We start from the raw sequence: 72089 nt of genomic DNA, 5'->3' as shown, positions 1-72089 counted from the left end.
TTCCCTTTGGCATAGGCCACGTGGCTACTGTATGTTTTTGGTACACTATGTATTGTATATATGTCTACCTGATCTAGGGAAGGGAAAGAAAATCAGGGTGTAAGATATCACAAGAAATGTACACACTGCCCTATTTTGTAACTGTACCCCTTTTACACAACACCTTGTCAAAATTTTTTTAATTAATAAATAAATTTTAAAAAATATCTGCCATTGCTTTCATTCTGCCCTTCATTCCTACCTTCTCATTGGTTAAGGCTGAGTATAGAACTGAGCTACTGTTGGAGCCTTTGAAACTTGCTCTGAGATTAGGAGAGCACCCAGGACCTCCTTCCAATTCTTACTCTACCGAATGAATGGAGAAGAAAATCAGGAATGGTCTTTACTGCCATATTTTACTGGAGATACAAAATAGCTATAGTCAACTTTGATTTCCTTGAGATAACTGCCAACCCCCTCTTATAAAGCAATAGAACCTGGGAGGGGGAAGGTGGGGGGGTGGGGGAAATGAGGGAGGAGGTAACAAGTTGAACAAGAAATGTACTCACTGCCTTACATAAGAAACTGTAACCCCTCTGTACTTCACTTTGACAATAAATAAAAAAATAAAAAAATACAAATAAAAAATGTACACATATAATACATATGTAAATATTTTTAAAAAAGCAATAGAACCTATGTAGAAGGCAATAGTGGTCATTCAATTACAAGAAGTCATTCGAGGCAACATGTTTTCATGACTGAGATGAAATATTAAGAAACAGCACATTTTAAAATGATTCTGTAACAGAATTGATTAGGGAATGCCACAGTAGCAAGTAGATACAAATTAAAAACAATGTACCAGAGGTGAGTCATAGTGACTCAGCAAAGATAATTTGGTACCTAAGACAGAATGTTCTTTCTTGTCCTGTCTTCTTTTTTAGAGGTGAGGAAGGAAAGGAGAGACTGAGGAGAAAAATCAATTTAATGTTTTACGTTAATGTGAAATAAATAACAAAATGACTTTTTCTTGTTTTCTTGGGGTTTGATTTAATGATGAATAAGCACATGTTTATTTGATAGAAATTCTATCACTCCTACTTACACAGTCTGGAATCTTCCTATGAAAAAGAACCTGTTATTCCACCTCAGAATAGGGGATAAGGTAGCTTTAACTTTTTATTTTTTGATCATTTTTGGCATAGAAAATTTGCAAAAATCATATGAAGGTTTTATCTGTATGTTTTGTTCAATTCCCCTAAAGTTACCTACTTATATAATCGTATAATTATAAAAAACCAGGACATTAAAATTGGCACATTGCTATGATCTGAACTATGAACCTTACTGAAATTTCAGGGTCCAATTTAAAGCTCTGCATTGATTGTACGTAGTTGTATGTCTTTATTTTCCTCCAACATTGCTGTTTCTGAAGAATAATGGTTTGTAGAATTCCTCTCCATTTGAGTTTATTTAATGTTTCTTCTTCTTTTTTTTTTTTTTTTTTTGCCAGTCCTGAGCCTTGGACTAAGGGCCTGTGCACTAGTGTCCCTGGCTTCATTTTGCTCAAGGCTAGCCTCTGCCACTTGAGCCACAGCGCCACTTCTGGCCGTTTTCTATATATGTGGTGCTGGGGAATCGAACCCAGGGCTTCATGTATACGAGACGAGCACTCTTGCCACTAGGCCATATTCCCAGCCCTATTTAATGTTTCTTTATGAAGATATTTATGCATTTTGACAAGAATATCACAAAGTCATCCATGTCCAATGTACACCATAACTGATGTATTTGTTAAACTCACTTTGATCACTTTGTTAAACTGGTTGTGCCAGGTTTCTTCACTGCCAAGGTAAGAATTTCCCTTTGTAATTAATAGCTATATTGGGATACTTTGAGAGAGTATGTTAATATTCTATCATTCCTCCAATTTTTGTCTGCTAAATTCTTCATTCGTAGGATCTAGCCTACAACAATTTTATTGCAGTATTTGTCTAATGGCAGCTGTCTTATTCTCTCTACATAGTACAAATTATAGTTCTCTACAAAGAAATGCTGTCCTTCCTGCCATTTGTTTATTTGATTACTCAATTATATTAATGTGGATTTCTGAATATTTCTTTTATGGGTTATAATCTAATACTCTCATCAGGCAATTCAGTTGTCAAATTGTTCAAGATTTGTGATACCTTTGTGAGCTACCACTTACTGGCTCCTCTGTCCTCTTGACTTGCTCCCATTCTTTGTTATTTTTTTATTTTTGAATGATTTTTTTGTTTCCTAGTAGCATGAACTTATGCAGACTCATGTTATCACAGCCCCACAGTCCTGCACTGCTGTCTTCCATGGCAGGCAGTTTTGGGGTGTGTTGTCCTTTTATACTTGGATTTTTTTCGCCTCTGATTTTGTCTTTGGAAAGACACACAAACTAATTCTGAGCCAATGAAGCATTCCCGGTGCGTTCCTTGTGTCTTCCATTTCTTCTGGAACTATGGGTTTGCTTTTCCTTGCTACTCTGTATCATGAAGAAACTTTTTGCTACTCTTTTATATGATCTGTGACACTTGGATCACAATCTTGTTTACTGTACTGATGGACTCTGACACTTCTAGACTTAGGTTCTGCCCAGTAATATTAGGAGACAAAACTGGGTACTGGGGAAGAATAAAGTTTCCAGTTAACGTTAACTGTGCTGATTAGATTCAGAGGTGGGGAAGGGTAAACTTGCTTTTCTCTCTGGCCCTCAGGGAGTCTGGGGCTTGAACTCTTGGTGGTAGAGATGTAAGAGCACGCTTCATGATTGAAGAGCTTGAGGAGGTAGTGCCAGGCCAGGACCCCTCCAAAGCACCCTACCCCAGGTTGTAGAATCTGACGATTGTCACTTCTAGTACTAATTGTCTTACCTGTTTCCTAGTTCCTGCCTGTAATTCTTTTTTTTTTCTTTTCTTTTCTTTCCTTTTTTTTTTTTTCCCCGCTAGTCCTGGAGCTTGAACTCAGGGCCTGAGCACTGTCCCTGGCTTCTTTTTGCTTAAGGCTAGCACTCTACCACTTGAGCCACAGCACCCCTTCTGGCCTTTTCTGTATATGTGGTGCTAAGGAATCGAACCCAGGGCTTCATGTATACAAGGCAAGTACTCTACCACTAGGCCATAGTCCCAGCCCCTGTAATTCTTAAACTTTAGGTTAAATTTTATTCCTAAGTGTGGCTTCACACTAGTGATGTGTAAGGGATTTTAATGGAGTGCTGTGCCATGGGGATGGAAATACAAGGGCAACAGTATCTTCTTCCTTGAGGAATTACAATATGTGGGGAAGCATAGTTGGACCACCATGTTTAGTGTTGTGGCAGTCTCATGCAATAGCAGGAGTGTGGTATTCTGGTAAAGTGTCAAAGCAGAAAAACATAAGCACACTGCAAACTGGGGAACTCTCAGGTAGTGATTAACTACCTGAAGTTACACCATCCACTATAATTTTCATATCTCATCAAGTGTGACGTGGGAACTTATCTTGTGAAAGTCTAGAAATTTGGGATAAACCTACTTATCTTACTTGTTTATCTTGCTTGTTGAGGCCAAACATTCTAGTCTAATAATATCAGGTTGATTTTTGTTTTCAATGCATTTTGCTGTTGTAGTGATTTTCTTCTCAGTTATAATTTTTCATCGAAGTCTGGAGGGAAAGTATTGACTTATAACAGTGATTTATGGTAGCCACTGTGGCTTGCTATATGGTGAGAAGAACCGTGGCTCAATCTGAGTTTTCTAAATTCTACCCTTTTCCATCTTTTAGAGCTGAGAACATCGTCTTTCTATTTCATGACTCAGGAATCTTTTCCATAGTTCATAGATGCTCTAAGATTTCTAGAAATGACTCAGAGACAACCTTGACAGGTTCCTTCTTAGCATCAGAACATGATTCATAGTGGTTTGAATATTTGGACTTACCTAAAATGGCAAAGTGGTCCTCCATGGAACAGTCATTTATTGATCATTAAGTAAAATGTTAAAAGGTGAAGTGCCCTTCAGTGCAAGTTGAAATCTAAAAATGCTTGGCACATATGAAGTGCTCAGTAGCTGATGGACAAATAGATGAATGGATGACTAGAGGATGGTTGAGTGAGTGTTAGTGATCCCTTTGGAGGTTGGCAGTGAAACTGTTTCTTCTCAAGAAGAAAGAAACATGACTTGGGGCTGGGGATATGGCCGAGTGGCAAGAGCGCTTGCCTCGTATACATGAAGCCCTTGGTTCGATTCCCCAGCACCACATATACAGAAAATGGCCAGAAGTGGCGCTGTGGCTCAAGTGGCAGAGTGCTAGCCTTGAGCAAAAAGAAGCCAGGGACAGTGCTCAGGCCCTGAGTCCAAGCCCAGGACTGGCAAAAAAAAAAAAAAAAAAAAAAAAAAGCATGACTTATAGAAAATAAAATATTAGCTTAGCTAATAGGGATGCTATTTTAGCTACTTATAAATTGCATATCTAAGTAGATTATGTGTCTAAGAACTTGATCCTCAACCTTTGAACTAGCAGAACGTTTTTTGTCTGTAAACATTACATTTTATTACTTATTAGCATTATCCATCAAGGTGATTTGTATGATTAGGTGGCAGAATTATTCAAGATATGTTAATCACTGAGTAGAAAGGGTAGGATATCTTGGAGAGAAAGATGGGAGATGACTATAGAAGATACCTAAAACCCCTTCCAATCTAACATTTAACATTTTCAAAATAAACTTTATTGAGACATATTTGCATACAAAAAGAATTCCTTTATCTGAAAGTATAAGTTTTCTCTCTCTCTCTCTCTCTCTCTCTCTCTCTTTCTTTCTTTCTTGGGCTTGGACTCAGGGCCTGGGTACTGTCCCTGGCTTCTTTTTGCTGAAGGCTAGCACTCTACCTCTTGAGCTACAGCGCCACTTCTGACCTTTTCTCTTTATGTGGTGCTGAGGAATCGAACCCAGGGCTTCTCATATGCTAGGCATGCACTCTACCACTAAGCCATATTCCCAGCCCCTGAAAGTATACATTTTAATAAGCCTGACTAAAAGACAATTTTTAAACCTACTTAGTAGATGAAGACTATGAAGAATTCTGACTCTAACATACTTTTTGTTTTTTTTCTTGAGTACTGGGTTTTAAATTCTGAGCCTTATGCTTAAGCATTCTACTGGTTGAGCCACAATTTTAACTCTGTTTGCTTTAGTTTATTTTTTCAGATACAGTCTCACACTTTTTACCTGGGGACAACCTTGAACTGTGATCCTCCTACCTATGTTTCCTAAATAGCTAGGACCCCAGAAGTGTACTATCATGCCCAGAAAATGAGATAGGGTTGCACTAGGTTTTTATCCAAGCTGGCCCAGATCTTTGATCCTCCCAATCTTTACCTCCAGAGTAGTTGCAATTATAGGCACAATTACAGGCACTTGGCTTATACTTCTTTTTATGAAATAATATTATTTGAATCCTTTGCATTTAGCTTCAACATAAATATCATTAGAATTTGCAAGGTTGCAAGTTCTATTTTGAGATCACTAATAGAATGTAGGAGTACATAGTGTCCTCATCTGTGTTTAGGTTATCTGAGCCATACAACTTTTTAAACCGGACCATATATATTTCATAAGGAAAGTAGGTTTCTCCCTTCATCTCATTTATGAGTACTTTTAATAATAACATCAACAACAACAAAGTCTGCTGTGTTTAGTTATTATGTTACTGAATTAGTTTTAACTTTATTTTTGTAGCTCAGGCTGGCTGTGACAGCTTTTAGGTACTGAGTCACATGGCTAAACAAAATTGAAATATGCAAACGTGTACAAAGGCAAGTTTTCCTCTCACCTCAGGCCCTCATATGTCCAGTTGCTCCCCCACAACCTGAAATTATTATTTATAGATTCTTGGGTGTCTCTAAGCATTGATTCATTTAGATATGAGTAAATATACAAATCTGGCACCCTTTAGGTTTCATTAACATTCCCTAGCAATCCATTGGCCATTTTTCCTTTTGTTTTACCCTTTGGAAAAAAGTGGTGTTTTTTTTTGTTTGAATTTCAGCTCCTTCAGACTAAACTTTCTTGCAATGGAGTGTAAGAATTCTGCTTTAAATGTTAAGCTAAGAAAGTATAAGCGATGCATAAAATATCATAGCAATTCAGGGCTGGGGATATAGCCTAGTGGCAAGAGTGCCTGCCTCGGATACACGAGGCCCTAGGTTCGATTCCCCAGCACCACATATACAGAAAACGGCCAGAAGCGGCGCTGTGGCTCAAGTGGCAGAGTGCTAGCCTTGAGCGGGAAGAAGCCAGGGACAGTGCTCAGGCCCTGAGTCCAAGGCCCAGGACTGGCAAAAAAAAAAAAAAAAAAAAAAATCATAGCAATTCAAACAAGGGAGAGGTTTGGGTTGAGGAAGTTTCTAGGAGTCAATAGCCTTTGAGCTGAGCCATGAAAGTTGAGCATATGTACCCATGGAAGAGGGGTGAGGGCAAAGGAAGAATATTCTATGTTTTGTATTCACACTGTGGTTAGAAATCAATAGATACTCCAATTAGTCTAAGCAATAAATGAGAAGATGCATTGTTACCTTCTGTAACCAAAACCCAGAAAGACAAGACTGCATCAACAGCATGCAGTGACATTACCAGGGTTAGCATTTCCACCTGCATTCTGGGCAAAGGTATGAGGACAGTCAGCTACAGGCCATAATCTGGATGTACTAAGAAGTTCAGTTATAGTCCAGAAGGCAATGGAGACTGGGTGAGGCATCTGTGGGAAAAAAAATTAAGGAGATACATTCTCAGGTATAGAAAATGTCTCCTTAACTTCAAGCAACATGCCTCAGCCTAATCCCCTGTTTGGAGAGTTCATGAATAAATTGAATAGTTTGAAGACCAAGTAGAATAATCTTTGAGGCAACTGCTGTAATGGAATAATGTAGGCAAAAACCAAATTGAGGTTAAGAAGCAAACAGAGAGAGAGAGAGAGAGAGAGAGAGAGAGAGAGAGAGAGAGAGAGAGAGAGAGAGAGAGAGAGAGAGAGAAATGGAGGCAGGAGGCAAAAAAAAGGTGACATTGTCATGCAGTATGGTGGTAAAGGAGATGACAGAGAGGGAAGCTTAAGGAGCCTGGACAGTTTTTCTTTAAAAAAAAAACAACTTTAAAATATTTGGTAATATCTGATTCAGTCAGCAGTCATCTACTTCATTGGAATGATTTGAAGGGTTCTTGGCTCCTTGCCAACCCAAAATAATTTTCTGGTAGCCCACCAGTGATGTCTGAACTGCTACCATTTGTGATTTGGGTTATTGAATTAAAGGATTATCTTCTAGCAGTTAGTAAGTACCTTCCCAGGCCCCCATCTGTGGATAATTCATTAAGCTTTTAGCAGCTATTTGTATGTTGATGTGAATTGGTTTATCTGACTTTTTTGTTGTTGTTACAACTGAGAGTGGATTATAATAAAGGGAGGCCAAAAAATACTGGAAGTGCTTTTTATTAAATTTATTATTGTTAAATAGTTGTACAGAGGGGATTGAATTGAACTTTTGAACTTATAAGTATAATACATTTTGGTCAATGTCATCTCTTCCCTCATCCTCCCCCACCTATCCCAACCCTAACTATCCCTTCAAATTACCTAGTTCCATTTCCAGATATATACATTGAATATTATGACTGTATTTATCCACTAACTTGGGAAGTGGCATCTGTAGGTCAGCAAGGTGGGGAAGGACAGGAAATCAGGTTCAGGGGGGATAACTTGTCCTCTTTAGAACATTCTATCCAGCTAGCTCTTCATTGGTAATCTTACACACACACACACACACACACACACACACACACACACACACCTCTCTATCAGTGAGTCATTCTTAAAATTAAAAAAAATTAAAAAAAACCTTTTCACTGTCAAATTTTCTGGGAAAATATGTGGTTTCAGGTGATAGAAAAAAAAATACTGGCATTGGAGCCAGAAACTTATTCTCATCAGTCACTGTTTATGCAGAGGCAAAATTACCTAGAGGTAAATAGTGCTTCGGTTTCCAGATCCTGCACTTACACAGGCCCCTCAAGTGGTCCTAGCAATATGTTTGTATTTTTGGAAAATAAGGTAATTTAACTATAATTGACCATTTTCTCTTTCACTTGTATTTTCGATTTCTCCTCTGTTGGGTGGCCTTGGGGTAAACATGGTTGCTTTGGAGATGTAATCACTGAGAAAAGTTGAGCTGGAAATGTACTCACTTCTTTTGGGTTTAATGGTGTATTGTTATAATCTGTGTCACCTCTGTGCAAAGTTGCTAGCTACTGTGGTAAAGGAATGTGTGGCAAGAATATTCTTGGTGCCTACTGTGCACAACGCCATGTCACAACTATCATACTGGTTATTGAGTGCTGTCATGCAGAGTTAGAATATCAGCACTGTTCAAGGAGAGGGGAAGTGCTGGGAAATCTTATTGCTCATTTTCAAAAGATAATCATTGAGACTTTCCCAAATTTTATATCACTAAAAAAGTGATATATGTCATTACCAACAATGAGCTGTGGGAGATACACAAAAATTTCTAAACTATCAATAATAATAAAAAAGAAATTTCACTCAAACCATATGAAAATGAAGACTTCTGTGGGTGGTTGGAATTGGAGTTTGAACTCATGGCCTCAAGCTTCTGCACTGTAGCATTGGACCCATACAGTTCTTTTTGCTTTTTTTTTTTTTTCTAGATTGGCTCCCATGCTTTTGCCCACATATCTGAGGTTACATGCGTGTACCTATCTTGTTTTTAAGATTAGTGGTTTGACTAACTTTTATGCGGGGGCTGGCTTTGAATAGCAGTCCTCTGTATCAATTTCCCATATAGCTGGGATTATAAGTAGGTGTCATTAGGCCTACTCCCTGAATTATCTTACTATTTGAGGATATACTATAAACTTGATGTCATATAAAGAAGCAATGAAAGACTATACCAAAAAATGTAAGGAAAAACTATGCTATATATATATATATATACATATATATGAGTTAAAATAATTTTACTATCTTGTGATTTGTTGCATTCATTAGGTTCAAAACTTTGTAACTACTGTAATTTCTGTCCTCATACCCAATTTTATAGTCACAATTTGCATATGTTATCCTTTTCTTTTCTCTTAGGTGTGGGTGTTGATGGGAATTGAACACAGGGACTTGATATGGTAGGCAAATGCTTTACCACAGAGTTACAGCTCCAATTCTATGTTTTGATCTAAAGAATACTTCCCTATTTCTATATTGTGTAAGTTTAAATCCCACAGGATATGAATTCTTCCCTGGTCTTGTGACATTAAGCAAGTAACATGAACTAGGTTCCTGAGTAAAAAGGGAATAACCCTGTTTCCTCACTTATATAACAGGGTTCTTGTGAAGATGTGAGACAGTACAGGTGAAAGGATTTTTATCACTAGCTATGAAGTGCCATACAAACATAAGTAAAAAAAGTCACTATTTTTCCCCAAAGAAATAGATTTTTACATTTTCCTCATACTTGTATATATTTTTTTGTTTTTTGTTTGTTTTTTGCCAGTCCTGGGCCTTGAACTCAGTGCCAGAGCACTGTCCCTGGCTTCTTTTTGCTCAAGGCTAGCACTCTGCCACTTGAGCCACAGTGCCACTTCTGGCCGTTTCCTATATATGTGATGCTGGGGAATCGACCAGGGCTTCATGTATAATGAGGCAAGCACTCTTGCTACTAGGCCATCTTCCCAGCCCGTATATTTGTCTTTATCCGGGCTTGCATGCTGGATGGACCAGGATTCCTTTGGAGAGCTGCAAGTGAATGATAAGCAGCTTCAGACTGAGAGAAGAGCCTAGGAAAGAATGATGGTACATTAACACCAACCCATCCATTGCCATTGTTTGAAAACTAACATATTAAGTCTTCCTGCTGAGCGTGTTGAACAAAATCATCAGTATGACTAGGTGTGGCTCAGTGGTAAAGCAGGTGCTTAGCATGTGTGATGCTTGAGATTCAATAGATACAATGTGTACATGCACACACAAAAGAAATGCATTCCAAATATGTAGATAACACCTGTTAAAATCAATTTTTAAGCAGCGTGTGGTGGCAAATGCCACATCTGTTGTCTGTGAGAGTCTGTGAAAGATGCTTTATATGCATGATTCCAGCGTCAATAAAAATATCATTGGATATTAATCATCAAGCCTCATTTCTAGAAATAAAACCTAAAGCTAGAGAATAGAATAATTTGCCCAGATTCATAATGATTAGATGCTTCAAGCCAGGTTTGTTGAATTCATCCTGTGATTATAGTTTTCTTTTTCCTATTTGCTTATCTTTTTTAAACTGATGAGTCTTACTTATACAATCACCATTATTAAAAAATAATTTTGGAAATAAGATGTCTAGTATTTATGCACAGTTCAAATACATAATTTATCATGAATACAGAAATTCATGCATATACTCCATACAATAAAATATGCTCTCAATGGTGCTTAATTTAAATATACAGTAACTGATAGCAATCTAAAATATCTAAAAATTAAATGCGTGACAAGCTAGTTTATTACCAACCAAACTTTTCATATACCAGATTAATATGGGCCACCTGAACTATATCAGCACCTTAGTCTAGAAAATTCGAGACTAATCTGGTCAGTGAGAAAAACAAATAGCCAATCAGTTAGTGCCAGGCCATGACTTTCTAAGATAAGGCATATCTATTTTTATCAGAAATAAAAAATTGTAGACAGTTCACTTGCTTCTGCTAATTAAATTTTAAAATTGAACCAAGTTTATCAAGTAGATTTTCTAGGGCTTTTGTAATTCAAGATTTAAATGAAAACTCTGCCCTCCCCCCCACCCCAGCACAGGGTGGGGTTGGGAGTGGAGATGGAATTGAGGCTAGGGGTGAGATCCTAATCCTCAAAATTGGATACTGTGTCTGAGTTTGAGATTTTTTTTAAGTGTTTGCTTTTTATTTGTTGGTCAATACTGGAGTGAGAATAAAAGGAAGAGGTGGAGGAGGGAAGGAGGAAAGAGGAAGGAAGAAAATAGAAAGGGAATCATTGTCTTAGTTTTCTTGGCAATTCGTAAATACAGAATTCATTTTTCATAGTTCTGGGGGCTGGAAATTCCAAGATCAAGCCCCAGTGAAATTGTTTAGTAAGGTAGCATGGACTGGCTCGCTCTGCTCTAACATGATGCCTTCAGGAATATCAAGAGTCCATATTGCATCCTCTATGGCAGAAGGGTGAAAAAGAACAGTTTCACTGGGTCTTTCATAATAAAGACACTAATCATGAGGTGTGAGCCCCTATGACTTACGCACTTTGTAAAGCTCCCACCTCATAATACTATTACATTGGGGATTACATTTCAACCTGAATTTTGGAGGGACACAAACATTTAAGCCATAGCACATAGCTTCCATCACTCCATAACCAAGAAATCACTAGGAATTCTATTGTATAGGATTTAGCGAATATAATAGCTAGAAAATTTGAAAACTAAAAGATAATTCTTACCCTACAGTTTGGGGAAATGTGTTCTGTGATAAATTAATTTTCATGTTATGAACTGAAGCCACAAAATTCTGGGAGGAAGAAAGAAAGAAAGAAAGAAGAAAAGAATGATAGAAAGAAAGAAAAAGAAAGAGAGAGAGAAAAGGAAAGAAAGAAAGAAGGGAAGGAAAGAAAGAAAGAAAGAAAGAAGAGGAAGAAAGAAAGAAAAAGAAGAAAAGAAAAAAATGCCCTATATGCCTAGCTGGCAAGAGTAATAACGTGAGCATGGAGGTTTTACATCAGCTTTAGATGGATCAGTGTTCGTTGTTTGCTGTTTGTATGAGTTCTGAGTTGGCAAAAGGTCCCCACTTATGTGGAACAGACTTCAGAGAAGACTCGTGAATTTATTGGGTTTTAAAATGTTTGTTGAGTACCTACAACTTAGGCTAGGTACTGGGGATACGAAAAATGAGATTCAGACCTTGCTGTTCAAGACTTACGGATGGGTAGAGTACACAGAAATGTTACAAGCACTCGAACAGTCACGTAGATGAGCTGTAGGGGGAACTCTGAGCAGAAAGGGAACAATCTGTGGGGAGCTCAACGGTGGAGAGTCGTGGTGCAGGTGGGGCAGGCCAGGTGGATTGACAAGTTAGCAGTGCTGGTAGGGAGCGGTACCCACCCAGCCAGTGAAACCGCTTGAGCCTCCTCGGTCCCTCCGAGTCTGAAAATACTTTTACTTGTTTCCAGACAAGAAGGTGAAAAGGGGAAGAAATTCAGTTTATGTTTCTCCTGGTGAGATACATAGATCCCAGCAAAGGGATGGCAAGGCAAGATCTAGCCAGAGGACCAAAAGAGTTTACAGTGGAAAGTGGGACTCTCAGAGTTTTCTAACGATGGGGGAATCCTAGTAGCTTGCCAGGCTGACAGGCGCGGCCGCAGACTTTGATCTGAGGTGGAGTCCCAGCCGCTTGCCAGCTGGATCTCAGCGATGGCGAATCCTGCTCCTGGAGCCTGGAACTTCTCTGCTCTCCCTCAGGCCTCTGCTGAGCGACTGGATCGGCACTACCTGGAGCGGTGCCGACTACGGACAACTACGGCGTGCGGCTAGCGGACCCCGTGTGCGGCAGACGCAGGTTCAGGCCCTCGCGCGCGGCTGCCCGCGCTCCCTGGCCGGAGGCGCCCCAGCGCCGGAGGCCCCAGACCGGATCCGGCCGGGCTGTTCAGCGCGCACCAGTGCACGAGTGTGGTGTAGGCTCTCACCTGGGTGTTCACAGACTCCTGTGGCAAGCTGTGAGGGAGTTGTCGCCTGGAGAGAGTTGAGTGTGCAAATGACAATCGTTGTGACTCAACGCCCACACGTGAGCGAGGTCCCTGGGCACTAGGTGGAAAAGGTGGGTGCGCTGAGTTAAGTCCCACACAGTTGCGACCAGAGCTGGAAGGAAAGACCTTTCTTCCCAGGACTGTCATACTCGGGCAGGTTTCTCCTTGGGAACTAAGTTTGGGTCCTACCATCTCTTCCCTGAGGGGGCCTACGGGGCACCCGCAGCTCTTCGGGGGGTCCTCTCCTCCCCGTCGCCTTCCGGTCCTGGCGCTGCAGGGGGAGGGGTGGGCGCGCGACAGAGGGACTCGCCTCAGCGCTCCGGCGCCCGGGCTAGTGCGAGGACAATGACCCCTTCTCCCCTGGTCGCCGCCTCCTCCGACGCCCCTCTCTCCCCCCCCTCGCAGCCCACAAGCAAACCTATTAGCTATTCAGGCTGACAAAACCCCGCGGCCCCGAGCATTGTCCCGCGGAGCGCCCGGCCGCTGTCATTAGCCCTGATTACGCTGAGCCGCCTGACAGCCCGGCGGGCCGCTTGGCAGACCCCCCATTCACCGACGCCCCCCGGCCCCGCCTCACAATGGGAGCGGAAATCGTCCGCGCCCGGGGTCCCTGATGAATAGAGCGAAAAGCTGCTTCTCTCCTCCTCCAGGGCCCCAGTCTCATTCTCTTTTGATACAATATTTTTTTGCTTTTTGTTAAAATTAGGGAGAGAGAACGAGGTCAAGGAAGACCTTTGCTCAAGCTCTTTGCCGGTCATTTGTTTAATGTAAACAAAGAGCTAGTTCTCCCACCCCCAGCCTCTCCCCCCCTCTCTCCCAGATTTTTATAAACAAACTAGTGAAGGGAAGGTGTGGGGCTGGTGGGAGCCGAGTGGGTCATTAAAGTGGAGGCAAGAAGCCCTGGAGTTGGGGAGCTGGCGTCTTGGATGGTTGGGTGAACCAGAGTCTGAGCTGAGGCTGGGGGTTAAAACATACCAGATTCCTGACTATTTAAAAGCTGCTTTAGTGTTCCTTTTGAGGAAATTTTGACAGAAAACTTAATTGCCTGGGTGAAAGGAAACCCATCACATGGAGATTTCCCAAATCCAGAACCTTCAAGTCTTTTTACTACCTGGATATTTTGTTGCTATTGATGTTTATAAACACTCTCTAGGCCAGGATGAAAGGGATCCAGGAAAGCATTTAAAAGAAAATGTTTATGATAAAATTTAATAGGAAATTCTGGACTGTTAATACATAAGGGCAGGTGCTCAGTGATGGAGCACTTACCTAGTTTGTGCAAGGCCATGGGTTTTAACACCAGTACCACAAGAATAAAAATAAATCTCTGTGTGAAGATATGGACTACTTCTAACATGTGCTCATCAAAGAATTGATTATCTCCAAAGAAAGTTAAATAGGGCCCAATTTAAGATAAACACAAAAACTTTTAAACAATATAGCACTTCCTTAAGATCCTAAAGTAAAATTAAAGGAATAAGTCTCCAGATTGTGGAAACACTATAGCTATTTTAAGATGTAACTCTTGGCAGCATGTTGATTTAAGTAAATGGCATATGTCCTTTCAAGCAAAGCAGAAAAAAAAAATTTAAGTCCATTGCTGCTTAGCCTTTTCATTTTCTCTAAGCAAGTTACATGTAATTTAAAAATTACTTTGTAAAGGGAAAACTTACTTCCTAGCTGTGTTACTCCATTTCTTGAGATTGCAGAATGAATACTTCTGCTTTTAGGTATCACATGAACTGGTGAGTGGACTAGGATTCTTTGAATCTTAAATTCCTTTACATCATTCCACCAAATGATCATTTTCCCTATTAAACCTGGAATCATCAAAGCAGGAGATAAAATTTACCCACAAATTTCTCCAAATATAGGTTTTGAATAAATCTATAGCTAAAATAGGGTGGAATTGGGGACAAGATTGAGAATCCCTGGACTTTTCACTTTACTGCTGATTCAGAGCTAGGGTGAGGCAGGAGAGACTCCCCCACCCCTCTCCCCAGTCCAAAATTTAAGGAAGCATTCAATCACAAGTGTCCTGTACTTCCAAAGTAACCTTGAGAGTGAAGGCCTCCTTAAGTTTTGCAACTGTAAAGACCTTCCTCGTCTCTGAACCCTGGCACTCCAGGAGCTATCTGTGGCTTCCGAGTCAAAACTTTGGGGAGAGCTCTACCACCCAAGCCATTCAGGACACACTAAAGGGCCTTTACTTGCTTGAGGAAGAACACCGGTTAGACAAAAGACTTTCCCAATCTTTCCATCAAGGTACTCCTCATGAATTCTCCAGTAAGGGGGATTGTACAAAACAGCAAGCATTTAATAAAGCTCAAACAAGCTGAATCAGTTTAAATGATTTAGAAAGCAAGTATCAATCCTTACTGATGTTCTGGCCTTCTGATGCATATCTTTCTATTTGACATTTTTTTTTGTCTTCTTCACTTTAGTTCTTTTTGTTTGGTTTATAATTCAACATAAGAAATGTTAGCAAGCTTCTGACTTGACCCAAAGAACATCTTGACTAGGGTTGGTGAATCAAATTAAAAGTGCTCCAAAGGGGGTGAGAGAAAAGTCCAGCTCAAGTGATTGAAAGATCAATGTCAAGTTTTGTAATTTGCAATCAGTTTTACTAGGAAACAAGCTTAGAGACTTTGGGTAACATTTGTTTTTATAGTACAAAGTAGATAAGGTTTTTAAAAAATTGATGATGTGTGTAGGTGGGTGTATATGTACTGCAGGATGAAAAACTAAATGTTAAGAATTTATTTATTTATTTATTTATTTATTGTTTTGTGTGTGTCAGTCCTGAGGCTTGAACTCAGGTTCTGGGTGATATCCCAGAGCTTCTTTTGCTCAAGGCTAGCATTCTACCACTTGAGCCACAGCTACACTTCTAGCTTTCTTTTTTTTTTTTATTTGTTGGAGATGAGAGTTTCATGGACTTTCCTGCCCAGCCTGTCTTTGAACCTCAATGGTCAGATCTCAGCTTCCTGAATCGCTAGGATTACAGGCATGAGCCACTGGCTATTTTATATTTTTAATTGATGCCATTACTAAGACATTGTAGTTATGGATAGTTTCCTGTTTAATGTGGAGATCAGAAATTTAAAATGTCGGTCATTTTCTGAAGCCTCCTTTTACCCTCAATGTATGACAAGATTACATACTGTAACTCAATGAAATTTTTCTTGTTTAAAATTATTTATTTGAATATAACCCACAGGATGATCTATTCTAGTTATCTCCAGCCTTTTGGATTTTTTGTTTAAATAAAAGCTCAAGTCTAAATGCAGTGCATGCTTACTCAATCTGGTCCTGTGAATGCATTGGTTTAGAATGGAAGAGGGCCACAAACGAGGTGGAAAACCCCTTTATTTACAGAACCTATGTGTCAGAATAGTTTCACATTTTTAATAAAATAAGATCCACTACCTGAGCCCCAAGTTTGGCTTTCTTATTTCTTTCTGAAAACTGTTAATACTTTATAAAAAATGGATGCCAAGCGATAATCCATAATTACGTATCCTGGAGATGTGGGAGACTGCATTACAGAGCATGCTCAGGTTGCCAATTTCTGTGTTTAAATATGTTGTATATATATGTATGTACATGTGTACACACAAACATATACATGACATTTGACCTGGAAGGTGGTTATAGACCTACCAAGTGGCTGTTTAAAAATATATATACAGAGGGAGACATCACAGAAGCCATATGATACAGAGAAGACCTGGTAAGACTGTTCAGACAAGATTCCAATCCTATATGCCCGATAAAAAGAAATCAGAATGATTTTTAAAAAATCTAAGATAACAGTTCCCTTAATGAAGAAAGATTGCCCACCAAGTTGTTTTATTGTTAGGCTTCTCTACACTGAGGGCACCTGCTTGACCATTTAGAAGCAGCAAGGAAGTTCCCCAAGCTGCAGAGAAACCAACCATGGCAGTCAGTCCTTAAATAAGTAAATAAACGGCATATATGTTTTGTTTAAAAAACACTTTAAAGCAAAACTTATACATACATACATACATATATGTATCAGCGTCCTTTCGACATGAAATACCCACAGAATATTCAAGGCAGATGCTCAGCGTGCATTTTGGGTTCCCAAGGGATCTTTTGCCGCAAAATCCTTCAGAAAAAAAAAAAAAATCAAAGCAAAGAGAAGGTGGCACTGGGCCAGGCCTCACCGCGGGTCCCCGTAGTGGAAGCCAACCGGTGCTTCTGGAGCGGGCTGGCGGTGGAGCCGACACTGCAGCTCAAGCCCACCGGTCCCTGGCCACCTGACTTTCTCCAGCGCTGGATCTGTTGGTCTCTCGCCCTTTCTCTTTCCTTTATGTTGCTGACCACTTTTCACTGGATTCCGTTTTTTGAGTATGATGGGTGGGCAACTCAGATTTCACACTCACTGTCGCTGGACGTGATGGAGATGGCCGAAGTGGCCGCCTTGCTGGATAGACTGGCAGCGGGGCTGGCGGCACCGCCCAACACCTCTGGCGCGCCCTCGCCCTCGGCCCGAAGCGCCCGCCCGGAGCCCTGCGACAGAACCTGCTGCTGGAGTCTAGGGGGGGACGGGAAGGAAGGGGACAGGGGTCACAGTGCGTAACACAACCGCTCCGCATAGTCTCCTTTTCCTCCTAGTCCGCCTCCCTCCATCCATGTGTTCGGATCTTCCTTCAACCCGGACAACTAGTGTGGGGGAGACCGAGGCCGAGGCCCCGCAGGAGTCTGCGCCTGGGGTCTTGGGGCGGCTTCCTGCTGACGACCTACCCTTCTCGCTTCCCCTGCCTTTGGGGGTGCTGGGATCACTGGGTCTTCCTCAGCTATTGCTCACCTTTGGGAGATTGACGGGACTGTTAGGTTCTAGCTGGGAACGACAGAGAAGGCTCCGGGATAAGGGACTCCTTTCCCAGTGGTCCATCTGCCTGGGACTCGCGCATGAGACTGGATCTGCTCAAGCTAAGGACAGAGACCGCCTGATATTTGCATTGGGAGTTTGAACCCAATGGAGATTCTAATGGAGATCTAATGGAGAACTTAATGGAGATCCACACGCTGGGAAATGGGACTCTTTGGACCACTGGATCGCTCCTTCGGGACAAGGCTAGCTAGGATGTGGGTAGAAGAAAAGTCGCCTTTTTCGCCTCTTAGGATGAGGCACCTTGGAAAACTGCATTGTGCGAGGATGTACCTGGGATTTGAAAACTCATAAAGCGGACACATTGCAAATGAGTTAGATTTCAATTAGAATGTAAGAGGCTGGGCCCAGTCTCACAAGGAGTAGCTTTGGATGTTGGAGAACGTTAATTGTTTCTGGGATTTTAATCATGATTTCTCTCCCACCTCAATGAAGCCTTGGTTGTGGTGCCTGGGACCAGCTTTTGCCTGGCTCCCAGAACCAAGAGAACAGGGACAGAGAGAACCAAGGAGCGGGAAAACGAACCCTTACACTGGAGTCCAGAACAAGACTGCAATCCCAACTCCTGCAGAATGGGAAATCTGGCCCGGGTAAGGGCTCCTGGAAAGCCTCCCCAAGCCCTCTCTGGTGAACACAAAGGCCTCTAGATACCAACCTGTTCTTGGCTGCAGCTGCTCGGTCCCTTTGTCGGCGATTTTTGAACCAGTTGCCCACCTGCGTGGGGGTGAGTCCGGTGGCCTGGGCGAGCTCCCGCTTTTTGCTGGGATTGGGGTATGGGTCCTGCAGGTACCACTCTCTGAGCAGGTGCCGAGTGCGCTCCTTGAAGCAATGCGTCTTCTGTTCGCCATCCCAAATGGTACGGGGCAAGGGGAACTTCTTCCTCACGCGGTACTTGTCCACGGGCCCCAAGGGCCGTCCACGGAGCTTCTCAGCCTCCTGATAGTGCGCTTCTAACCACAACGCCTGCAGCTTGGCGTGCGACTCCTTGGTAAACTTGTGATTTTCTAGGATGTGGTAGAGCTCGCGGTAGTTGCCACCGTGAAAGGCCACGATGGCTCGAGCGCGCAGCACCGACTCATTTTTGTTGAGGGCCTCGCAGGCCGCAGGGGCCACAGGCAGCGACCACAGGAAGCGACCCAGCCTCTCCACATCGCCACTCTCCTCCAGTGTCTCGCATACCCCGGCCACTTGCTGGGGGCTGAAATTCAAGATAGGCAGCTGGAACATCGAGGAAGAGCCGGCGGCAACGGGGAGGGAGGGGGACACTGAGCCCCGGGCGGGACACGCAGCAGATGTTTGCAGGCCTAGCTGGGTGCGCTAGGCTCTCCTGGGTGTGGTGGCTGTGGGGGGGTTACACCGCCAGGAGCGAGAGTCCCCAACTGGAGGAGGTGTGGGCTGCTTGGGTAGATTTCGGCGCGGCCCTCTCCCCGCACGCAGGCAGGCTAGCAGGCGCAGCTACTGGGGTGGGAGGATTTGCAGCGCCGGCGCCATGGAGACCCCCCTGTCAGTCACTGGCCAACTCTGCCAATCAAGGCTGTGACCAAAGCGCCTGGGCCATTTCAGCACCTCCCCGTACCCGACAGCGCCCGCCGTTTGTGGGTGGACTTATCTTCAGTATTTTGCAGAAGCTGGAGGATGAAAGGACGGATTGAGTGGCTGGGGAGAGAACACTAGCGAAGACAGCGGCGTTTCACTCCCTTCTCTTTCTTCCTCTGCCTTCCCCTCTCTCTTGTTTACCATCAAAGACGCCGGGGGGGCTACAGAAATTCGATTTGGGGGTGGGGGTGCTGTGCTTCGGATCGATAGATGGACAGGTCTCCAAAAGACAAAGAGATTTGGCCAAACTCAAAATCCTGGAAGACTCTCTAGTTTAGTTGTAAGGAAACAGAAAAGTTTTGGGGAGCTCTCCCACCACGAAGAGGGAAAGAGAAGTGGATTTTTCCAGGTCTTCTAAGCATCCATCCCAGCTCCCATCCCTCCTTTTCCAGCTGCCAAAGCAGCTGACTGAGAAACTAATCTGCAGCAGAAGGATCAGAACGAGGGATCTATAGAAGAGGTCAGTTTGACTTTATCCCCACTCCCTTCAAAAACTTTCTAAAACAATTTTAAAACGAAAGCAGGAACATGCTTACAGTTGGCAATATAGACACTGATCATAAAGTCAAATACTCGAAGTCAGGAGGGCTGTAGGGGTCTCACTCAAGTAAATATTATACTTCTAGTCCCTTCCCCCCTTTAATGGACTTGAAGAAATGCACAGCATAGTCACATTTAGAGTGAGAAGTCATTGCTAGGTCAAGACAGCAACTTAAAAGCTCAGCGACTTAAAAGACGTGGTTACTGTATACGGATTTTTGGTTACTGTATATGATTTTGGTACACTGGGTATTGTATATATGCCTACCTGATCTAGGGAAGGGAAAGAAAAATGAGGGTGTAAGATATCACAAGAAATGTACTCACTGCCTTATTATGTAACTGTACCCCTTTTGCACAACACCTTGTCAACAAAATTCAATTAATAAAAAATGTTTCTAGAAGGCTAATTTTGCCCCCCCCCGCCCAGTACTTGAACATACAACTCTTGGGCTTGAGATAGGAATGTTGTCTTGTTAACCCAAAAGCAATTCAGTAAAAGTAAAGGAGAGGAGATCCACAACAAGGTGTTGGAGGGGGATGGTGGTAGTGGTGGCTAAAAAAAAACAACAAAAAACCCAAACACTTTCTAAGCCATTGGCCACTGACCCCTCCTGCAGAGAGGAAGGGCTTTCTTGGCAGCTCTTCCTTCTGGCCAGTAGACTGGATTGGCAATTTTTATTGATTTCCAATTGACATCCACATCATACCATATTCTGAGGCCTTGGTCACAGAAACCAAAGCAACTCTCATCCGGGCCTTTGATTAGGGGGTTATTTAGTTTGAAGAAAATAACTTGATTGATGGAGTGTCAATAAAAATGCCAGGAAAGATTGGAGGAGACTCATCTGACTGAAAATCAGATGGGAAAGTTCACCACCAAACTGGACTGGGCCAGGCTCCTTTTTCTTTAGTATCAAGTACAATTTGTATGTGGCTTGTACAGATCTGGTAAATCAGAAGGCAGATAGATAGCACAGATGGTTGGAAGTGTCAGGTCAGATCATGCTATGCCTGAGTGCAAGGCAAAGCTTGTTCTGACGGAAAACCCTGATATTATTTTCACAGATCTTCACAGTTCACTCAAAAAAAAAAAAAAAAAGCAGGGGGGAAAAAAAGCCCTGCAACCATTTACATCATTCTGCAAGATCGCCAGCCGCCTCAGCAGAGAGGCTTTCTTTTCTAAGAGCTCATTTTCTTGAAATGCGACGAGGGCAGGGGCAAATAAAAAGGACACTGGGAATAATGACAAAGCATAAACCTTCCCTAGCTAGGAGGGACTTTCGAATCAGCCCACAGGACAAATTTGAGTGAGAAAAGTAGCACATAGGGGCTCAGAATGCATAAGCAGGAGAGAATCTGCGCTGTGAAAACCCCTGAGGACCAGGCGGGTAGGGCAGGGACCAAGCCAGCAGCATTCCCTGATCCGGCGGGCCAGGCAAGGAAAGCAGACTCTGACTCCAGTCTCCAGAGTTTTCTTTATTCCCAGGATCCTACCTCGAGTCCCCAGCAGACCCGATCCCAGTGCTTGGGGTGGGGGGGTGGGGGGGGGGAGGCTGGCCCCAGTTAGTTTCCCCATTGCTCTTTTGCTGGACTTGCAGTGTTTAAAACCGAAGGATTCAGGCACACCTGGTTTTTACCTTTATTTTCCGAGTCTGGGAGCCCCATCTGGGAAAATGGAACATTTACCCTACTGTCTCAATTCATGAATAGTCCGATTATTAGCTTTTGTGTGTTTGAGGCTCGCGTGCAACTGGGATCTGGAGGTCTGGGTTAGCAGCGGGGTCAAAGCTCCCAGTAACGGAGCGGGCTCCTGGTAACTAGCGTCTAGTTACCCGAGGGAGGGGCCTGGAATTGCGCGGACATCCTCTCTTCCCCATCGCTGGGAATTTGATTTAATTTTATTAACTCAAAGGAAATTTTATTAACCCAAAGGGCCCATTGGAATCACTTATTTGTTCATCAGTTTCACGCAGAGACAAACAGGAAAAAAATAAGTCGGTCGAATTCTCATCTTTGGGCATTCAGGAGCTTCGTGGGGTTCCGTAGAAATAACACTATTGAGAAAAGGGCAGTGACCCTTACCCCGTCCTCAAAGCGCTCTTACTGCCGGTTTGCCAAGAAAGTAGTCCCTTCAGGTTGATTTTTGGTCGTGGTAGGGCAAGATAGATTTTTAAGAAAATCCAATTTGTGGGCTTTGTGCCAACCCTCTAGGCAACTCTTCACTCCTCACACCCCATCCCCCATTCTTTTTATTTTTTCCTTTGCACTTAACAGAGGATATGCAGAACGGGCGGCAGCAGCCCTTGGCTTCAGACCTGTCACCACTTCCTAAGGGTCATCTTCAGCTAAGAGATTCAGAGCAAAGACTAGGGCAATGCTTGACTCTTGCTGGGAATCTAGAGAATGTTATTCTGCTCTCTTTGGAGTCAGGAATGGGGAAAGAACAGGGAGAGCGGGCCATGCCCTAGGGCACATTCTACGTGCAATTGTTTGATGCTGGGTTTAGTGGAGTTCCATTCCTCTCCACACCGGAATTGTGAAGTTTTACGCTAGACATTTTCAGAAACTAGTGCTACACTTGTGTTCATGTGGGCATCACACCCATGGGTCTGAAGTTGCTGATTGTTCTCTCTGATGACTGCTGAACTGTAGCTCACCTTTGTTAGAGGTGTGCAGTGCTTCGAAGTCAGCACACCCTTACCTCAGGATTCTGTTCTTTTCTTGTTTTATTTTATTTTTCTTTTAGGATGGACTTTTATTATACCAAATGCCTTAAAAATAAGCTTCTCTTCCCATGTAATTTTGCAGCCAGGATTTTAAGAATGTCATAATTGAAGCTATCTGAATTCCTTGATAAAGACATTTGCAGTGCATCGGGAGGGACAGGAAATTAAGAAGGCTCCTGTCTTTTGTGAGTCCATTTGGATTTTTGAAAGAGATCTTGGTTTTCTTTTCCTGTGATGAAAGCCCAGTGTTGATGGTGAGAGCTGCTTTTTCTTCCTTAATTTTTCACTTCTAATTTTAAAATTATTTAAAAAGTGATGACAATTTAAAATAGTTGAGTATAGCCAAAGAATTCCAGAAGGCTTAATTGGCATTTTACAGTCCTTGAAATAATAGTAATGAAAATTTCGTATTTTCAAATACTTAGCCATTAATCAGTAACCTAATTTCCAGATGATACTTTGCACATAAAGGAACATGTTTACTTATGAATTTAGTGAACCATATCTTCAGATTATAGAATGAATTCAGATAGCGTTCCATATTCCTTACCCCCCCGCAGGTATACAGTGTAACTGGGTTACTAGAGGCACCCCAGAACAAACCTGACTTAAAAAATTATTTATAGATATCCTAATGCTGTGCAATTAACTGGAAAATAAAGCATTCCAAGGAAAGTATCAATCTAATTTTAAGGGATCAGGATATTTTGAGGTTATTTTCCCCAGCCGTTTTAAAATATGATATTTACAAATGTCACAAAATTTCTTCTGCTGTGTAAATGGAAGAAAAGTTCAAAATTTAAGTGTAAGAAATGTGCTATTTCAAAGTAGTGGTTAGTCAGTAGTAGTAGTAGGATTTTTTTTTTTAATGTTAAGCTGATTATACAACTCTGTTTTGACCTCTAGTTTGTGGTGAATCCAAAACCTTTGGATGAAAATTTGCATTTTAAAAAGTATATTATTAGTTATAACCCTTGTAATATGGGCTATGACCTTAAATTTGCATTTTCTCATCTTGCTTCTTTAGGGCAAGTCTGAATGTACACAGGTCGAAGCAAACTACAGCATCACTTGTTTAGAGCAGTGTATCAATGGGCTCTTGTCTGAGGATTAATGCTTAACAATGCGACCAGCCTGTCATTTATAAACACAGTATTATCAATCATGAAACATTAATTGTATGACTGAAAAATGGCTAAATCACAGTTCTCTATTAAGACAGTATTTTTACCAACAGTAGGTTATTATTATTTTTTACCATTTTCACATGTAAGATCAAATTATCTTATTAAAACATGCACAGAAACTTTAAAATTACATGGCATAAATGACTATAAATGTGTTTAGTATAAAACTGTTTAATGTCCTCTGGGATTCGGCAAATATTATTCACATTAAGTTATATATCATATTACATGTTTTAAATACATGTTTTTATTTTACTAAGTCATAATTCCTTTCCATATACTGTAAAGTCAAATAAGGACAGTAATCTTTAATAAATATCTTAAATTCTTCGAGTTGATGAAGCCAGTTAGCAGAAAATAAGTTTAAAATTGCATTATAGAAAAATGTATTTATATGACATTTTATACTTCCAAGTAGCCATTCTCAGCTGAGGGCAATTTTGGGCCCCTACCACTCCTTAATTTGATTTGGCAATATCTGAAGACATCTAGATGGATCGAGCTAGAAATGCTGCTAAACATCTTATACTGGAACCAAACAGCCCACAACCAAGCCAATAACATTATTGTAAAGAAACCCTGATTAGGATGTGGTGCTGTGGCTCAATTGGCAGAGAGCTCTAGCCTGGAGCTGAAGAGCCTGTGGGACAATGCCTAGGCCCAGAGTTCAAGCCCCATGACTGACCAAAAAAAAAAAAAAAAAAAAGAAAAAAGAAAAGAAAAGAAATCTGGATTAAAGGGTCTTAAAACATATAACAAGGCATTTAACAAGACCTGCAAAAATTCTATTTATTCTAGAGTTGAAACATTCAAATCATTGTACTTTTAATTTCACCTAAGTCTAGGCCATACTAATAAATTTTCTAGGAATGTACTATATAATTTTATTTAATTTTTCCTTAAATTTTACTGTGATATTAGTAGCAATACTTATAAGCTTATCAGTGTCAGTGATAGAGTGGGATTTTGTTTCTATCATAGTGAAATCTATGTTCTTTTAAGTCATTGGTATCATAGACAACCATTGTTGAGAGCCTTTCTCCAATTTACAAACAAGTAAAATATGAAGATCCAAGACTTTAAGGTATTACCAACATGACACAACTAGTTAGTGGTAGAGGAAGAGGGTAAAATAGATTCAAACTTCTATCCATTGTGCATCTTACTTTCTTCACTAAGGAACTCTGTCAAATTTCAGTTGAGGGCAGAAGATGTTAACCACACAAAAGTGTTTGCTGATGCCTGTAAGCGTCAGTGCTGTTTCATGCTGCTGTGATTTTAGAGTTTGGAAACATTCTCCTTCAAAGATCCCAAGAGAGATTTTCAACTGCCTTGGGCCTTGTCAGGTGATGTAACCCTTACAATCAAGAGTCCCTGAATCAAAATGTGGCTCTGGGACCTTCATTGTCTTCTTTGGGGAGTGAAAAATGTTAAGAGTCTGAAGCTATTGAAGACCCTCTCCTGAGTCAGCACAGTCTACTAACAAGGAAATGGAAGTGAATGCAGCCTCTAGGGGAGAAGAGATTGGACTTGAGGTGTTGTAAAGCTGGGTTTAAGTGAAAAAACTCTGAACTCTTTTGTCAGATTTTTCAAAAGAATAACAGTGATGCTCACAAGCATTTCTATAATTAACAAGCTGTCAACATTTCTATTACGACTCCAGAAGTCTATTACAGACCTCAGAATTGTGATAAATGTTTCTTTAGGTCTGAAATGTTAGCCTTCATCTTCTTTTCAGCCTAAGGGCAATTTTTGAAACCAATTTTGTTTCAATCATTTTGGATCAGTTGTGTGGTAATTTTGGAAGTGCAGATGCTCTGGGCCCACCTATTGAAATAAAGATTTTTAAATGGAAACACAGAGAGAAGGCTGCTTAAGCCACAGTGGGGACCAGCTGCAAAGCCCTGGCAGAGAGTTATATAAGCAGACAGGGGGAATAGATTTAGAAAAAAATTCAGGGACAGAGAAATGCATTCACATTTGCTTTACCAGCAGAATTTTTTTCTCTCATGTCCTCTATATTACAATTTTTGTTTTTACTATTTCTTTCTTTTTTTTGTATTTTTTGTTGTTACCTAGGTTGTGCCTAGGTTTTGGTGACATTAATGCAAATGAATCTGTGATAACATTAGTTTTGAGACTGAACTGAATTTTTAGAATTTTAATTATTTTTTCTCATCATTTAGATAGATTTTCTTCTATTCCGTTCATCTCCTTTCTATTAACACCGTTTTTATCCTGATTAGTTCTTTTTGTGGTCTCAGGCAATTATCTTATTTCCTAATGATTGCATCTCTATATTGTAATAATTTATATTTATATTCTTTCTTTTTTAGTTGTTCTGACTCTGTGACTCCTTCCTTCTGCGTCCTGGTCTCCAACTGCCTCCTAAGTAGCCTAAGCCATCTTAAAATTGAGAAAGAGAAAAAGACAAATGCTTAACTTATGACAGATTGGGGGGGGGGAGGTAAGAAGTGGTTATCAGAGAGGGAGGTGTGTAATCATTGTAATGATATTTTACAGCAGTGAAGTTTCTCAAACTAAATTTTATAGAAGCAGGTAAAGTAGTAGATCACAAAGGACTTTAGATAGTTTATGTTTAAATCATTGTACTAACTACATAATTTTAGGCTTCAGTTTCCTTACCTGATAAGCAGTATAATATGGATATAGTAGGCATAGGGATTTAATGAAATTATAAATGACTATTCTTTACACAATGCCTGACACATTTTGTAAAATTTTGACAAATATTAGTTCCCCTCTTATGGGCAACCAGCTACTTCATCTGTCCATTAGGTCTTCTAGTCTGTCTATAGGAGATCTCATCTGCCATCTTGTCCTTGGTTTCATCATCCTTTGGTATTCTCTCTGGTCCTTTTTTTTTTTTTTTTTTGGCCAGTCCTGGGCCTTGGACTCAGGGCCTGAGCACTGTCCCTGGCTTCTTCCCGCTCAAGGCTAGCACTCTGCCACTTGAGCCACAGCGCCGCTTCTGGCCGTTTTCTGTATATGTGGTGCTGGGGGAATCGAACCTAGGGCCTCGTGTATCCGAGGCAGGCACTCTTGCCACTAGGCTATATCCCCAGCCCCCTCTCTGGTCCTTTTGAAAGTTTTCAAGTAATGGGTTCTTTTGAAGTAGGCATACTTATTCAATGGAACACTTGGGTACAACAGATTAATCAATAGATAGCTTGTATGGAATTCCTCACATGATCTCTATATTTGCTTCTGGTGGTGGTTGTAACAAATTACTACAAACTGGGTAGTATAAAAAAATGAAAAGTTATTCTTTTTTTTTTTGCCAGTCCTGGGATTTGAACTCAGGGCCTGAGCACTGTCCTTGGTGGCAGCTGCTTCTGCTTCTTCTGCTTCTTCTTCTTCTTCTTCTTCTTCTTCTTCTTCTTCTTCTTCTTCTTCTTCTTCTTCTTCTTCTTTTTTGCTCAAGGCTAGCAGTCTACCACTTGAGCCAAAGCACAGGAATCTCCTGGGTAGTTTAGATATGCTCATCCTCACAAGATCCTTAACGTAATAATTCCTTTTGATATATACATCCTTTTGATATATATCTATCTATGATATATCATATATCATAGATATATGATATATAATAGAGATATGATATATGATATATATCATAGATATATGATATATCATATATAGATATATAGATATATCTATGATATATCTATATATAAATATTCTTAGATTCTGGTGACTGTGCAGTGAGTATATCTTCAGAGGCTTTATTTCCCCACTGTAACCATGCCCAGTTAAAAATGAAAGAATAAAATAGTAAGAGAGCAGTGTAGAAGTTGGAACATAATCTTTTTTTTTTTTTTTTTTCCAGTCCTGGGCCTTGGACTCAGGGCCTGAGCACTGTCCCTGGCTTCTTTTTGCTGGAGGCTAGCACTCTGCCACTTGAGCCACAGCGCCCTTTCTGGCCGTTTTCTATATATGTGGTGCTGGGGAATGGAACCCAGGGTTTCATGTATATGAGGCAAGCACTCTTGAAACTAGGCCATATCCCCAGCCCCAGAGCATAATCTTTCTGGTATTATAAAAATTGTAAGCCAGGCTCTGGTTACTCACACCTGTAATGCTAGCTGCTCAGGAAGCTGAGATCTAAGGATTCAAAACCAGTCCAAGCAAGAAAGTCTGTGAGATTTTTATCTTCAATTGGCCACCAAAAAGCTGGAATTGGTAGAGTGTCAGCTCTGAATAGAAAATGCTAAGGGACAGTGTTCAGTACTTGTGTTCCAGCCCTCGTACTAATTCACAAATCTAAGTAGAAATGTGTTGTTTACTTGTATTTTGTTTGTTTCAGGGAGTTGAAAAGAAGTCTTCCATTTTTCCCTAGTGGAAATGTATAAAAGTAATCTTAATTGTTATAGAAAAAAAAAGAGTCAGAAACATCTTATGACAAATCTTATGATTTGGTTCTTCAATATAGTTTACTTACTGTATGACAGCGAGCTGCTTATTCAGGTTTAATAAAAATCCAAGTTGGCTAAGATTCTATTTTATTTTGCTTAGTCTTTCTTTTCCATTTGAAGCAGAAGGGAAGAATTAATTATTATCATAGCAATAATGCTTCTGTTTAGGTCTGGCCATGTGGAAAACAAGATGTCAAAAAATGTGTGTATATTAAAACTATCTACTAGATTCCACAGAGTACCTCCTAGGCATAATTCAGACAGTTGACTTATTTTCATCATATACGCAGTGTTTTCTTATTTTTCCTGTTCTCGTAATTAATGATAGGTGTAGCATGGCCATTATCTATAACTAAGACATCTAATAAATGTCTCCCATCAGGATATATTATTTTTTTCTTCCACAATACTCTCATTTGTCTATTCCTTTCAACAAAATATAAGCCATTTTACTCCTCAAGTTTCCTCTTCCTCTGTTACTCCAACCCTAAGGTTTTCTGAAATGTGTAGAAACTAGTTTCCTTTTAGTAGCCCTCTGTTTAAAATGTTTTTGTAATAATTATGTCACATATCTCCAGGCATCTATTCTTACTACACATACTCACATACACACACATGCATATTCTCTCCCTCCCTCACTCCTTCTCTCCCTCTCTCTTTCTCCTTCCCCTACTCTGTTCTTCCTTTTGCTCTACTTCATGTATTGATATTTAGATTTTTTCTCACTTATTTTCCTCATCTGGGTTACTAGTTTTTTTCCTACTAGAAATACATTTTGATTTCTTGTAAACGCTCTATATTCTTATTGAAATAAAAGTCAAACACTAAAGCTTCAAATTTATGAAAGCTTCCTGTAGTGCTGTGATCACAGAACTAACAAACTATTAGTGCTAAGTGTATATATATCTGGACAGTTTTTCCTCCATGTATAGAGATATACACTTTTTCCATGTAACGGAAATACTATAATAATATGCATACTATTTTGCAGCTCTTTTGTCATAACACATCTTGAACATTTTTAAATGTAAATACATGTTATCATTCTTGAGTGATTGCAGTGTTTTCTACTGCAAAAACGTTGTGACTTACTTAACCAGTTCCTATTGAGTTTTTATGTGGGCAGATACCTACAGTTCCAGTGAGTCTGACTTTAATTCTAGGTAGCATTATCTCTGGTAGGCTGCACCACTCTTAGGCTATGAGTACATCATGGCAGCAGGTCAACCATAGTATGGTGGATTTTGACACTGTTTGGTCTTGGAGGGCTGTGGGGTCCAGGCACATCACATGTTGTGAGGCTGGTGCTCATGGGACTGCATAGCTCACCCATTCCCCAACTACAGGCAACACAACACTGAGTCAATATCTGCTGGGAAGCAGAGGAAGGTCATTATCTCAAATGGCAAAGGAGGCACAGGAGATCATTTGTTGGATGCAGGTTCAGCTCACTATGATGTCGGTGGCACTGTTCATGAGGATATCAACATTACATGGTTATAAGAGTATTTTGTAGATTGCTCTATCAGGAGTCCTTGGTCAAGGCATTCATCTTTTTCTTCTAATCTACTTTTCAGTAGTTGATCATGCATTTTTCTTCATTATTCTGCACAGTAGTCTGGTTAAAGGCTAGAGTTCTTGTGCTCAACTGGAATGTTTACAGAAGAAAGATATGATATGATGTGATAGAATTTTGCCATGTATCAGATGTCAAAGTAAGTAAGAGAAGAATACGTAGACTTATGACAAACACCAAATAAAGTTCCATTTGGGGCTAGATACAAATGCTTTAGGGCAGTTCTCCTTGCTACTGCCCTGCTACCATGGCCACTGCCATTATATATCAGGATGGTTAACAGGTATTATGAGAACAAAGATGTTTTAAAGAGAAACTGCCTTTAAAAATCTACTTCTAGAGCCAACATTTTTAGTTATGTGAGCTTGCCATGGTCCCTCCTAGATAATCTCTTTTGACCTCCCAAGTCGAATTTTCTTGGCAGCCATCACAATGTAAAACCAGTAGAACTAAGTACTTTTACTTATTTCCTTATACTTTTCTAAAAGGAGTAATTTAAACAATTATAATAAGAATAAGGTTAACACCTAAAATATATAAATTAAAATAACTCATGAACAAGAAAACAAATAAATTTATTAATAAACAGGTAAAGAACCTGTATAAACAATTTTCAAAAGAAGGCATATAAATAATATCATAGACATAATGATAATTATCACTATTTCATAACTGATTTGGCTTGAGCATAGTTTGAGTGTGTCCCTCAAGGCTTCATGTGTTAAAATTTAACCCTCCCTGTGAAAACAATATGACTAGGGTGTTTAAAAGTGGGGACTTTAGGAGAGGATTAGCATTAGATAAGGTCATTAGGATGGATCTCTCCAATTGAATCCTGGTGGCTATTTAACAAAAGGGGAGAACACCAGAGAGACACATACCTGTGGTACCCTCTGTCTCCTTGAACTGCGTTGGGACTTTGCTAATCAAGAAAGCTGTCACCAGATTTGGCCCATCAACTTTGGATTTCCAGGATCTGTAAGTCAAAATAAATTTATTTTCTTTATATATCTTACCCAGTCTGTGGTATTCTGTTGTCACTAATAGATGAGTACAATAATGTGCACATCAAAATATACACCATAAATACATGCAATGTTGCCAATTATAGCTCAAGAAATCTGGAAAGAAAAGATTTTCATTCAGAGAGACAAAAAGATAAATCTAGTTGAGTTCTAATGTCATCCAAACAAACTACCTTTAGTGGTTTGTTATCATTAATACTTATTAGCGTGCAACATTACAAAACATTATAATAAAATTAATTATGGATAGGTGAACTGAGCTAAACAGAAAAAAACTTAAGCACATTTGCTTTTCATGATATGAAATCATTTAGGATATGGTGACTTTAGGTAATTATTGAGATCATTTAGGATTAAAAATGTTTCTACCCAAAATACACAAAATTAAAAGCAAGGGTATAGATCAGAAGTTGACTGTAGGCTTAGTATGTAGGAAGTCCTAGGTTCAATCTCCAGCATCAAACCAATTTAATCAAAGCCAAACAAACAAATAAACACCACCACCACCACCAACAAAATCCCAATCAAACAAAAGACAAACAAAACTCAAAAATATTAAGACCATTTGGGGTGCTTATTTTTTTCCTCCATCCTATTATCTCATATAAAATTTACCAACAGCTGGGGCTGGGAATATGGCCTAGTGGTAGAGTGCTTGCCTCCCACACATGAATGAAGCCCTGGGTTCAATCCCTCAGCACCACATATATAGAAAACGGTCAGAAGTGGTGGTGTGGCTCAAGTGGCAGAGTGCTAGACTTGAGCAAAAAGAAGCCAGGGGCAGTGCTCAGGCCCTGAGGTCAAGCACCAGGGCTGGCCAATGAAACAAACAAAAAAGTTACCAACAGCATTTTTGGACAGGAAATATGCTTTATTAGAATTTTGCTGGCTTTTCGGTAAAAGTTTTGAAACGTTAAATTAAAAACTGAATTTTGATAATGTTGCAAGCACTACTTCTTGTGCTTAAACTAATATCCATTTTGCTGCTAATCTCCAAAATATGTCTAAAAAAATGTTTACAAGAGACTGGATCATCCTTAAAATTCACTTGAATTTAAGGCAGCAGATCCCCTGCTCCATTCAAGCACCCTCCTGACTTCTGCACTCTCTCTGCGGGGTTTAAGGGCAAGACCCAGGCCTGCACTGGGAAGGCAGGGTCTCTGCATGACTTGGTTCTCGCGTGGTCTTGTTAGTCTCGCGTGGAGTGTGATGTCACTCCAGCGCTAGCGGCTTCCACCGCAGAGGCTGGCGTTTGAAGGCGAGGCTCAGTTTGGTTTCTTGGAGCTTGTGGCTTAGGTGAGGCCTTGGCGTCGTGGACTCCTCTAAGAAAAGTGGGCGCGGATGTTTGTGTCCAGAGGGGCCATTTAGGTGGGTGGGAAAGAGCTCAGTATGGCGGTTAGGCCGCTGTGGGCCTCTGGCCCTGAGGGGAGTGCTGCGGCCCGGCCCGAGTCATTCAAGGCCCTGGGCCTTGGGCAGCTGGGGTCGCATGACCGGGGCACAAGGAGGGATGAGGCACGGAGGGCTGAGGCAAGGTCTTAATAGTACCAAATTGCCCTATTGGTGCAATTAAGACCTAAAAAAACAGTGTGGGTGGGTGGGTGGGGGAGGCAAAGTTCTGGAAAAGTAGAATTTGATTATGTTTTCTATCATTTAAAAGAAACACGTTTTGAGAAACCAGTGGATTAAAACTTATTACAGTTTCCATGCACAGTTGGAAAGGTTGCCTAACCTTTCTGGAAGTTTCAGACACGCATGTCCAACAGTTATTTAACAATCAGGGCTCATCAGTATTAGGCCAGAGACAAACTTCACTGAAAGGGTGTCCTCCCCACCACATTTACTTGTGAAGATACACTGTATCAGAAAGGTGCTCGCTTTTATATACGCTGTTCTGTGCCTGACCTCAGAAAACTCTTAACATATGTATTTTTTCATATAGTATCCAAGATGAATGATGGCCTGTTTGCCAGTTTGGACAAGCTTCTGTTAGAATTTGGTAGGTGTAAAATGAAAATGAACTATTTGTATTATCATTGAACTGTAACAGTGAAACAAAAAATTTTAAATAATTGTTTTTAATTTAGTTTTTCAGTATGAGCAAGACAGAAGTACTAAAGAAGATATGGTTCAAAGAATTAATAGTAAGTAGTTTCATGTGGCAGAGATATTTTAGTCTTTTAATTTTTATGGCATATAGCATAATACATGATTTCCCTGTGGAGGGTAACTTATAGTTGGCATTGTAACTGCTGGTTGTCCTAAGTAATATAGTGACTTAACTAGTTTTCAACAGTAAATTAGTTCATTCAGAATTTAATTACTTATGAATTTTCTTTCATAGATTACTTCTTAAGTGCAATTGAAAAGCTGTTATTTTTATCAAATAATAAGATCGTTTCAAATATAAAAGAATTGTTTTCTTTTTTCTCTGAAGTTACCAAAAATAAGGGACCAAGATTGGATAGATGGAACATTTTCAGGAATAATAATGCTGAAAAAAATCACAGTATAAGTAAAATTGGAAGGTTAATTAAACAAATACTTTAAGTTCTTTTTTATTGTTTTAAATTTTTATTGTCAAGGTAATGTGCAGAGGGTTTATAGTTACATATGTTAGTAGTGAGTACATTTGAAGTGAGTAATTAAGTGAGTAATGAGTACATTTAAGTTCTTCTATACACTCAACCTAATTTTAACTTTCAGGACTATCAACTTCTTAGTTAATGTAGAATTTGATTATCTTCTGCAATTAAAAATCTCTTCTATTAAGTTATTTTAATATTTTCAAAAATATCTTTGTAGTTGGTCACTCATAACAAGTTAGTCAAAGGTGTATCTATAACCATGTGGAATTGATTAATAGAAATTTCACATTTGTTAAAACTGAAAGCTTTATGTTATTACCAGTAATATAAATGTTTACCTGAATTCACAGTATCAAAAGATTGGCTAACTTTAAATGTCACATAATCTAGTGACCTTCTGATAAAAATGAGGGTAAGGGACATTTATTTCTCTTTAGTCTCAAAACATAAATCCTTCTTAGCTTCTGAGTCAAGTATTAGGCCTGGTTGGGGTTTTCTACTTTTTAGTGTAAGAGCCTTTTCATCCCAGGCCTCTTTTCCTTTATGTTCTCTGGCTTACCTCCTTTTAGGAAAGTTGCCATACACTTTTATCTAGTTTATTTATTTTGAATTTATTATTTCTACATTAAAAAGTAAACATTTCCCTTTCAGAATGTTTTGAAGATATTAAAGAAAACAAAGACACTATTCGTAAGATACATGAAACCATAAGTACAACAGATGAGGAAATTACTCATTACTGTAAACATAGTAAGGAAATCAAAGACAGCTGTAGTAAGTGAGTATTTAAAAGAAATGAACTTTCAACAATTGTGACTTGATTCTTTTGCTCAATGTTGAAGACATTATTGCTTTAAAATAGTTTTGTTGCTGGGGATTAGTGCACAGGGTCTATTCATGGTTTTGTGCATAAAACCTTTACATATTTCCTTACCACTGAGCTAGTCCTAAAGTAGTGTCTATATTAGCAAAATAACAAATCGCCTTTCTTCATGCTTTAAAAATTTGTTTTTAATCATCACTTGTTTATGGTTGGTGGGATTAGTATTTGAACTCAAGGGCTCATGCTTGCTAGGCAGGCACTCTATCACTTGAAGCATACCTCTAGCCTATAAATCAGTTGCTTTTGTTATATGCCACTGCAGAAGGATCGTTGAAGGCTCAAAAAAAATGGAAGGGCTGTAATATCTTAATAATTTAAATTTAGTCTATGTACAGAATTTTGAATATAATCTGAGCTCAGGATATAAAATTTTATTAGATAAATTTGAAATCATTTCGATATTTGACTTTTCAAAAGCTTAGTTTTATGAAAGAAAGTTCAATCTAAAATAATTCAAGATAAAAGATTGCTAAAGAATGTCATTTAAAGTCCTTTCCCCTTTTTTGTTTCTTTTTTTGAGTCTTGGGACTCAGGGTCCGAGCACTGTCCCTGGATTCTTTTTGCTCAAAACTGGCACTCTAACTCTTAAGCCACAGTGCCACTTCTGGTTTTTTCTATATATGTGGTGCTGGGGAATCGAACCCAGGGCTTCATGTATGTGAGGCAAACACTCTACCACTAGGCCATATTCCCAGCCCCTTTGCTCATTGTTTTAGTCTTCCTCCTATTGAATTGCTTGAGTTTTATTTGAACCTTTCTTTATAATATGAAAACATTGGCTATAACTTTTTATTTATTTATTTTTTGGCCAGTCCTGGGGCTTGGACTCAGGGCTGAGCACTGTCCCTGGCTTCTTTTTGCTCAAGGCTAGCACTCTACTTCTTGAGCCACAGCACCTCCAGCTTTTTCTGTTTATGTAGTGCTGAGGAATCGAACCCAGGCTTCATGTATGCAAGGCAAGCACTTTATCACTAGGCCATATTCCCAGCCCTGGTAACATTACTTGGGTAAATGACTTAATACAATATCCATATTGTTGAACACTGGGTAGTCAATGAAATTATGACAGATGTGTGTTTGACATGGAAAGAAGTGAATGATACATTACAAATTAAAGCAAAGTATAAAACATTTATAGTAGGAACTAAATTCATAACTATATAGGTCTAGAGAATCTAGAAAGATGAACATTAAATTGCATATAGTAAAATTATCTTCCTAGTGAACCTGTATTTCTACTATAATCATCAAATGCTCAGAATATATGTATGTAATAATCTTTGGACTTCTTTTCTTTTTTTTTTTTTTGCCAGTCCTGGGCCTTGGACTCCGGGCCTGAGCACTGTCCCTGGCTTCTTTTTGCTCAAGGCTAGCACTCTGCCACTTGAGCCACAGCGCCACTTCTGGTCGTTTTCTGTATATGTGGTGCTGGGGAATCGAACCCAGGGCCTCATGTATACGAGGCAAGCTCTCTTGCCACTAGGCCATATCCCCAGCCCTAATCTTTGGACTTCTAATTCTATTTTGGAGGATCTTTTCTAAGAAAATAGAAATTCAGGCAAATATTTAAATACATTTTGGTTGGTAAATAAAGGAGAATAAGTTGTATAGGTGAATATGATTTTAATTACATGAAAATGTATAATGTAGCAAGTATAGCAAGAGCTGGAGATAATTTATTAAAATAATAATATTTAATATGGAGAATGTTGATGATAATTATTTTCTTGTATATATTTTCTGTGTTTCCAAAGTGAATATACTTTTTAAATGAAAAAATTAGTAAGTTTGTATTTTTCTTATTGATAGTATTTTTTCAATTTATACAATAAAAATATGTATGATAGACATTCATTTTATCCTTTCTGCCTGATTTTATGATTCAGTTTATCCTAATTTCTTTTTTTTTTTTGTTTTTAGCTGAAGAGAGTACAATCACCTAAATGTAAAAGGAGGAAAAAAACCTCTTTAACACTTATCCTAGCCCTTCCAATGCTTATTCCAAAAGAATTTATTGGTCAAGATCTTTTGAAAAATCTATGAGAGAGAAAGATTGATGTTAGAGATAATAATTGAAGAGTATTACTATAATGGATAATAGATGTGCTGTTGTGGTACCACATTTGTTCTCTAGTCATTGGAAAAAATTTTATGTAAAATTATTAGCATTTGTTCATACGAGTACACAATGCTAGTAGTGATGATTTTAAGGTATGAGAATATTTTTCTTGGTGTAAACTTGTGGTCTATAAGTGGAGACATTCATTTAAAAACAATTACTAAAATTACCTTTGTCAAGTTGTTTAGTCTGAAATGCTTACTATAAGTATACATTTTTTTTATAGTTGGAAGCCAACATGTGATGTCTTTCATAAACATGAAGATTATATGCAGGACCAGTTTACTGTTTATCAAGAAACTATTGAAAATGACAAGTATAATACATATATTAATTTAAGTATATTAATTCCATAAGTGATTATTACTAGGACTTGCTTTGTAGTAATAGTAATTGAAAATATAGAAAGTTTGTATTCTGAAAGAGGTTCTTTTTTAGGTAAGTGTAGTAATTGGGGCTCTGTGTGTCATTTACTTATTGTAAAGCTCTATGTAACCCTGAATTTGTTTAGAGAGTGCCTCAGGTATAAACTATTTCTTAGCAGTAATGACAGCATAGTCTTTCAATTAATGGTTGCTGTGAGTTATAGGCAAACATCTAGAATGATAATTGTCTGTAGATTTTAATTTCAGAAATGTTGGAACAAAGGGTAAACTAATAAAGCAGTGATACTTATTAGACGTTATGTTAAAAAAGAACTATACAACTTATAGGAGGGGGTCATCAGGGAAAAAACTGGGAGTAAACAAGGGAGGAAGTGACACTGTTCAAAAGGAAATGTGCTCATTATCTGACTTATTTAACTGTAACCTCTCTATACATCACCCTTATAATAAAGTTAAAAAAAGAAAGTGTCATTAAAATAGCAAAGTTAAATTGAAGAAGATTAAGGAGTAAATAATTTAGAAAGAGAATAGGTGAAAAATATGATAGGCTAAGGGAAAGTTTGAAGGGCAGACAATATTGAGGGCAATTTAGATAAGTAGATATTTAACTTGCTTTTTGTGCTTAATTTAGTAGAGCGTAAGTGATATTTATAAAGTTTTAAAATCTGTTCATTTCTTTTAATTTTAATAGAAAAATGTATCATGATTATATCTGTCAGTATAAAGATGTTTTGAAGCAGTACCAAGTGAAATACTCAGAAAACCATATTTCACGTGAATATTATGAGAAAAAAAGAGAATATGAAGAAATTCAAAACAGAGTAGTGGCTTGTAGTGAACAGCTAAAAATGCATGAAACTATTCTCATGGAATTTCTAGGTATTAACATTTTGTTATATGTTACTTTAATTATAGTATATTAGTAATAAATAGAATAATTGCTCACTCTCAACTATGATTTTGTTTTTCAGTACCTGCTCCCTTTTCATCACTTACCAAATGGACACTATATATGTATCCACAATAGTATTTCTGCTTATAATTTTTATTTGATAATGTAATTTCCATATTATAGTTGTTATGTACTGTGTTTTCTAGATGAGAACCTCATGGCTTTGCTTTTTGTGTTTAATTCATATTTTAAAGGTCACTTAAAATTTGTATTTCATTTAGATAGTAGCAACTGTAGTTTTCATATATGTCCATGTCAAAAGCAAGCAGTTTTAGAGAGAATCCAATGATATCTGCATCTGCGTCTTAGCAGTCATACCAGTGAGAAAGTCACGTTGCTGTCTTAACAAAGAAAGCTCCCATCAAATTATTTCATTAGTGGTCTTAAGAATAGATGGCGTTACAATTATTTATCTTTAGAAAATTTTTGAGTTACCTCTTGTGTGCTAGGCAATACTGAAGAAGTTCAAAAGCTCTTTTTTTTTTTTTTTTTTTTTTGCAGTCCTGAGGCTTGAACTCAGGGCCTGAGCACTGTCCTTGGCTTATTTTTGCTCAAGGTTAGCACTCTACCACTTAAGGCACAGCACCACTTCTGGCCTTTTCTGTTTATGTGGTGTCGAAGAACCAAACCCAGGGCTTCATGCATGCTAGGCAAGCACTCTAGCACTATGCCACATTCCCAGCCCATTGAAAAGCTCTTTTTAAGTTCCCAGTTTAGCATGAAAAACAGACATATCAATAAGTAATTCAAATTCATTACCACTTAATACTTGAATAAGCTTTGTGCAGTGGCAGTATCATAGCCAATGAGGTTTATCCGAGGCACAATTATTGCTAATTGAAAACTTTTCCCAATACTTGAATAATTCCTAAGTCTCACCTATTTATAAGAGATCTTCACTGGTAATGAACTTGGTTTAGTCTTCTTTCAACCTCCACAATCCTTTATATGCTTTCCTATATCATATTATAATTCCACTGTTGGTAGTAAGTGTTCTATCCATCATAAATCATTCTTCTAACTCCTCTTCTACTTGTTTTTTCTGTTTTAGAGTATTTTTTTTTGTGGGAGGGGGTCAGCTCTTCATTGCTGCCCTTGTGAGCATTTTCAGTGGAAAGGGGCACCCAGGTACAACAAGGGTTTAGGAAATTGCATGTGAGTTCAGATGAGATAGAAAGTTACATGATGTGTAGGAAGAGAGGTAAGTACAGATACAAAGAATTGCAATTTGGGATCTAAAAATCTATAAATAACACATTAAATTGATCCAATTCTGTAACAATATAGCTTTATGTTATGTTGTTCAGATGAACCATATTCACCTGAGGTTTTGTGTGCTAGCATGTAAATCATATTTTTCAGGCAGGATTTTGATCACTGTTGGGTATTTAAAAATTCTTTAAGTGGATTGTACAGTAACTTAGAAAATTGTATTACCTAATAATCATGCAATATATCTATTACTAGATAAAAAAATTTAGTTGAAGTTGAATATATAACCAGTTTGAGCACAAAGCCCAGGAGGAAGCTCTTCTGAGTTCTGCAACGTACATTGATGAAGTTTATAGGACAAGAAAGGGGAAATTGGGTACATTTTTAATGTTGACTTTGGAACAGATAAATAATAGGAACGTAAAAAGTTAAATATGAACTTGAATAGTGGTCAGATGACACAGTGAACTTACGTAAAATGAACATGAAGAAGAATACAAGCTGGGTGCTGTTACACATATAACCCTAACTACTCAGGAGGCTGAGATCTGAGGATTGTGGTTCAAAGCCAGCCCACGCAAGAAAGTTCATGAAGCTCTTATTTCCACTAAACTACTCACAAAAAACTGGAAGTGACACTGTGGCTCAAGTGGTAGAGCTCAGCCTTGAGCCAAAAAAGCTCAGGTAAAGTGCATAGGCTCAGAGTTCAAGCCCCAGAACCTGCCAAAAGAAAAAAATATATAAATACATAAATTCAGTAAATAACATTTATAAACAACATATCTTCTTGCCTGCATGCCAAATACTTAGTTTTGCTCTTGTTTTCAGGTAGCCTTACTATTATTTATTGCTTACATTAAATGTACCTATAAACAATATATAAATATAATAGCAGCTATTTATATTATAAATGTGAAATTTACTTGAATGACATAGTTCCTTAACATGAACAGAGTTAATTTGAGAAATGAAACAGAAAATATTCTTAAAAGTGTCAACAATATCACCAAAAGTTCATCTGAATTGAAGAAAAAAATAGGTGAAATGGAAATTGAAATTAATTCTTTAAACAAGGTATATATTTTGTTACATAATACTACTGCATGTACTAGTGTTTATGTTAAAATATTTTTTGAAACCTGTTTTTAAGTTACAGATATGGAGAAAATCAGTTTATTGGTCTCAAATTACTTTTGAAGCCAAGTATATTTTGGATATTGAAATATATGTATACATATATATATACAATTAAAAATATATTTTGTTTTGGTCCTGGAGCTTGAACTCAGGTTGCTGTCCCTGAGCTTCTTTTGCTTAAGGCTAGCACCTTAAAACTTGAGCCACATCTCTACTTCTGGCTTTTTGGTAATTTATTGGAGATAAGAGTCTCACAGACTCTCCTGCTGAGGCTAAACTTCATATCCTCATATATTAGCCTCCTGACTATCTAGGATTATAGGCATGAGCCACCTGTACCTAGCAGGTATTGAATATACTTTAACTCTGACTTTTAAGGGATAGTTTGTCTTTCTTTAGGGTCTGAGGAAAGAAGGTGAGGAAAAAAAATGTAGATTAGGTACACAAACTTATTTTGTGGTTGTGTATGTGTGCATGTGTTTGTGTTTGTGTGTGTGTGTGAGAGAGAGAGAGAGTGAGTGAGAGAGAGAGAGTCAAACCTAGGGTCCTCTTGCATGTTAGGTAAGTCCTCTACCACTGAGAATAGTTCCAGACCTACAATACAAATTTAAAGGCTTTGGAAAGACAGCTGTGCTTTCTTATTTATTTATTTATTTTTTATTATATTTAAGTAGATATACAAAGGGGTTTCATTTAAATAAAGGGAACAGAGCTGGGTGCTGGTGGCTCACACCTATAATTCTACCTACTCAGGAGGTTTTGATATGTGAGGATTGTGGTTCAGAGTCAGTCTGGGCAGAAAAGTCTATGAGACTTTTTTTTTTTTTTTTGTCAGTCCTGGGGCTTGAACTCAGGGCCTGAGCACTCTGTCCCTGGCTTCTTTTTACTCAAGGCTAGCACTCTGCCTCTTGAGCCACAGCACTATTTCTGGCTTTTTCTGTTTATGTGGTGCTGAGAAATTGAATCCAGGGCTTCATGCATGTTAGGCAAGCACTCTACCACTAAGCCACTTTCCCAACCCCTATGAGACTCTTTAACCACTTAAAAGCCAGAAGAAGGAGGTCTGGTTCAAGTGGTAACAGTATGAGCCTTGAGTGGAAAAAGCCAAGTGAGAACTCAAGGCCCTGAGTTCAAGCCCCAGTACCAGTACAAATAATAAGAGGAGGAGGGCAAAATTGTAAGTAATTAAAGAATTTTTAATCTTAAAAAATTATGATTATACAATTATGTTTAAAGAGCTAGGGTAGTTTAGCCTATCAGATTTTTTTGGAATAATTTTTGGTGTCATTTATTTAGTTATGGCTTTAATTTGGGTAGGTTCAAGAACCCATCAGAGCTATGTCTAAATTTTGAGGAAAATTTGAATATAATACTTAATTTTTAATTTTTTTGCAAATTATGTTAAAACTAATATATATTATCCAGGCTTGGTGATTTATACCTATATCCTAGCTACTTGGGAAGCTAAAATCAGCATTGCAGATCAATACCAGCCCGGGAAAAAAGTTCATGAGACCCCTGCTTAAGTGTGGTGGTGCATACTTGTTACCCCAGCTAAGGAGGAAGCATAAACAGGAGGATCACAGTCTTAAGTAGGCTTGGGGGGAAAAATGAGACCCTATTTGAAAAGTAGGAAATGCCAAAAGAACTGGGGATGTGGCTCTTTGCCTGGCAAGCACAAGATCCTTACTTCAAACCCTAGTTTTGTGTCTCCCCAAAAGATTATATATATATTATATATATACTGTATTATATAATATATATATTATAAAAGATTATATATATTATATATTCATAGATAATGAAGTACCAAGTAACAGTAACATAACTTTATTTCATTTTATTTTTGCCATATTGTGGAAGCACTTGGGCCTGAGCTTTCTAGAAAGTACCTGATCACTTGAGCAACAAGCTTAGCTGTTTTGTTTATATATTCAGTTTTTGAGCTAGTGTCTCATAACATTCCCCTGCTCAACCTAAATTTGTGATCCTCCTATCTACCCCTTAGCAAGGAATTATAGGCATTTACCACCATATCCAGCATAACATAATTTTAGTAATGAGATTTAAAATTTTTATTTCTCTTAAAATATGTAGTAACTATGTCCCTAAGTAAAGAGTCAGTGTCTATTTTACTCATCACAATTTTTTGTTTTACTTTTAGCAGCAGCAGTGACCTGGCATGTGCAAGGCACTTATTCTACCACTTAAGCCATGCTCCCAGCCTTTAGTGCTTTTCATATTTATTGTATAGGGTCTTGAATTAATTATCTGGATTGGCCTGGATTATAGTACTCCTACTTACATTTTCTGCCCCTCTGTGAACAACAACTACTGTTTGAGATGGGGTCTTCTAAGGTTTTTGCCTGAGCTCATCTCAAACAGTGTTCTGTGATCTGTCTCCTAAACATCCTCTCTTCTCCCTTCCTCCACATCCTTCTCTTTCTCTATTTTCTCATGTTCTTCCTCTGATTACTCCTCCTCATTTTTTTGTTTTTTTGTTAGTGCTTGTCCTGAGGGCTTGAACTCAAGGCCTGGTCACTGTCCCTGAGTTTTTGTGCTCAAGGCTAGAACTCTACCACTTGAGCCACAGATTTACTTCTGGCTTTTTCTGGTTAATTGGAAATAAGAATCTCGTGGACTTTTCCTAACTGGGCTACCTTCAAACCACAATCCTTAAATCTCAGCCTACTGAGTAACCAGGATTATAGGCATGATCCACTGGCCCCCCCCACCCCCAGCACTCCTCCTTAAGTATGGAAATTCCATGAAATCCATGTACTAATTTAGTGTTGAGGAAAATATAAAGTAGTCCTGGTGTGGGTGGCTCACACCTGTAATCCTAGCTACTCAGGAGGCTGAGGATCGTGGTTTGAAGCCAGCCCAGGCAGGAAAGTCCATGAGACTCTTACCTCCAGTAAATGACTCTGAAAAAGCTGGAAGCTTTGTGGCTGAAGTGATAGAGTGCTAGCTTTAGGGAAAAGTAACTCAAGGACAGTACCTAAGCCTTAAGTTCAAGACCAGGACAGGCACAAAAGAAAATTTAAATATATGTATATGTAAAGAGGTATCCTGTAGTATTTATTTTGACTCTTAACAACTTTCAGTAAAAGTGAATACTATAAAAATGCAAATCTGATTCAGTAGGAAAAATTATGTTTAGTAGTTAAGAAAAGCATATATCCTATTGCTTTGTAGGTAATTACTTTGTTTTGCTTTCCCATTTTTCTTTTTAGCAAATCACACGATTTTATGAAACTAAGACTCTTTCAGAAACTTTGGAAGAAAATAACAAAAATACAGAAAAGAGGAAGGAATTGAAAGAAAGGTACGGATCTTATGTAGACAAATATTTTGCATCTAAAAGTATATTTTTGTAAGTCTATTCAAATATAATTTTGTGCAGGTTATTTTCTAATAAAATATTAATTTAAATACTTCTTAAGTGATTTCTTTATACAAGGATATTATTAGAATATCCTTATTTAATAATGCAAGGATATTATATTGAGAGAAATAGGGTAGAAGCAGCAACACTTCTGTGTTCTGTAACCTATCAGCTATATAATTTATCCAGTTTTCCATGACAGATCATCAGTAGCAGTTATCAAGAAACAATGGTAGGCAAGATCAAGTAGGCTTTATCCCACAGACGCAAGGCTGGTTTAACATTCACAAATCAATAAATGTAATTCACCACATTAATAGAGCTAAGACCAAGAATCACATCGTCATCTCAGTTGATGCCCAAAAAGCCTTCACCGAAAAACAACACCCATACATGTCAAAAGCCCTGGAGAGAAAAGGAATCTTTAAAACAATAAAAGCTATATACAACAGACCAACTAACATATTAAATGGGGAGAAAATAAAAGTATTTCCCCTAAAATCAAGAACAAGACAAGGATGCCCACTCTCCCTGCCTCTAGTCAACATTGTGCTGTAATCCCTAGCCATAGCAATAAGGCAAGAAGAGGGCATTCAAGGGATCCACATTCATAAAGAAGAAATCAAACTATCCCTATTCGCAGATGACATGATCTTATACCCCAAAGGACCCAAAAAACTCAGTCCCCAAACTCCTAGAACTAATAAACCATTTTGGCAAAGTAGTAGGTTACAAAATCAATCCACAAAAATCAGCAGCTTTTCTGTACACCAGTAATGTACAAGCAGAAAAGAAAATTATGGAAAAAGTACCATTTGAAATAGCGAAAAAAAAGAGAATAAATTACCTAGGGATTAACCTAACCAAAGACATGAATGACCAATTTAATGAAAACTATAAAAATGCAAAAAGAGAAATCAAAGAGGACACCAGGAGATGGAAAGACCTCCCATGCTCATGGGTAGGCAGAATCAATATAAGTGAAAATGGCCATGTTGTCCAAAATGTTATACAAATTCAATGTATTTCCCATCAAAATCCCATCTACATTCTTCACTGAAATAGAGAAAACAATCCATAAATTCATATGGAACAGCAAAAGAACTAGAATAGCCAAAACAATTCTAGGCAAAAGAAGCAGCGCCGGAAGTTTCACAATACCAGACTTCAAGCTCTATTATAGAACCATCTTAACAAAAACAGCCTGGTACTGGCATAAAAACAGACCTGAAGATCAATGGAATAGCATAGAAGATCTGGAAATAAATCCGCATACTTAAAGTCAGCTGATATTTGACAAAGGAGCTGAAGACATACAATGAAAAAACATAGCCTCTTCAACTACTGGTGCCTGGAAAACTGGGCAGCCACATGTAGAAAACTCAAAGGGGACCCTAGCCTATCACCATGCACTAAGATCAACTCAAAATGGATAAAGGACCTCGACATCAGACCTGAAACTACTGAAGGACAGAGTAGGAGAGACACTAGAACTTATAGGCATAGGCAGGAACTTCCTGAACAGAGTCCCAAGGGCACAACAGATAGGGGAGAGTCTTGACAAATGGGACTACTACAAAATAAAATGTTTCTGCACCGGTAAAGGCATAGCCACTAAATAGACAGCCAACCATATGGGAAAGGATCTTCAGCACAGCAACAAAGGCCTAATATCAACAGAGAACTCAAGAAACTAACCCCCTCCAAACCAGTAAACCAATTATTAAATGGGCAAAGGAGCTAAAGAGAGACTTCACAAGAGAAGAACTAAAAATGGCAAAGAAACATATAAGGAAATGTTCAACATCCCTGGCAGTAAAGGAAATGCTAATAAAAACAACCCTGAGATACCACCTCACTCCAGTTAGAATGGCCTGTATGGTGAACTCAGGCATCAACAAATGCTGGAGGCAATGCAGAGAAAGAGGAACCCTTCTCCACTGTTGGTGGGAGTGCAAATTAGTACAACCACTTTGGAGAACAGTATGGAGGTTCCTCAAAAAACTCAGCATAGACATACCCTATGACCCAGCCATACCATTCCTAGGCATCTATCCTGAACAACAGATCCCAGGATACCATAAAGACATCTGCACATCCATGTTTATTGCTGCACAATTCACAATAGCCAAACTATGGAAACAACCCAGATGCCCCACTACAGATGAATGGATCCAAAAAATGTGGTACCTGTACATAATGGAATACTACATAGCTCTTGGAAATAATAAAATAATGGCATTCACAGGGAAATGGTCAGATCTTGAACAAATAATGTTGAGCAAGACAAGCCTAGAACATGGAGAACAAAGGCACATAGTCTCCTTCCTTGATATATGATTATTAGCGGGGGTGGAGAACAGTAGAGATCAGGTCTGCAAAATAACAAACTTCTTTTCAAATGGTATTTTCACATGTTTGGGTCAGCGACTTTACATCATGTATCTAAAACCAAACAATTACTAAACAAACATAAAAAGGTCTAGGATAGACTTATCAGTGGATCACAATAGCTCAACAGCTATGTACATATGATTATATAAGATAAGGCTAAGCAAAATGAACTCCAAGAAAAGGAAACAGGAGGATTTTATTGTTGTTGTTAATGTTTAATGTACTAGGTGAGTTTCCTTTGGTGTACCCCTTGTGGTTACTGTATATGATTTTGGTACACTGGATATTGTATATATGCTTACCTGAACTAGGGAAGGGAAAGAAAAATGAGGGAGGGTGTAACAAATATGACAAGAAATGTACTCATTACCTTATTATGTAATTGTACCCCCTCTATACATCACCTTGTCAATAAAATTTATTTAAAAAAAGAGAAAGTGGTAGGAACAGTAATGTATTCACCTGTTAATCACCCTATGACCAGCTTGACACACAGAGAGTAATACACTTCTGTGTATTTGGCATCATGTATTTTTCTTGTCCTTTGTTCTAATGCAAATACTGTAGACATCACTGGTGAAGGCATTAAGAAAAAGCATTGGGGGCTGGGAATATGGCCTAGTGGCAAGAGTGCTTGCCTCGTAAACATGAAGCCCTAGGTTCAATTCCTCAGCACCACATATATAGAAAATGGCCAGAAGTGGCGCTGTGGCTCAAGTGGCAGAGTGCTAGCCTTGAGCAAAGAGAAGCCAGGGACAGTGCCACGAAAAAAAGAAAAAACATTGTTTCTTTTTGTAACCTGTTATTGTGTGACAGGAAAAGAGATGTATTATTATTGTCATTTCTAATCAACGTTCTATTTTTTCTACTCATATCCTTTTAGTTGTTTTTAAACTCCTTTCTTAGACTCTACTGCCTTTATCTTTATTTTTCACTACACTTCCCTCTTGAGTTAATCTTCCTGATCACTTGTTTGGATTTGTTCTTTTTTTGGTCCCCAACTCTGCATATCACACCATGGCAGGGTGGTTTTAATTTATGATGAACTTGGTTGCAAAAATAAGCAAATGTACAGAATTTTACTTTACTCATATTTTACTATTATAAAGACTATATTGTAAAGAGCTGATCTAAACCCATGTTCATTTTTTTACTTAATATATAGTAGATTCCCTTTATCCATAGTTTTGTTTTCTACCATTTCATCTACCTGTGGCAAACCATGGTCCAAATATATTAAATGGGCAATTTCAGAAATAAATTTCACAGGAGTAGTACGATAAAATTCAATGCCATCTTGATCTGTCCCACTTGGGATGTGAATCTTCTCTTTATCCAGTGTATCTATGTGTTATACACCACTTTTAACCACTTTGTATTAAATTGACCATTGTGATATCATTGTGCTACGTGCAAGTAACCCTTATATTTTAAAATGGCCCAAAGCACAAAAATAGTGATGCTTATAATTTTGGTACATCTGCTAGAAAGCTATAACGTACTTTCTTAATTAAAGAGGTCAGAGTTTTCACTTAGGGAAGAAAACAGTCATATGCTTAGATTGCTAAAATATTTCAATAAGAATGAATCTTCTGTCTGCCCCATTGTGAAGAAGGAAAAAGCAATTTCATGGCCAGGCGCCAGTGGCTCATACCTGTAATCCTAGCTACTGAGGAGGCTGATATCTGAGGATCATGGTTTGAAGCCAGACCAAGTAGAAAAGTCTATGAGACTTTTATCTTCAGTTAACCAGTAGGAAACTGGAAGTGGCACTGTAGCTCAAAGTGGTAGAGTGCTACCCTTGAGCTCAGGGAGAGTGTCCAGGCCCTGAATTCAAGCCCCATGACCCCGCCCCCCCCCCAAAAAAAAGAAAAGAAAAAAGAAATTCATGCTAGTTTTCCTATTACACTTCACATTGCAAAAGTTGTAGCACAATGTGTACTAAGTACTTAGTTAAGAAGGAAGAGACATTAAATTTGTGTATTATGTATAAGAAAAAATATGTGAAAAACATATAACTGGGAGAGAGTGAGGGAAAGGGTAACATTGTTCAAAAGGACATGTACTCCTTACCTGACTAATGTAGCTGTAACCCCACTGTACATCACCTTTATAATAACAATAAAACTTTAAATAAACATATCTATCAATGATGAAAGAGAGTGAGAAAGAGAGAAGGAAGGAGTGATGAAGTGGGGAAAGAAGGAGGGAGAATGACAAAGGGAGATAGAATTGGGTTACAGCTATCCACTAGGGATCGTGGAATGTGTCCCTTGCTGATAGAGAGGTGTGATGTATTTTAGTAGTGTATATTCTAGTTCTTTGATTTAACTCAATAAAACTATCCTTCTAGCAAAAAGCCTTAAAAGACATTTATGATTGTAATAGTGATTTAATAATTTATATATTTATGCTAGCTAATTTGTTTCTAGGTTTTTTTAAGTTTGAAGTAATTTGAAATCTAAGACATGTTATTTATGATATGATTAACGTTTTAATTTAACATGTTTTGGTTCTGTTTAAAAATATCTTTTAAACTGGTTATATTCTAAAAATAAAAATATGATATACTGAGCACAAGTATGTTTAGCACTGATGCTATTACCAAGTAATTTAATAATATTGAGTAAGTCTGTTAAATTTCCTGGAATTTAGTTAATTATCTGCAAATATAAAAGATTTTTTTAACTATACACAATCAAAATATTTCTTCTAGATTTCAACTATATTAATATTTACTTGGCTAATATTGAATGCAATCCGTTTTACTCTTTAGAGTTTTTGAAAAAGATGAACATGTGCTTGTATTGAATAATCCTTTACAAAGCAGTGAATTATTTCTGCCTTATGAATCTCAGAAATTACTGAGACCAATAAAGATGCATTCTTCACGACCAAGAGTTACAGGTACAGAATTGTTTTTTATTTAAAAACTTTTTTCTTTGCAAACATAGGAGAAATAAAAAGGAGTTTTAGTTATCATTTTGTATAAGCAAGGAAACAGTTCTGGGGATCTGCAGACTGAGGAAAGTACTATTTTGAATCCTGAGAGCAAATAAGATCTGAATTTCACATCTGTCTTTTTTTTTTTTTGAGAAAGAAAAGCTTTGCATGATACATTAAAAATTCAGCCAATAATTAATTGTATATATACCACAAAATTATGAAAGTAAGGGAGTGGAGGGGCTGAAGGGGGACTAAGAATGTTGAAGGGTGTGACACTGATCGTGACACATTGTATTCATAAACTGCTTTGTTAAATGGCACCTCCTTTGTGCAGTGACTTAAAGATAATAAAGAATTTTAAAAAGTGTTCTGGTCTGATAGTTGTCAGAGGAAGATAAATAAATAACTACATTTTTAGTTGAGATCTTGTATATTACCAGTATGTGTGATTTAAGTGGGAGCAGACTTGTGTTAATAGTATTTGTAACTTGGTCGCCAAAATGTGAAAATTATATTTCATTCCAGTGGGTCTGCAGATTAGACTACATGTTTTAGACTGACTACCTTGGATTGTCTGTTCGTTACATATCATTAATATCACTACTGTAAATCTTCTTTGGTTATTCATTAAAAGGATGTAGTTTTTTTCATTTAGTCTTTTCACATTAATAGTTATTATAATAACATATAGTGATGAATTGAGTAATTAAGTGAATTATATAATTTTATAATTCTGAATCTTAGATATTCATTTAGACCTGATTTTCTCAGGTACAAATTTAGAGTCAAACATTAGAGGTGAAGGCTGGGGTGTAGGTTCAGAGGAAGAATGCAAGCTTAGCATCTTATTCTCACCACCAAAAATGAAGAAAGCAAAAAGGAGGGAGGAAGGGAAAAATTGGAGGGAAAGATGGAAGGGTAGTTGGAGATCATGTTTGATTCTGTCTTCCGAATTAGATGAAGAAGAAAGTGCCATCAAACAGTCACAGATTGCCAATGTTGACTTCAGACAAAAAGAAAATGATATACAAGTAGGTATTTATTTTTTAACAGCACAAATATTTGCTCTCATTAAATGAAATAATGAATATTCTGCATCTGGGATACAGAAGTTGTATGTGTGTTAATTATATCAGTCATTAGTATAAACTCAAAGTCTAAAAATTTAACATTTGAATATGGAATTCTGAACCTACACTGTAACTAGTCCATTTTCTCTTAAAGTGAGAGAAAAGATGCTTTAACATACCAAACCCTGACATGACAACTTATACACAACTTTAGGTATTCACACACAGTCAGACCAGAGGATACCAGGTGAAGAAGCCAAAGGTGAAATTCCCCTAAACATTTAAAATACTGTTCATTGAAACATACTCTGGGAAATGAAAGCATGGGTTATTTATGTTGTTGTTGGTGTTTATGTGTGCTCTTTTTTTTCCCTTCTGCTTTTTTTGGGGGGGGGGGGTGGGGTGGATGCAAAAAGGGAGGGAGGAAAGGTAAACAAATGCAATCTGGTATTCAGTATATACTAGATGGAAAATGAACTATTTCACTGTGGGCAGGGACAGGAGGGCAAAAAAGGGGAAAAGTGAAGGAAAGGGTGACAGCATTCAAGAGAAATACATACATTCACTGAATTGTGAAATGGTGACTCTTCTGTATAACACCTAATAACAACAATAAAATAATATTCAAAACATACTAAGCCCTGTGCCTAGTAGACCAGAAACTTAGAGAAATCTCTGAAATTAGAAAGGAGGATTGATTTGAAGAAGGAAATTATCACCTGGGATATGCATATTCCACAAAGGAGAGATCCAGAGACAGTGATTAGGGTGATTGGTTAGGTATTTGGCTAATCATTGTTTCTTCCATATCCATTCTGCTTTTAGTCTGGTATGAGCAAGAGGAAGCAGGAGTTTGAGTGAGAAAGATGAGAGGCAGTTTTTGATACTTGTGAACTACAAGGAATTCACAACCAGAAAGTTAATTGCTGATTTTGTACATCTTTTTGTCCCTTTCTCCTCCCTGGAAACAGTTCAGAGGGAAATTTTTTGATGAGAAATATAATAAAAATATAACAAATTCACAGTTAATAATATAAGTGATAACTTATACATGATAAGGTTAACCAAAATAATTAATGACACTTAAGTCTAAATGAATATTAAGTATAAAATCTAAAATTCTGGTACTGAAAGTCTTGATTGTGTTAATTTGGAATGAGGAAAGGAAGATAAATGAAGAAAAAAAACTAAACTCTTGGGATCTGTGGGATGGAGCTGGGAAGGGAGAACACATGAATTCTGATTAATTTTATCCATTTGTGGAAAAATTCAAATGTTTGAACATGTGTTAAATATTTAAGGGTAACCATCAAAAGACAAAAGGAAGGCATAAAATTTAAGGCAGTAAAAAAAAAAAAAAGATAAAGCAAAGCAAATTAGGCCAATAAGAGAAGACTGGGAGAGGATAGAGCAATTATAAAGCATTGAAATAGAAAACAAGACCAGATGTATTTCTGATTCATAAATATGTGATTCAGTTAGTACCATCTTTAAAATATCCTTAGCTGTTTCACTTAAGGCAGGCACTCTACCACTTGAGCAGAATAGCTAGGATTACAGGTGTGAGCCGGTGTGAGCCACTGGTGCCCAGCTCCCATACATTTTTTTAAATTTTAAAGATTATTTTTTTGTCAGCTATAGGCTTTGAACTCAGGGTTTGTGTGCTGGCCCTGAGCTCTTTTGCTCAAGGCTAGTGCTCTACTACTTTGAATCACAACACCACTTCTGGTTTTCTGGTGATTAATTGGAGATAAAAGTCTCACGGACTTTCTTGCCCGGGCTGGCCTTGAACCATGATTCTCAGATCTCCGCCACCTGAGTAGCTAGAATTACATGTATGAGCTACCAGCACCCCATTTCCCATATGTTTTTAAATATTATCAAAGCACAGTGTGGTCTGGAAAAGACAAATTGATCAATTATCCAAATAAAGAACCTGTATAACAAAAGACACCAGCAAAAGTTAAAATGTGACAGAATGGGTGAACAATGTATAAAACATAAAAACATATAGAAATTCTTAAAAATTTATAGAGACAATAAAAAGGAAGCTAGAATCTTTTAAACTATGTTATCATTTCATTAGCCAGAACTTAGTCAGAGGACCACCTCTGTCTTCAGAAGTTGAGAAATACAGTTTATAAGAAAGTAATTAACAGGAAAGAAATGAAATCACTGAAATAAAAAGATTCTTGACCACAGGAGTATATCTACTTTCATCTATCACATTAACCAACATTCAAAAATCTCAGTATAGGGGCCGGGAATATGGCCTAGTGGCAAGAGTGCTTGCCTTCCATACATGAAGCCCTGGGTTAAATTCCCCAGCACCACATATACAGAAAATGGCCAGAAGTGGTGCTGTGGCTCAAGTGGCAGAGTGCTAGCCTTGAGCAAAAAGGAGCCAGGGACAGTGCTCAGCCCGAGTCAAGCCCAAGGACTGGCAAAAATAAAATAAAATAATAAAATAAAAAAATCTCAGTATAACTTTGTGAGGTTAAGTAGGACTGATTCACAATATTAGTAATAAAATGCAGATAACAAGCTTAATTCTAAGTTCTAAACTGTGTCAAGGAGACATATACAAACATGTATTGCTTAAAACATGGATCAAAGCAGTAACTGCATTTGTTCTTTAAGGGAAGGTGACACTTATTCTAAAAGGATAATAAAATGATAGATTACATTAATCTGTTTAACAAAAATGAAGATGAACTTTCCTTTTAAAACAAAGATACTTTCATTTTGAATTTAATAAAAAATTAGGGATTCTCCCAAATGAGTCAGGAAAAATGAAAGCTTGAAATAAAGCAGTGGTTTAGACAATATTAAACTAAAGTTAAAAGTGAAATACTAGTTCTTTCATATGTACATTAAAAAGAAAGCTCTGGCTTTAATTTGTTTTCCTTTCCTGTGTTCAGTTTGAGAGATTATAAAGGAAGGAAGAACATACAAATCAGACTGGACCAGACCAGGCCACATCTTTTCCACTTTTCTGTGAGGTAGAGATAAAAAATTGGAAGTTTGAGGCCATCCTCAGCAAAAACCTAGCAAGACTCCACTCTGCTACTTGAGCCACAGCTCCACTTCTGGCTTTTTGGTGGTTACTCGGAAGTAAGAATCTCATGGATTTCCCTGTCTGAACATGATTTGAACCCAAATCCTCAGGTCTCAGCCTCCCAAGTGGCTACAATTACAGGCATGAGCCACCTGCATCCAGCTATTTTTAATTTTTTAAAAATAGTTTTCCATTTTTGCCTGGGGCCAGGCTGTAGCTTGATGGTCTTTCCTGTGCCTCTCATGCAGGTAAAACTATAGGCACATGCCACCACATCCAGTCTGTTGGCTGAGTTGAGTATCTTGCTAACTTTTTGGCAGGACTAACTTCTTACGACAATCTTCTCGATCTCTACCTTCCAAGTAGGTGGAATAACAGATGTACACCACTCACTATTTCCAGCTAGCTTGAGAGTCTCTTTTTTTGTTTCTCAGAATTTGACTTAGTTTTGATTGTAGTAGTTTTAATAAATATTTGTAGTTGTTGATGTTGATAATGAGTGATGATAGAAGAATGAAATGTTAATATAATGAGAGAGCTCTGAGCAGCTGTGGTATATGCTTATTGTTTTATATAGCCAATTATAATGCTTAATTTCTTGCAGGTATTTTCTGACTCTGGTATGAGTGATATTACAGCTATTAAAAGTTCACAAAGTTGTTTGCAATTCAGGTAACTTTTAAAAATAAAATTCTTGAGGGGCTAAGGATATATCTCTGGTAAAGCAAATATGTTCCATATCCAACACAGAAAGAAAGGAAATGGAGAAAGAGAGAGAGAGAGACAGAGAGAGAGAGAAAGAAAGAGAAAGAGAGAGAGACAGAGACACGGAGAGACAGAGACAGGGTGGAAGAGGGGTGGGGGAGGTATGGTGGGAGGGAGGGAAGGAAAAAAGAAGGAGAGAGAAGGAAAGGAAGGAAGGAAGGGAAAGAAGGAAGAAGGGAGAGAGAGAGAGACAGACAAAAAGAGAGGGAGGGAGAGATGGAGGGAGGGAAAGGGGGAAAAGCAAGGGAAGGGGCCAGAAGGGAAGCAGAAGAAGGGGAGGGAAAGAAAGGGAGAGGAGAGGAGGAGAAGGGTAGGGGAGGAAAGAAAAGGCTTTAATTTCTGAAATGTTTAGTAAATACTAAGAAAATAATATAAAGTTATGCTTATTGTATTTGAGGTTAACTTTACAGAAAAAAGCAAGCTGTAATCAGTGGTTTGAAAAAGAAAACACAGCCATTTCAGGTATTTGCTTTTTATATTTTTCCTAAGAGTAAAAAATTGTGTGTGTGTGTGTGTGTGTGTGTGTGTGTGATTCAAATAAATTATTCGGGTGTTTTCATCTTTGGTTAATTGCCCACACAGGCCAAGCATTAAAGTATGCTTTTTTTTGGCTAGACCTGGGGCTTGAACTCAGGGCCTGAACATTGTCCCTGGCTTCTTTTTTCTCAAGGCTCGCACTCTACCACTTAAGCCATAGCACCACTTCTGGCTTTTTCTGTTTATGTGGTGCTGAGGAATCAAACCCAGGGCTTCATGCATGCTAGGCAAGCACTCTACCACTAAACTACATTCCCAGCCCTAAAGTACACTTTCTCCTTAATATAGTCCAAATGCATTTCCTTGTAGGAAATTTGGAAACCAAAAATATAAAGGAATCAAAATACCATCACACAGACATAGCTGATGCCCATACTTACTGGTACATATTCTTTTAGTCTATGCATACATATTTTTTGTTTCCACCCTGAATTTGAATCATATCTCATATAATTTTATATCCTTTGTGTTCCTACTTGACAAACTATTGAGCTTGTTTCTCTAGGTCATTAGTTTTATTTGTAGTAACTGTATGATGGTTTATTGTGTGAATATGCCATAATTTATTAAGCCACTTTCTCACATTGAATACTTGGTTGTTTCTAGGATATTTGTTTTGCTGTTATAAATATTGCTATACTCTTTTGCAGTAATGGTTAGTATTTTATCATCTTGGGCCATTTTCTCTGGAAAAAATCATAGAGGGCTCACAGAATATATGTGTGCATTTGATATCCCCAATTCAGCTAGCTATTAGAATTTTGATCCATCTTTGAAAATACTTTTTTCCTCTCCCTTCTTATATATATCATATGTACACATACATATGTATGTGTCTATATGTATATAAATACATGCAAGAATATGTATATGTGCCATATATGTATACCACACACATTTTGAAAATACATTAATACATAAAAGTTATCCCACATATTATGCTATATAAATATCTGCAAATTTTGTTTGATTACTGACTCTTATTTTGGAAATACCTCATTCTGAAAACATGAAAGTTTTGTAGATATATACATTTTCAGAATGGTCAATTTTTTGTTTCTTTCTGGTACTAGGACTTGAACTCAGGGCCTGCAATTCTCACTTGGCTTTTTTGCTCAAGTTTGGTACTTTACCACTTGAGCTATACTTCCACTTCTGGCTTTTTTGGTGGCAGATTGGAAATAAGATGTTTCTTCCTGGATTAACTTCAAACCATGTTCCTCAGATCACAGCCTCCTGCCTAGCTAGGATTACAGACATGAGCTACAAGTGCCTGACAGAATAGTCATATTCTTTCAGTGTTATTTTTTACTTCTATGGGATTCACCCACACAGATAAATAGTTTCCATGCTTTTTTTCTAGGTAAAACTACAATCTTACTTTTATAGGTAGGATGTATATTCTTATCTGTATGTTCTATCTGTTTATATCCTTTCTATATCCCAAGTTGAAAGTACTAGACAGGAGCAATATCTAATATCTAGGAACAATAAACCCTTAAAATAAAATGTTGGAAATGTATATAACTGGCATTGTTCTAGCTATTATTGAACACATGTAATGAAGACATATAATTACTTTGGAAGACAAAAAGATAACTTTCAGCAACCTCTGTACAATGTGATGAAATATGTGGTAAAAAGTGATAATTGTGACTCAAATGCAAAAGGCAAAAAAATGCAAAGGCTTTAGAAGATCACATAGAGAAACAGATGTATGACTTAAATATGGGAAAGGATTTTTAGAATCCTTTAAAGTTTCAAAAATTTTTTATCATTAATTGTAGAGGGATGGGAATATGGCCTAGTGGCAAGAGTGCTTGACTCGTATACATGAAGTCCTGGGTTCAATTCCTCAGTAACACATATATAGAAAAGGCCAGAAGTGGCACTGTGGCTCAAGTGGCTAGCCTTGAGCAAAAAGAAGCCAGGGACAGTTTTCAGGCCCTGGATTTAAGCCCCAGAACTGGCAAAAAAATAAAATAAAATAAAAAAATTTAAAAAGTAATTGTAGAAAGTCTTTACATAATTATAAGTCAGGTTATACGTATAATGTATCTTGGTCAAAAATCACCCTTTCCTTCATTCGCCCCAGTTTTTCCTCTCCCAATGGTTTGAAGTGTTTAAGAATTTTTAAATAATTGAAAAGCCTAGTTATAAGAGAAAAGTGATAAATTTAACTATATTAAAATTAAGAACTTTTTAAAGTCAAAAGAGTAGCTAAGGCGAGTCATCATGTCAAAAGATATATTTGCAATACATAAAACTTTCAAAAAGAGTAGTCTACATGATGTGAAAAGAACAGAATCAAGAAGAAAAAAAGATAGACTCAGTGCAGCAGCACATGGACTAAAATTGGGATGATGCAGAGATGATTAACATAGCCCCTGCACAAGAGTTATACAAATTCATGAAGCATTCCATATTTTTAAAAGATAATAATAGTGTAATAAAAAGAAGGAAAAGACAACCCAATTTGAAGCAATGTGCAAATATGAATAAGCAGTTTAAAAAGATAAGTATTTGTGGAAGATAAACATGAAAAGATGCTCAGCAACTCATGGAACTGTAAAAATGACAGTGAGATATTCTTACATATCTACTAGATTAGTAAAATGCAAAAGTATGACCATATTAAATATTAAAAAGTAGTACTATTGGGGCTGGGAATGTGGCTTATCAGTAGAGTGCTTGCCAGCATGCATGAAGCCCTGGGTTCCATTCCTCAGCACTGCGCTAGCCTTGAGCAAAAAGATTAGGAACAGTGCTCAGGCCCCGAGTGCAAGCCCCAGGACTGGCAAAAAAAAAAAGAAAAAGAAAAAGAAAAGAGTAATAGGGAACTATCCTTTATAAACAATTAAAGAATTGAAACCATACCTAAATTGTAATTGAACTCAGTAGTTTAGTCTTGTGAGATTAAATGATTTCTAGACTGGTTTGTTGTTAGAACAAAAACTAGCACAACTATCTGGTATTAGAAGATAGATAGCTGGGCATGGGTAGCTCATGCCTCTAATCCTAGCTACTCAGAAGGCTGAGATCTAAGGATTCTAGTTCAAAGCCAGCCCTGGCAGAAAAATCCATGATACTCTTATCTCCAATTAACCACCAGAAAACTGGAAGTGATGCTGTGGCTGAAGTGGTAAGAGAGCTAGCCTTGAGATAAAGAGCTCAGGGACAGCACCCAGGCCCCGCGACTGAAAAAAAATAGACCTACAGTATACTTCCTACTTCTACCTCTTAAGTACATATTTAGAGAAATATAGCTATATCCACACAAAGATATATCTAAGAGACTATTACAGTATTGTAATAACTTTAAAAGAAACATCAAAAATACTCATTTGCATTAGAATGCATAGAAAACATTTGACAAAATATCTTAATAAGAATGAGAAAATTGTTTATATTCAACAATATGTTTATATTCAACAATTTTACATGCATATTGCTAAATAAAAAGCAAGGCAATAAAAACATTTCATCTGATTGTTTTTTTTTTTTTTTTTTTGGCCAGTACTGGGCCTTGGACTCAGGGCCTGAGCACTGTCCCTGGCTTCCTTTTTGCTCAAGGCTAGCACTCTGCCACTTGAGCCACAGCGCCACTTCTGGCTGTTTTCTGTATATGTGGTGCTGGGGAATCGAACCTAGGGCCTCATGTATACGAGGCAAGCTCTCTTGCCACTAGGCCATATCCCCAGCCCTCATCTGATATTTTTAAATGGAAAAATAAGGTAATAATTTTTATAGTTTATCATATACAAGTTAGGAAATGAATATCATGAAGTCAGATAGGGATTACTTTGAGGAAGGAGGATATGGAGAATTTGAGACCTTTTGTAGTGTTCACGATGCTTGATTTCCTCATCTGAGTGGTGGTCACGAGTGTTCTTTTTATAATTTTGTTTGTTAAGCTATAAATATGTTTTGTTCTTTTATTTGTATTTATTGTGTTGAATCATATGAAATTGCCCTTTTTGTAGGTTAAAAGTTAAATATTGGCAACTTCATACTTAAACATTTATATTTTACAATAAAATTGAAAAAGAACAACCTTTTTTTTTCTTATATAACAGATGCAGAATGTGGAGATAAAGGTACAGTAAGACAATTGAGAGAATCAAACTGTACTTCACAAGTAAGTCAAACATTTGATTTCTAAGTAAAATATTGTAATTTTATACTGGTTCCATTTTAAACTTTTATTTATTTATTTATTTATTTTATTTTTTTTTTTGGCCAGTCCTGGGCCTTGCACTCAGGGCCTGAGCACTGTCCCTGGCTTCTTCCCGCTCAAGGCTAGCACTCTGCCACTTGAGCCACAGCGCCGCTTCTGGCCGTTTTTCTGTATATGTGGTGCTGGGGAATCGAACCTAGGGCCTCGTGTATCCGAGGCAGGCACTCTTGCCACTAGGCTATATCCCCAGCCCTAAACTTATATTTAGCACAGTGAGATTTATGTTAGCTGTTATTTGGTTGATAATCAGAATTCTAGAGAGATACAGGTTCTATTTTTCAGATTAAAAAATGAAGCCATAGAAGTTTATATAAAAATACAAAAATTAGGGCTGGGATACTGTAGCTCAGTGGCAAAGCGCTTGCCTAGCAAGTGCAACGTCCTGGGTTCGATCCCCAGTACCAAAAAAGAAAAACCACACAAAAAAATACAGTTAAAAAATACAAAAATTATTATTGATAACATATATTGGTGCCACAACTACATTATAATTGAAAGAAAATTTGTTTAATAAGACTGAATGATTTGCTACTGCAATTCAAGAACAGTTGTTGCTATAAAAGTATCTTGAAAAAGTATTTTTGAATATTAGAAAATGTTAATGATGATACATATTGACAATTCTCCTATATCAAGTTTACCATAGCTAATTGGGGTTAAAACAAGTCCAATTACGTGATTAAAAAATTGCTGTAAGGAAATACAGGTAAAAGGCACATTTTTGGGGTGAGGAATGTAGCTTAGTGGTAGAGTGCTTGCCTAGCTAGCATGCATGAAGCTCTGGGTTCTATTCCTCAGTATCACATAAACAGATAAGGCCGGAAATGGCTCAAGTGGTAGAGTGCTAGCCTTGAGCCAAAAGAAGCTCAGGGACAGTGCCCAGAACTGGCCAAAAAAAAAAAAGGCACATTAAAATTTTTTTGACAGATTCAAAAATTTTTGTAAAAGAATTTATTGTAGTGTGTATCTGAGAAATAACATCTCTGGCCTACAAAATCATAAACAAGAAAATTGTTATTTCCGTTCTCAATATTTATGGAAAAGGTAGTATAAAAGAGAAAAAAAAAAGGACAGGGACATCATTTGTGTTAGTAGCTTTCTGCTAACTGTTATCTGAAATAATAGCTATCTAGGATAACCAACTATGAAGAGAAAAGATTTGTCTTGGTTCACAGTTTTAGAGCTTGTGGTAGATGTTGTGCAAAACTGCTCACATCATGGATAGAAAGTGAAAAAAAGAGGAAGTGACTACTAAGGTGCCATAATCCCCTTCCATTACATACTTCCCCCATCCTTCCAATGACCTAAAGATAATCTTGCTAAAGTTTCCATTATCTGAATATAGTTCCAAGCTGGCACTCAAGCTTTTAACACTTGGGTCTTTGAGGAAGAATATTCCAGATGCAGACTCTAACATGAACCAAATGAGAGCAGAATTGCTTAAATACTTTCCCCTTTCAAGTTCATAGACAATTCTTCAGAAGGCAATGTTGTAATTTTAAAGAAAACTACTCTTAAGTATTTCTCCTCAATTTCAGTATGCTCAGGATGCCAGTCCCGGCTTGAACTCAGGGCCTAAGCACTGTCCCTGTCTTCTTTTTGCTCAAGGCTAGCACTCTACCAGTTGAGTCACACCGCCACTTCTGGCTTTTTCTACATATGTGGTGCTGAGGGATTGAACCCAGGCTTCATGCATGCAAGGCAAGCACTTTACCATTAGGCCCTGACCACTGGCTGTTTTTAGATGAGAATAAGGAACATGAGAGCCAGGAAGAAAACAAAAATTAAAGATAACTAGCTTTTAAAAAAATATGTATATTTAGTAACAGTTCACTAATTATTTTTAATTTACTTATTTTATCTGTGAAATGATCATATTAATATGATGATTTCCTGGAAGGACTTGGAAAAAGTTATACTAAGTGAAGTGAGCCAGACCCAAAGAAACATGGACTCTATGGCCTCCCTTATTGGGAATAATTAGTACAGGTTTAGGCAAGCCATAGCAGAGCATCACAAGGCCCAATAGCTATACCCTTAGAAACACATAAGATGATGCTAAGTGAAATGAACTCCATGTTATGGAAACAAGTGATATATCACAGTTGTAACTACTTTCAACGTCCTATGTGTATGTGTAGTTTCTATTATTGATAATGTTTTGTATCACCTTCCTATGTTTGTACCTACACTATCTCTGTAATCTTATCTGAGTATATTGGAAACCATGTTTACTGGTATTGGAAGTAGGAAATTCAAAGGGAATACCAAATTCGAGAGACACAGGGTAAAAAAAGAGAAATAACTACAAAAGCAATACTTGCAAAACTGTTTGGTGTAAGTGAACTGAACACCTGGGGGGGGAGGGAAAGGGGGGGAGGGAGGGGGGCATGAGGGACAAGGCAACAAACAGTACAAGAAATGTATCCAATGCCCAACGTATGATACTGTAACCTCTCTGTACGTCAGTTTGATAATAAAAATTTGAGAAAAAAATATGATGATTTCCTACCTTGTATATTTTGTGTCATTTTATTAATATAGTAACATTTATTACTAAAGTTTTCTGTTACTTTGAATTGCAGGCAACATGTACAGAACAGTTTGAAAAGCCAATAGAAAATACTAGTGACAAAGTAGAAGAAAGGGCTGAAATGTTTTCACAAAATCCTGAAACTCCTATATTTTTAAGAAATGAAGCTGTAAAGACACCTGAATCTTTGGGGAAAATACAGATTCCAAAAAGTCCCTTGTTTGAAATGTAAGGTTTTAAGTACTATTTATAATTAAATTATCTCTCTGCTGAGTTATATAACTCTTGTACGGGGCTTATTATGAAATGAATGCAAAGGAGAGAGGCTAGTATAATGAAATTCCATATAGACACTCCTCTGAACAATTTTTAATGTTTTAGTGTTTCATAACAAAACATTTTTCCTGAAGCATTTATTTAATTGAAGATATGTAGATTCTGAGTATTTATTCCATATGGTAGTATATAGATATAAGATTTTCCAAAGAATGAGAAAATTATGAAAAAATTAAAAAGGTCAAGCCAAAGATCTACTGTCATTTGTGGAAGATTATGGATTTAATATTCATTAATGTTCTAGCAGTTATTTTCCATATGTTGTGGTGTCTGAAGCAAGACTTGCCATTCTGTTAGGCATAAATATCTAACACAAATATTTAACTGTAAAATACAGACTTGTGGTTTGTAGCCAAGAAAGTAGTGCTGCAATTAACCTTTTTTATTTAGTTCGGTCTCTTCTTTAACATTGAACCATGAGTTTCTCCTAAGACACATGTCAAATAGACTTTATTTCATCAGGAATCACTCCCCTGTGTTCTATATCTGTATTTTGAACTACTAGTAAGAATTTTATATATTAATATCATGGGTGTTGACATACACAGCATGTTCAAAGTATAAATCATCACATTTGAAATCTGTGAATGTTATATGCTAAAACCTCTCTTCATGGATGAGAAAATTATAATCTGGAAAGTTAATATATATGTAAATACACATATAAAAGTATATTAGGTGCTAAAGATTGAACCCAGTACCTCTTGCCTGCCAAATACTTACTCTACTCATGTGCTACAATCTCAGCTCTTACTATATTTTAAAAACACTTAAGCAACAGTATGTGCAAGTCACTATTCTAGACACTTTATAAATAATACTTATTTACAGTTCATAACAACTATTTAAATTGTAGGCATGTTATCTTCATTTTCTAGATGTGAGAGTAGAATCTACTGATAAAACTAGTCAGTGTTATAGTTGTGATTTTAAACCTAGACAATTTTGGACATAAAATCCTTATTTCTAATTACTGTGTTATATACCGTCTTGTCTAATTCTTCTCAGATCATTTTATAGTTAAACTCCTTTAAATAGCATTATTTAATGTCTGCCTTCTCTGTAAGACACATCTTGTGACTGGCTTTTGAGATCTGGAAGACAATGTCAAGGTTAAGTGTTCAGACTTTGAATCTGAATTGTTGCATTCAAATTTCAACTCTAGTACTTCTTTTCCATATATCATTTAGCCATTCTTTCTTCCAAATTCTTGTACTGTAAAATGAAAGTTAGAACAGTGGTACCTACCTATCTCACTGAGTTATTGTGTAGAATAAGTTATTCTTATGAAAGTACCTGATTGAATTGTGCCTGATAGTATATTCTCAGAAAGTATTCTTATTATCCTCAAGTTGAATTTTCTACATTATTTTCCACCCAAACCATCTTTTTCCCATAGGTTTGTCACTTTAGTAGCTACTTGCTATTTTTTCTGCTATACTAGTTTTTATCTCTATGCCACTACTTATGGTACTTAACAGTCTGCATTGTTCCAAAATAGCTTTTTAATATTCTAATAACTTCTTAATTTCTCTGTAACAGAAATAGAAATACAGTACCTGAAGGTCAAACACAGAAATCTCCTGGATTTTCATTTATTACAAGTTTTGCTACTAGATCACCAGGATTGAATTTATTTGACTCCTCTGTATTTGATTCAGAAAACTCATCAGATCAGGTAAAGATATGAGTCAAAGTTTTATTTCTGAAAATTGTACACCGGAGCTTAATATAATTTTAATTGTTTAGTACCAAACTATTTTGGGACTAAAATAAAACCAATTGTTTAAAAAATCTTAATATAGACCTGAAATGTAGATTAGTAGTAGAGTGTTTGCCTAGCACAGGTGAGGACTTGGATTTGATACCCAACACTGTGAAAATAAAACAGAACAACAAAAATCCTCAAAATAGGGATGATTTTTGTTGGGGGGGGGGCTTGAATTCAGGGTCTGGGTGCTGTCTCTGAACTCTTTTGCTCAGGGCTTTTCTACCACTTTGAGACACAGTGCCACTTCTGGTTTTTGAGTGGTTAATTGGAGATAAGAGTCTTATGGGGACTTTTCTGCCCCATTGGCTTCAAACTGTGATCCTCACATCTCAGCCTTCTGAATAATTAGGATTACAGGTGTGAGCCACTGATGCCCAGCTAAAATCGAGATGATTTAATTTGTAGTTTTAAATTAATTTGACTTTATAATTAATGTCTTTAACTTCTAAGCAAACTACATATTATCAATTAACCTAAAATGCTGTCATAAGTTGGTCTTTTCAACTATATATGTGTACCTTGCAACACTATCATTGGTTAGTTTTAAAAGATAAATAATTCTTGGGCTGGAAGTGTGGCTCTTATGGTAAGTTGAACACTACCCTAACAACTACAAGGTCCTGAGTTCAAACCTCAATATTGCCCCTTCCCCAGAAAACAATTTCCTCCTAATATTTCTACTGTGCATTGACATAAATCATGATAGATTATTTCTGTATTTAGTGAGTACATTAAAAAGTTAAGATATGCTGTTAGTAAGAGTAGAGAAATACTGTGTAGTGGTTGAAACTAGACTATGAAGTCAGATAATAACTTGGATATGTTTTGCATGTGGTATTTGAAGTAGAGAAGCTCTGTTTCCTTATCTGTAAAATGGAAATAATAATTTTTATGATAGGGTTTGTATTAAATGAATTTATATACATAAAACACCTTTTTTTTTTTTTGCCAGTCCTGGGCCTTGGACTCAGGGCCTGAGCACTGTCCCTGGTTTCTTTTTGTTCACGGCTAGCACTCTGCCACTTGAGCCACAGCGCCACTTCTGGCCATTTTCTGTATATGTGATGCTGGGGAATTGAACCCAGGGCTTCAAGTATATGAGGCAAGCGCTCTTGCCACTAGGCCATATCCCCAGCCCATACATAAAACATCTTGGAAAGTACCAACCACTTAATAATGCTATAGAAGTAGTAGTATAATGAAAGTATTCTTATTATTGCTCATTTAGGTATTTTTATGTAGATTAAAAGTTTTAACTGCTTTGTCATCCTACAGTAAATGGTTGAAACTTTTTTTTCAAGAAATGATATAGTACATTTCATATATTGCAGGTCTTCAACTTTTGCCTCAATTTTTATTTAAGTGCTTATTTGAAAAACTACTGAAGTAAATTCCTAGAAAGAATGGACTAGTGATGAAGAAAATAACAATGACTAAATTCTCATTTATAGCTATAACAAATGTACATAATGTAATAGGAAATGTGCGTTTTAAATAAAGAAAACTACAAAACCACAGAAGAATTATTGAATACATAGATATATGAATGCATATTTAGGAAGACTATGTTGTAAAAATGAATTCATTTTCAGGTAGTTAATGAATGTATTTAGAAGAATAGCAAATTTATATTTAATGTTTTTTTTGGCAGTGGTAGAGCTAGGGAAAGAGACTGACCAAATAAGAAAATGTTCAAAAGTAAAACATAATAAATTAAGATAAAATTCTATTTTAAAAAAGTAACAGCAAAGGAAAAAAAAAAACTTTAGCCAGACATAGTAGCTCATGCCTATAATCCTAGCTAATGGGTAATCTGAAATCAAGAGGATTGCAATTTTTGCTAGCCTAGGAGAAAAGTTCATGATACACTTTCCCAACCAATAAAAAGCTAGACACAGTGGCATACACCTTTTATCCCAGCATAAATAGGAAAATTCAGGCTAGCCCAGGCAAAAAGTGAGACCTTACTAAAAAATAACGAAAGGAAAAAAAGCTGAGGCACATGGCTCAAGTAGTAGTAAGCCTACCTAGCAGGTACAAAGCTCTGAGTTCAAACCCCGGTATCACCAAAAAGTTTTTTTTCTAAGGCAGAAAAGAAGGAACAGAATAATAAAACATAAAAGAATCAAGATAAATAGTAAACTGTTGTAGAAAATTAGAACTTTATAATAATTCCATCAATATGAATGAGTTAAATGCTCCATTAAAAGGCAAAGAATGAACCAGGCACGTTTGGCTCATGCTTGTAGTCCTAACTACTCAGAAGACTGTGATCCAGAAACAGTGGTCTTGAAACCAGTGATTTTGGAGACCCCATCTCCAAAATAACCAGCAAAAATGCTGGACTAGAAGCACAGTGGTAGAGTGCCAGCTGAGCAAGCAAGCTGAACAAATGGAAGGCCCTGAGTTCAAATCCTGTTACTGGCAAAAGAAAAAAAAAGTGGGAGGGGGTGGCAAGGGATGGCTAAAAATTCTAGTATAAGATAAAACAGAAATACCGGAAGCCCGGCACTGGTGGCACATGCCTACGATCCTAGATACTCAGAAGGTTAAGATCTGAAGATCTAAGTTTGAGGCCAGCCTGGTCAGAAGTCCATAAGACTCTTCCTCTCCAATTAACTATCAAAAAGCCAGAAGTGGAGCTGTGCCCCAAGTAGCAGAGCCCTAGCCTTGAGCAAAAAAAACCTTGCTTATTTGAACCAAATCTTTCTATGTAGCTCAGGCTGGTGGTCCTCATCCCAAGTTCTGGGATAGACCTTATTTTAATGTGGGTAAGAGATTTTGAAGATACAACTCTCCTTTTATGCTGAATATTGAACCCAGGTCATCATGTAGCTAGACAAGGCTTGTGCCACAGAATCATATACCCAGTCCTAAAACAGAACTTGTTTTAAGTGCAATTCTATGTTATATAATTATGACTTACTGTAATTCTACATATTAGATCTGCTGTATATACTGGTCTACTTATTTCACAAGTAATAATTTGTGGGAATTATTTTCCAGTTTAATGAGCATTATTCTGCAGCAAATTTAAATCCTCCCTCATCACAAGAAATTGGTAAGTGATTTGAAGTTTGCTATATATAAAAACATGTTAATTTCCACCCTACTTTTATAACACTCACTGATCTTTCCTTCCCCCTTCCCTTCCCCTCCCTTTCCCTTTCTCCTCCTCGCCCCACCTTTCCCCCTCTCTCCTTCTCTCCTACTCCAATTTCTTTCCTTCCTTCTTTCCCTCTCTCCCCTTCCCTTTCTCCCTCCTTGCCTTTCTTCCTCCCACTTTCCCTTCCCTTTTCCCTTCTCCTTCCTTTTTCTTTGTATATGGAAATAGAAATAATACAGAAAAGTTCACTTAGAGAGATGAGAGAGGAAGCAAATTATGTCAGTCTACAGACTTAAATTTTTTTATTTTTCTTCTGAGTGAGACGGGAAGATATTAGAGGGTTTTAAGCAAAAGACTGAAATGATCTAACAGGTTTTAAAGAATTACTCTGGATGGCAGAGGGAGAGCAAACTATGGAATAGAGTAAAAGCAGAGAGAGAGGTTAGGAAGCTATTAAAATAATGCAAATGAGAATTGATGGTTGAGATAGTGACAGAAGTGGAGAGAAAACACTTCATTTGAATTATAAAATTTCCTGAAGGTAGAGATGGGAGCATTTGCTTATGGATTGAATGTAAAGATTAAAGGAAAAAAAAAACACAGGATTTTGATGTCAGTGATCCAAGACTAGAGCTTCATGAAATGTGATTGGCTGAAATGTGGGAAGACTGGAGTTTAGTTTTTGAAAGTATTATTGAAACACTGATTTATTAGATACCTAAGTGAAAATAAACTAGGAAATTGTTTATATGTATCTGGAATTTCATGGGATAGAATAAAAGTTTTGAATTTTCTTTTTAGTATAAAATGCATTTCAAGGTCAGACCTATAATCCTAGCTATTCAGGAGGCTGAGATCTGAGGATTGTGGTTCAAAGCCAGCCTGGCAGGAATGTCTGTAAAATGCTTATCTCCAATTAACCACCAGAACACTAGAAGTGGTGCTGTAGCTCAAGTGGTAGAGCTTGAGCTGAAGAGCTCAGAAACAGCGCCCAGGCCCAGAGTTCAACCCCCACAACCAACACACACACACACACACACACACACACACACACACACACACACACGCGCACACACACGCACATGTACACACAAAATACATTTCAACTTTATTGAAATATCACTCAATCTTCATATAGGAATTTTTTAGTTTTACTTTTTATTATTGTAAATGGACATACAGAGGGGTTACAGTTACATAAGTCAAGTAATAATTACATTTCTTTTTGAACAGTGTCACCTCTTTCTTCGTTTTCTCCTAGTATTCCCCTCCCAACCTCCTTCCCGACACAAGTTGTATAGTTCATTTTCAACATAATGTCTAGTACCAGCTGCATTTGTTCATTCTTTGTCCCACCATTTTTGTGCTCCCCTGATCCTCACCAAAACCAGTAAACTTACATAGAAGACAAAAGATACAGAAATAAAAAACAGCAACAAAGGAGAAAAACAAATAGAAACAAAAAGCAAAATAACAAGAACCTCTTATTTCCATTTCTTGGAGAGTTCATCTCCATAAACATCATTTTATATGAGCATATGCACATAGCCATTGAGCCTTTGTGATCCTCTCCTGAGAATATCCTCCTTTGGTCTCGCTATGTGAATGTCTGGGTATAGAAAAAGTATAGATAACTTAGATGACTTATTTCAAGTGAGGCTTTACTGTTGATTTTAAATTTTTTAGTGATGATTTTAAATTAAACCTAAGATGTTAAAAAGACATACTTATAGCTTTAAATAATATAATGAATAAAAAACAATATTTTTTGTTACTGTCAATTTTGAGAGTCAACAATCAAATAACTGTATATGTGAAGTTAAATTAAAAAGTTTCTTTTTGGGGCTGGGAATATGGCCCAGTGGTAGAGTGCTTGCTTGCATACATGAAGCCCTGGGTTCAGTTCCTCAGTACCACATATATAAAAAAAGTCAGAAGTGGTGCTGTGGCCCAAGTGATAGAGAGTGCTAGCCTTGAGCAAAAAGAAGCCAAGGACAGTGCTCAGGCCCTGAGTTCAAGCCCGAGGACAGGCAAAAAAAAAAAAAAAAAAGCCCAAAACCAACCCAATATTCTTTTTAAAACTGTAGAAATCTTTCCACTGTTCTGTCTATTTCTATTAATAATGTCATAAATAAACATTGTTCTGGCTAATAAATATTAGTTAAATAAGTTTACTTAGGCAGTATGTCTCAGATTCAACTTTTTTTTCCCCCCATTTTCATTGCTATGATGGTAGATGAGGTGAGATTTTTGCTCTCTCTTTCTGGACCATAGATTTTTTTTCCCTTTTATCTGTCTCTATTTCTAGGCTCTCCTATTCTAACCTTTTTACACCTGCTCTTTTGAGTAAACGTTATGAAGCTGTTCAAATTAGGTCATAAATGCTTAATGATTTTCTTTTAACCCATTAAATAAAGGCCATGTTCTATAGTGGGACATTCAGCAATTTTTCTAAGCTCACCATTATTAATTCTGATTTAATGTATCTTTTTTATTTCTCAGTGCCCCTGCCAAGTTGAATTGATTGTAGTTACCCTAATCTTCTATGCATGCCTATTTCTGGGTCTTTGTGCTTTTATTTCCACTCCATATTTCACTATGTACACAAGTTTCTTGTTTCTTGCAAGTTGGGCTTAAGTTTATATCTTTTGTAATCTTCCATTGTACCAAGGACAATGCCATGCATATAAGAGAAATATGTTAAAAATATCTGCTAAATAGAAAAACACTTGGATGTTACTATATTTATTGCATGTAGTATGCTATAATCCATTAGGTTATATAAATTTTATGTGCTGAATGGCATGATCTCACTATGTTTATCTTCTACAGGAAACTTATTTGGGAAACCAGAAGGAGAAGATGCCTTTATGTTTTCTTTTCCATCAGACACTTCAGCTCATACATTTGGAGCTGTAAAAGATGATTTTAGCTTTCCATTTTCTTTTGAAAAAAGTCAAAACACACAACCATCCTCTTTAAAAGATTTTTCACCTTCCTCACAAAATACAACACAATTTACATTTTTTTGAGCTAGTTATTTTTAAGTATTTTACTGCTCTATAATCTTCTAGGGTATAACTTTACATTAATACTGAAAAATATATTTTTGTTGATTAATAGGTTAGTTTCTAGTTACTTTAGTTTGATTATATTTATTTAAATATTAAACTACTAAATTTACTGTGGCATTAGCTAATTATTTTCATTTTGCCTTTATATGCCATATTCAGGCAGAACTTTCATTAATCTTAATACAATTCAATACTTTGCCCATTCATCTTTATTATAAATATTAAGCCTACTTCTCACAAGAACATAAGTTCTATTCTTAAATTACTTCAGTTGCATTGATAAGAGTGTAAATTCAAATATCAAAAGACTGTTTAATGATAACTGTGCCAAACAGGGCTCAGGAATGTTTTAGCAGCCAAAAAAGACTTTACAAGTCACTGGGAGCCAGGTGTTTGAGAAGGAAGACATATGAGGTTTGCAGTTCACAGCCAGTCTGAGCAGGAAAGTTTGTGAGATTCTCTTATCTCCAGTTATCCACCAAAAAAGCCAAAAGTGGATCTGTGACTTAAGTGGTAAAGTTCTAGTCTTGAGCATAAAAGCCCAGAATAGGCCCTGAGTTCAAGCCTCAGAACAAGCACACATACACACACACACACACACACACACACACACACAAACAAACACAAACACACACACATCACTAAGGTTCACTTTATTATTGCAGTATGCATGATGGTATTCTAATTCTAATTTCAAAATTTATATTGTTGATTGTTATGTCTGTCAATATTAAAAAATACAACAAGTGGTAAAATTCGAATCTTACTAGTTAGAATCTTTAATGGAATAAAATTAAATGTGAAAGACTAATTTTTGAAACATTTTCAGTGGTAGAACTGTTATTTTTTTTTTGTAAAATCTATTTTGAATAACACTTAGGATTTTGATTCCTATCTTCAAGAAACATGTCATATTTTTATTTTGTTTTAGTATTGACACATTTATATTGTATATGCAGCTTAATTATATGAAACTTATGTATCTTTAAGTTTAAATAAAACCATAAATATTTTTCAGTATCTATATTTTAGTTGTATTGATTTATCAAGCAATAAAAATATGACTTCATATTTGGATATCTAAATATTTTTTAAAAACCTGTTTGTTTCTGCCTCCCCTTCTGCTCCTCATCTGGTCAAGGAAGCTTGTGTCCTCTTTTAGTTCAGTGCTAGCAGGAAATTCCTGACCTCTTAGCCATGATAAGAACCCAAATCCACTCACCTTTCTCTGATTTCTCAAGACATTTTCTTGCCAATTTAGAACTTCTTTCCTTTCCCCCAGAAAATCCTGTTGCATGAGTATGAAATTATTTTATAGTATATTTTTTTGTATGTGTACATGTCCTTTATATGTCTGAATATACAAACCAATTTTGGGTGAGAGTCTATGCTACTTTTTCAGAATATCTACAACATATCAGAATTGTATAAAATTGGGCTGGGAATATGGCCTAGTGGCAAGAGTGCTTGCCTCCCATACATGAAGCCCTGGGTTCAATTCCCTAGCACCACATATACAGAAAACGGCCAAAAGTGGCGCTGTGGCTCAAGTGGCAGAGTGCTAGCCTTGAGCAAAAAGAAGCCAGGGACAGTGCTCAGGCCCTGAGTTCAAGCCCCAAGACTGGCAAAATAAATAAAAATAAATTTATTTTTTAAAACAGAATTGTATAAAATTAAGTCTTTCCAAAGGCTTTTAAGATGACTGTTTTAACTAATGACAAGATTTAAGACAAATTTAGACTGTTAAACAAAACATTTAATAACTAGGTAAAGATGGTAATTCCAGTCAAAAAACTTTTCATACCAGGTATTTTGTGACTCCATGACTAAATTAATTGCTAGTTTTGATTTATAAACAATAGAGACTCAAGCAGGGAGCCAGTGGCTCACACCTATAATCCTTGCTACTAAGGAGGCTGAAATCTGAAGACTGCAGTTTGAAGCCAGCCTGGGCAGGAAAATGAGACTCTTATCTCCTATTAACCACCAGAAAAGCAGAAGTGGCGCTGTGGCTCAAGCCGTAGAGTTCTAGCCTTGAGCTAAAGGATCCCAGGGACAGCACCCAGGCCCAGAGTTTAACCCCAAGACTGGCCAAAAAAAGAAAAAAGAAAAAGAAAAAGACTCTATGAGAATGCCGTAAAAATTATAATTGATTTGTTATTTAAGATTCAAAATTGATTTCAGCCTTGAGCAACCCAATAATTACATGGTTTTTGTATTTTAAATAGATTAGGATTTAAATTTATTGTATATCAATAAATGAGGAAAATATTTTAAAGTAGCTACAGTGGCTGAGCATGGTTATTCAATATCTGCATTTCTAGCTCCTCAGGAAGCTGAGATCGAGAAGATCACAGTTGAAGATCAGCCCTGGCAAATGTTCCCAAGCCTCAACCAATAAGAAGCTAGGCATGGTGATATGTGCCTGTCATATGTGCTATCTGGTCCATGCCAGTCCTGGCAAAAACTGGAACCCAATTTGAAGAAGAAATGATAAAGTACTGGAGGCATGGCTCAGGTGCTAGAGTGCTGGCCTATTAAGTGCTAGGTCCTGAGTTCAAACCCCGTACTGTCAAAAAAGAAAAAGTAAATTTATATATATGCCATTTTGACAATATATAAAAAGATCTTGATGTAGTATTACACTTAAGGAACTTAAAACTAGAATGAAGGGACAAAACTTAGGAAGCAAGATATCCATGCCAATAAAATAGTTAAAATTGTTTCTATGGGTTATAACTTGATCTGTGATTGAGAAGACACCAGTTGCTTCAACAAATAGAAAAA

The 72089-nt window shown here is 37.4% G+C and overlaps 2 protein-coding genes and 2 pseudogenes across 2 annotated transcripts; 3 read left to right on the top strand and 1 right to left on the bottom strand.

Annotated features, from left to right (window-relative positions):
• Positions 1 to 17201: 17201 nt before the first annotated feature.
• Positions 17202 to 19042, bottom strand: Six6 (SIX homeobox 6). The gene is made up of 2 exons (XM_048362086.1): positions 18383 to 19042; positions 17202 to 17370 (listed from the first exon to the last, which is right to left on the bottom strand). The coding sequence occupies exons 1-2, from the start codon at positions 18952 to 18954 to the stop codon at positions 17202 to 17204; spliced, it is 741 nt and encodes a 246-aa protein (XP_048218043.1). The 5' UTR covers positions 18955 to 19042.
• A 13718-nt stretch (positions 19043 to 32760) lies between these two features.
• C14H14orf39 (chromosome 14 C14orf39 homolog) lies at positions 32761 to 69260 on the top strand. The gene is made up of 17 exons (XM_048361995.1): positions 32761 to 32809; positions 32898 to 32954; positions 34050 to 34176; positions 36627 to 36716; positions 37478 to 37665; positions 37758 to 37800; positions 39904 to 40024; positions 43324 to 43415; positions 48646 to 48776; positions 49773 to 49846; positions 53548 to 53615; positions 54896 to 54900; positions 58322 to 58383; positions 61068 to 61243; positions 62894 to 63029; positions 66129 to 66183; positions 69061 to 69260. The coding sequence occupies exons 1-17, from the start codon at positions 32761 to 32763 to the stop codon at positions 69258 to 69260; spliced, it is 1674 nt and encodes a 557-aa protein (XP_048217952.1).
• Positions 38515 to 38642, top strand: LOC125363729 (annotated as a pseudogene).
• Positions 56578 to 56675, top strand: LOC125363685 (annotated as a pseudogene).
• Positions 69261 to 72089: the final 2829 nt, after the last annotated feature.

This window comes from Perognathus longimembris, chromosome 14 (assembly GCF_023159225.1).
Source record: "Perognathus longimembris pacificus isolate PPM17 chromosome 14, ASM2315922v1, whole genome shotgun sequence".
In the NCBI taxonomy this organism is placed as follows: Eukaryota; Metazoa; Chordata; class Mammalia; order Rodentia; family Heteromyidae; genus Perognathus; species Perognathus longimembris.
Note: the sequence above shows the minus strand (reverse complement) of the source record. Positions and strands in the feature narration are given on the sequence as shown.

What these genes read in the sequence shown, in the direction of transcription:
- Six6 (XM_048362086.1), bottom strand. Translation starts at nt 18,954, where the DNA reads ATGTTCCAGCTGCCTATCTTGAATTTCAGCCCCCAGCAAGTGGCCGGG. An exon ending in GCAGCTGCAGCCAAGAACAG is followed by an intron (nt 17,371 to 18,382) that starts GTTGGTATCTAG and finishes GTCCCCCCCTAG; the next exon opens with ACTCCAGCAGCAGGTTCTGT.
- C14H14orf39 (XM_048361995.1), top strand. Translation starts at nt 32,761, where the DNA reads ATGAATGATGGCCTGTTTGCCAGTTTGGACAAGCTTCTGTTAGAATTT. An exon ending in ATCAAAGACAGCTGTAGTAA is followed by an intron (nt 34,177 to 36,626) that starts GTGAGTATTTAA and finishes TTTTTTTTATAG; the next exon opens with TTGGAAGCCAACATGTGATG. An exon ending in AAAAAGAAAATGATATACAA is followed by an intron (nt 49,847 to 53,547) that starts GTAGGTATTTAT and finishes AATTTCTTGCAG; the next exon opens with GTATTTTCTGACTCTGGTAT.